The 53,418-nt window shown below is 43.2% G+C and overlaps 1 protein-coding gene across 2 annotated transcripts; it reads left to right on the top strand.

Moving 5' to 3' along the window:
* The first annotated feature begins 513 nt into the window (after nt 1-513).
* On the top strand, nt 514-52,983 carry anp32a (acidic (leucine-rich) nuclear phosphoprotein 32 family, member A). Of its 2 annotated transcripts, XM_073032612.1 has the most exons (7): nt 517-675; nt 30,828-30,977; nt 34,350-34,472; nt 35,464-35,662; nt 42,390-42,529; nt 47,210-47,276; nt 51,864-52,983. In XM_073032612.1, exons 1-7 carry the CDS (start codon nt 622-624, stop codon nt 51,920-51,922), a joined length of 792 nt encoding a protein of 263 aa, XP_072888713.1. In that variant the 5' UTR covers nt 517-621; the 3' UTR covers nt 51,923-52,983. The 2 variants fall into 2 exon arrangements, 1 of the variants encoding a protein (XP_072888713.1); XR_012096752.1 differs by lacking the exon at nt 42,390-42,529 and having other exon boundaries at nt 514-675; nt 51,864-51,935.
* The last annotated feature ends 435 nt before the right edge of the window (nt 52,984-53,418 follow it).

Consider the following 53,418-nt stretch of genomic DNA (forward strand, 5'->3'; position numbering starts at 1 on the left):
TTGGGTTTCTGTATTTATCTCGGTATAATGTTGTTTCAGTCTTGCGTGTTTCTCAAGTATAGGTATGCCATATGCAGAACTTACACCGTAATGAACTTAAATTATTTCTGATTGCATTACTTCTAAGTTACAACAATGCTGTATTATACCTGGTGACACTTGTTCGAGTTTAGCATTGGTAGATAATTGCTTGAGCTTCGGTTTAAAAATCCAATGTCATTGGGGGCGACGGGCTTTTGTGAAATAAAAACGACGGATTGTCCCTCTTTATAGCCATACGAAAGGACGCCATTTGCGACCATGCCTCTTCTTCGGTTGCGAATGGGCTATTTAATGCACTTAGAAAGCTTGTCTGCAACCCAGCTTAATAGTTCTCAGATCCCGCCCGCGACGACTTCACCACTTTAACTATTTGTCTAAACCTGGCTCGATTGTCTGTCATTGGATCCGATTGGCCGGTTATCGGGTCCATCAAAGCTGTTTTCCCACCCACCGTTTGGAGTTAGTTATCAAGTTGGGTTGGCTGGACGGTGTAGTGGCGTCAGCTTGTATTGCAAGCAGATCTCTCCCTGTGTTGAACAGCGTTTGTCTTCATATTGTAAATCAGCCTTGGTGGCAAAGATGGATATGAAGAAAAGAATTCATTTAGAGCTACGGAATAGAACGCCCTCAGATGTAAGACTGTTTCTCTTTTAAGAAAACTTATCGATTGCTTAAAATTGTTTATTTGTGGAGCGAAAAATAGTTGAGATGGGGGTCGTGTCTGTTTATAAATTTCTCTCATCTACCCTTCCAGTAGTCTTGCTGCAAATATGCGTAGTATTTCATCTTTGTTTTAAAGTATGCCTGTTTTATCTGCTTAATGTTTTGTTAAATATCAAATAGAAGTAGCAAGGATTGTGAATGCCAGTGAGGCTGGCAGGATTGGATGAAATGCACCGAGTTTTGCAAGAGTATATGTGAAACTGATTACTTAATATTCCTGAAGCTTCGCAAACTTTTCTCCCCTTTTTGACAGTGGAAGGTTTGAAGTTCGCACAACGTGTAAAAGAAACTTGAGATACAGTAAATAATTTCTATCGGTGATCAAATAAGGGAGAATGGGGAGCCATATTTGCAAATTCATAGTCATGAACGCGCCCATTCTCGCATATTTTTCTATATTATAAAATACTGTATAATGAACAGCGGTCCAGGTTTGAGAGGGCGATGTGGTCGATGCTAATCTCTTAATGGATTTTGGAGGTTTTTGTAGTTTCTGGTTCTTTTTAACTTTGGAAATCTTTAGAATAAGCTAAAGACCTTGTGGTGGGACAAAAATAGTAGCTGTTTGACATGAATCTGCATTACGCGCGCATGAGTGTGGATCGTTTTTGATACTGTAAATATGTTTTAATTACACTGGGGGGATAGATTTATGAAGCTGAAGCGAGCAGGTTTCCCCTTTCAGTAGATTATAAACTCGAGTAACCTCGACTGAGACCAAACTTGTTTTTTTTCCCCCGATACTTTTTAGATCGGATTTTGAACAATTTTTAAAGGGGACTAATAAGCCATTTAAATTTAAGTGTAATTAGAAGTATTATAATTACATAGGAATTTAACCAGTGAGGTGGAATAACAGAATTATTTTTCTATACTTGGCGATTCCTAACTTGGCTGATTGCGGGTGATATCTAGAGGTTTACAATGGGAGGGAGGAAGCAGAATAGATTTGCATTTCCTCGATTGATGTGTTTGTAACGTTGGTAGTCATCGAGAAGGGGGAAGGTGATTTTATTAGTTGATCTTGCAGTTTATCCCTTTCGTGTTTTTTTTTGATAAGTACTGTCGTTTGGGTCAAAGCGGAGATAAATGCAAGTGCAGATTTTTTTTTAAAAAGAGGGAGGGAGAGTCTGCATCGGTCCGTGGCAGAGCGATAACTGTGAAATCGGGGCCAACTTTGGAACTTTGTACCGCGTTGGCAGGATTTGATCCAGCATTAGTAGGACGGCCGCCATTTTACTGAGGGCTTGGGAAACAGAAGCGAAGAATATAAATACCACGCGCCTTGACGGTCTTTCTTTTCTTACGAAGTGGCCGTGAAAGGGAGACTTTTTAAAACATGCGAATTTCGTGCTCACGCTTGGGCGATGGTGCAGCCAGGGAAAGGTAACGGGGAAGAAGAAATTGCAAGGACAAAAATACAGTAAGGTTACGTCATTGGGGAAATGGAGCCTATCAGCTCTTTTCCACCGCGAAGATTCTTTAACAATTGGCAGATAATTCAGAATCAACTCTTCTGGAGAGCAGACGTGTTCACTCTTTTGCTATGGGGTGAAAGTGGGGGGGGGGGGTAACATCAACATTTAGGAGCCGTTTAAATGAAGGATGGGGCTGAGAGAGATGGGAGTGGAGAGAAGAATAAATATCCAAAAAAATAATTATTTAAAAAATCAGTCCTGATTTAAAGTTTGCCCCCTAGGTTAGCCCCCGGCTGCCATTTTGTTGTGTTGCCTACTGTGTGGGAGGCGATGTAGCGATTTGTTTGTGCCGAACGTTCCAAATTGGAATTTGGAACCCGCCGGGGATTCCATCGAACTCTGCAACTTCGCAGTGGCAACATTCGCGTTCTCTGGGGGTCACCAGGGTCCTCCCTTCCCTCTCTTCCCGGCGTCGGAGGGTTGGAATTGGAAATGCTCATTATATAAGCAGGCACAAGATTTTGCGGGCGTGTGCTTTTCCTGTCTCAGGCATATTGTATGAATTTATTTATATTTTTTATTATCCCGCGGTACTGCGATGCAGATTTGCTGGTTTGTGTCCAATTAATGGACCTGCTTGGTACTGTATAAGATTTGTGGCTGTTATTTTGAGTGGCGAGGAGAAGGAGATAACATTTATTTTGTAGACATGTGAATCTTGGCGTTACTTACAGTCTTGGTATGTTAGATACGTGAGGCATAATTGCGCGATGGTCCCCTAAAATAACTTGACTCATATGTGCGCTTTTTTTCTGCGAGAGCTGTACTCCCAAGTTTTAAACTTGCGTTCGAAGCAAAGCGATTATATATTTAATACACGATTTGGGGGTTTGTATTTTGATACATTGGCGCGTTCAAAGACAATTGAAGCCAGTCCAATTGAGCAAAAAAACTTGCATTATTGTTTGTTTCGGCGATTAAGTATTAAAATGTAGCACTATGCAAAATTTCCGTTGGTGGTCAGAGTTGGGTACACCTGTTTGTTCAGTGATTTTTGTGTGTGTGTGTGTGTGTGTGTGTGTTTCCTTTTACATTCATTTGGCTTGTGGGTTTGCCTATATGTGAGAGACATTCCATACAACGTGATGTGAGTGCCCATGACCTTGACATATGTGGATAGTGCGATGATTCCGCTTAAGATGGAGTTGGGATACAGATTTTTAAAATTAATGCCGCGAGTAGCTCAGTACGTTAGTCATCGTCGGCAGAGAGGGAAGTATAAGTGTTAGCCGCAAAAACTTAATCTTGGGTTTGAGTTCCGAGGAAGAGTAATTTAGGTCACTGCAAAAGGCCTTGGCAGATGATAGTGGGACATAGATGATTTAGGACTTTGGCTGATTCTAAAATGATTGTAGAAAGAGGTACTTAAGAAGACAAAATAAAATTTATTGTCTAAATATGTAGATGTTGCCGTATACTAGAGATTCGTTTTCTTCCAGACGTTTACAGGAAAATAAAATACAATAGAATTTATGAGAACCATACATTAAGACTGGTGACAAATATGCAGAAGGAAAAATGTGCAAATTTTAAAGATTACTGAGAAGGTGAGTTGGAAGTGAGTCCTTGGGTTGTTCAATCAGTTCAGAGTTCAGGTGAGAGAGGTTACTCAACCCTGATGGTTAAGAGCAGTAACTTTGTGAACCTGGTGGTGTGGGACTGGAGGATTCTGTACTACTTTCTGCCTAATGGAAGTAGTGGGAAGAGAGCATGGCCTGGATGGTTTATCACAGCGTTCACACTGATCACTGAAGGTCCACTTTTACAACCAGCAGAGAGTTCTTCATCACAAAGATGGAAATTGCTCGGGTGGGCAGTGACTTTTGTGAGCCCATTCCCTGGAGGGAAGAGGTGACATCTGCTTTGTTTTGTGCTGTGCTTAGACTGGGGTTCTGAGAGTGGAAGATTGTTGTATTAACTGTCCCATCAAGACTTCTTGTTATCCCACATTCTTTTAAATTGGGGCATTTCATTGGCGTGGGAGATGAATGCTTTTTCTTTGTGAAATTGAGATCAAGATTTGAGGAGTTACACGCATTCCTGTTTTGATTACAGGACTTTGAGTGGCAAAGTAGTGCCTCTATATTTCCAGACCTCTGTGGTGTAAGGACGTAAAGCAATAGACCATCTGGTCAGTTCCCTCCCACATAGCCCTCTGTAATTCTATCATCCATCTGCCAAAATCAGCCTCTCCAGAATGAATCCGGTGGAGCTCCTTTGCACCACCTCCAAAGCCAGTGTATCCTTCCTCAAAGTAAGGAGACCAGAACTGCACACGGTACTTCAGGCCTCACCGATACCCCGTACGGTTGCGGTCCGACGCAGCTGTTCGTTGGCATCTGGGCTGTAGAAGTTGTAAGTGTGGGTGGTGGTCAGCACAGACTTTGTGGGCCAGGGGCCTGTTCCCACGCTGCGCCATTCTATCACGCTGTAACAGTAGTCTGGATGGGTCACAGTTCACTCGTCAAAATCCTGTAACGACCAAACGTTACCGCAGGAACTCTTGCCCAGAGTTGTCGGGCTTTCAGTGCCAACGTCTGCTCATAACTTCCCAGCCCTAACCCAATCGCAGCGAAGTGCATTGGCTGCAATTAGTTTTCCGTCAACCACTGCCATCTTCCTTCAGTGATCCATAACTCGTGCTCGTGGAGCGTTCCCCGCCTCTCTGCTGCACACAAAACTGTCAAGGAGACCATTCAGCCCATTGAATCTCTTACCGTGCCTCGGGCATCCCATTCACCATTCAATTTCCTGCAAACCATTTCTTTCCTGTTGCCCACCGGTGACAAGTCAAAGCCCCCATGGGTCACTGTGAAATTGTGTTGGTGTAAATGGTGGCTAATGATTTGTTATGGTTACTGGTCGCAATGTCTCCGACCCCTTTTAAAGTTTGAATTGTCCGGATTGGATTTCTTCAACTTTTGCGGTGTATTAATGAAAAAGTTTGTTCGTTAAAATTCAGAACTATTGTTTTTCCTCTAAGAAATCTGAATAACAAATATCAGAGTTGGATTGTACATATATACTTTGACAATACATGAACCTTTGAACTTCAAAGAATAGGTTTGAAGATGACACTGTGGCTCATTGCGTCTTGAACAATTCCAGCTGAGTTTGTGTGTTCTCCCTGTGTGTCTGGGTGTGTTTCCCCCACAGTCCAAAGATGGTGTACCGGTTGGCAGGTTAATTGGTTATTGTAAAATGATCTGGATTCGATTAAAATGGGGGGGGGGGGGGGTGTTGCTAAGTGGCACAGCCCAAAGGGCTGGAAGGACCTATTCCACGCTGTATCTCAATAAATGTCTGGCAGCTTCTGTTTGTACATAAAATTTAATTGGTGTAAGTTGATGCACGGCTTGCTGATTATTTATTGTGTTTCATGTTCCCGTTATTTGTGAGGGATTGTAGCTAGGCTGTTGTGAAATAGGAATAGCTCCTGGTGATGTGTCTTGGCCTGAAATGCTGACTGTTTATTCCCCTCCACTGACTTGTGAGTTTCTCCTGCATTTTGCCCAGGGCTAGGAGATGGCTTAGTAAGATGCCATGTCTTGAGCATTTTGATTGTAAACGATCATTCCTCTGGCTCTCAGCTGCCAAGCTTTGGAATTCCTCCTAAATCCCATCTCTATGATCCAGTGGTTGTCATGTGTTTTGATGTTTAACAAGGCTTTTGTTAAAATTTTATGGGAAAATCGAGTCCTTTGCTCATTGTACCACACTAAACCCAGATTATAAATGTGAGATATCCACACTTCAAACGCTTATCTACCAAAATAATTTAATCTAGCGTCTGTGAGCGGTTGGGTGGTGACCTGGTGCTGAGTGTGGAAACTTCCAAGTGAGTTTCTAATTCAGCTGGGCACTATATGGATGTTTTGGCTCGAGGAGTTTTGAAGTTCAGTTACATATTCCGAGGAATAGAGATGGTCTGAAGTGTGTCATATTTGGATGGAATGTTGAAGGATTTTCATCAGGGAATATAGAGCAGTACAACACAGGAACAAGCTCTTCAACCCACAGCCTTTGTGCCAAACTAAACTTAATCGCTTCTGTCTGTGCATGATCCATATCTCATTCTCTGTATATTCATGTGACTAAAAGCCTCTTGAAAGCTTTTATTCTATCTGCATCCACTAGCCAACCCTGGCAATGTGTCCAGGCACATACTTACCTCTGTCTTAAAAGTGAAAAACAACTTGCATCACAATTCCCCTTTCAACACCTTTCAGTTTGAAGCTTTGCCCTTCAGTATTCAGTGCTTCCACCCCAGAGGAGAAAGGCATGCCCCTTGTAAATTTAGAGACTTTTATCATGTTTTCCCTCAGCCTCAGAAGCTCCGGAGAAAATAGTCCTTGTCTATGCAACCGACCTTTCAATTTCAGAATGAGAACCAGCGTAAGTTGTGAAATTTATTAACTTTGCAGCAGCAGCAACACATGGTAATAGAGAGCAAAACTGTGAATTAGTGTTTCCTGATGATAGGAATAAGAAGGCATGTTCTGGAAGATGAAGGTCCTTTATGATGGACGCCGTATTTTTGAGGCACCCCTCCAAGAAGCTGTCTTGGATACTGTGGAGGCGAGATACCCATGATGGAGCTAGCTAATTTTACAGCTCTCTGAAGCTTACTTTGATCCTGTGCAGTAGCACCCCCCCCCACCCCCCCACACCAGACAGTGCAGCCCGTTAGAATGCTCTCCATGGCATTATGGCAATATCTAGTGCCACCAGCGTTACTTGTCAATCTAAAGCTTGCATCAGCAGCCTGTTTCCCTTGCCCCCGTTCCACTGCAGTAGTGTTGTGCCTTTCTCGTTTATGTTTTTCCCGCATTGGGGTCTCTGTCCAGTTGGAGTGAAAGAGATGCCCAGAGCCATTTCACACCGGAGCACACTTGTCTTAGAACAGCATAGAATTTGGAACATTGCACTCCACTAATCAATGCTTATTAACCTCCATTTTTCTGTATGTGCTCAACTTTTCCTTAACTCTTGGATAAAAACTAAGAATCAACTCTATGACCAAATACACATTAGGAATTTGCTGTGGTGTTTGTGACTTGCAAACAACATTCAATAGTTATATAAAACAAATTATATAAAAATAAAGTTGGCAGTTGAAATACGGAGACAGTATAAGATGTGCATAAATACATGCGTACGCTCGTGTATTTACAGTGTAAAGTCCATCACCCCTACTGGGGTATAGGTCACCGACAGCAGCTAGGCAGTGTCCTCAGTCCTGGGCCAGTCTTTCAAGCTGTCCATAAGTGTGGCCCATTGTGGAGAACCCATCCTTTTCCGGGGATGAGGGCTTTTGAATTTCTGTTTGTGTTTCTGTTGCTCTGTGTTTTTATGGGGAGAGATTGCTAGCTCCGTTCCCCTTTGCGATGTAAAGAGCATCATGACAAGTGGACATGGAGAGGATGTTTCCTATGCTGTGAGAGTCTAAGACAAGAGGATGCAGCTTCAGAACAGAGGAACATCCATTTAGAAGAGAGATGTGGAGGATTTTCCTGATCCAGAGAGTGGTGAATCTGTGTGGAATTTATTGCCACAGACAGCTGTGGCACCAAGTCGTTAGGTGTATTTAAGGCAGGGGTTGATAGATTCTTGATTTTCTTCGAGGCATGAGTATATGGAGGAATTTAAGGTGGGGGGTTATATGGGAGGCAGGGTTTGAGGATTGGCACAACATTGTGGGCCGAAGGGCCTGTAATGTATTGTACTGTTCTATGTTCTATGAAGGGATACTGGGTGGGGGGGGGGGGGAGGCAGGAGATTTGGGCTGAGAGGGAAAATAGATCCTCCATGATGAAATGGTGGAATAGACTCAATGGGCTGAATGGCCTAACTGCTGTAAATTAAGGTCTTGGTCTTGTAAAATGTGGTTTAAAGTGTTTGCAGTGCAGTGACTGATGTAGAGACGGGATGTGGGGGGGGGGGGGGAACTAGAATGGATGCTCTCTCTACCTGTGAGATGTGGAACAGCTTATAGAGCTACTGCCTTAAGACTCCAATAAGCCTGATGTGCTGTGCAGAATTTGCATGTGTTCCTTGTGTCTTTCCTTTGGGTGCTCCTGTTTCCTTCCCAATACAAACATGTTCAGGGCGGTCCGTTAATGGGGGTGGGGGGTGTGGAGAGAGTGAAGTAAGGTCAGTGTGAAGAGGTGATTCCTGCAAGAGGGGCACAACCTCGTCGTAGGGTTTGGAGGCTTGCAGGCCTCAATGACCTGGAGAGGCTATGTTGGCTGGAGTCAGGGTCTTGTGCTTTGGCTCTTGATAGTCACCTATGCCAAACAGGTCAAAGGGTAGAGGCCAGACTAAGAAGGGTCCACCAGTCTTCCAGGTTTGGGGGTTCAGCTCAGGGTTAACAACCCTGACTGGTCAAAAAACAACTGTTACAGAAACGGCAATGAAGACTCCTTCTATAGAGACTGTGTTGGAGGATTTTCATGGCTGCCCTAAATGCCAGCAACTTAACAGGAAGAAAACAGGTGCTTGCTGGTCCATGGGTTTTTTTTTCTGTGTTGATTAACTCTGCGATCTAAGTGAATGGTTTCATGTGGTAGGTAGCCCAACATCTCAGCCATCTGCCAGTTGCCAAGAAACTAGTTCCCATCCCAGCCAGGTGGTGGTTCTCTGATCACAAGCAGAGGCTTTGATTTCATCCGTTGAAATCAAGAGTTCAACTTGACTCCGAGCTTTGAGAATGTGATAAATCCTTTACGAAACAAACAGTCTTTTTAAAAAAAAAATGTGGCAAAAAAGTGCAGTCAAAAAGAAAGTCTCGCTGAAGTGTGAAATCAAAATCCTGCGGCAGACTAGCAGATGACTTGGATAGAGAAACAGTTAATGTTTTGGGGTTGTGCTTCAGTCCCCACTTCAAAACAACCAATATCCTCCCAGCTGCCTTTGTTGACTTCGTCTCTAGTAGTTCAGCTGGATTGCTATAGCTTCTATTCATCTGAATTTCAAACACAGTTTGGAGGTGGTAAATAACAAATTCTTTGTCTTAACCCACTCCCCTACTCTGCCTGCCCTTAGCAAATGATTTGCCTCTGACTGGATTTTTTGAAGTTTCTTCCTATGAGGTTGTTACAGTGACTAACCAAAGTGGTTTTTCTTTTAATTTCCCCCAGGAGTAATTGCGAATTACAAGCCTTCAATTGAATCTGTTGTTAGTGGTGATGAACTTCATAGTGTCAGTTCTGAATTTGCATAGTCTTGATTAAGTTGTTGGGGGGGGGGCGGTGATTGTGAATAAAAGGCTGTTTTATTGCTTGGCAAATTCCACTGTAGTTTTTTTTTAAAAACACAAAATTCTAATACAAACCCACTACAGATTGTTGAATCTTTTAAATGGTCTTTTGAGGATTTTTGTGAAGCATTTTCTAGATTTGTGATCCATGAGGAAATAACCAGCATCCTTATTGGAGTCGCATTAATTGATGTACTATATTCTCTGTGGGCACCAATTAGGTTTTTTTAAATTTAGAGATGCAGTATGGCAACAGGCCCTTCTGGCCTAACGAGTCTGTGCCTCCCAATTACATCCTTGTGACCAATTAACCTACTAACTTGTAGGTCTTTGGAATGTGGGAGGAAACCGGAGATATGCAAATTCCTTACAAGCAGTGGTATAATTGAACTCAGGTTGTTGGTGCTGTAATGGTGTTACTCTAAGTGCTGTGCTTGTATACTTAATGCAAGGTTCAAGGCTTAAGAAGAGGAACAGGTTAAATTAAAGCTCAAATTCTTATTTTGCCCTGGTATGATTAGATGTGGGGGGTGGGGGGTGGGGGTGGGGGGGGGGTTAAATAAGTACCTGAGATCAACAGACCTTCAAAAAAAACCACTTAGTGACGGGAAGGTGGAATAAAAGGAAGTTTCACGTTCGGTGAATGGCTAGGGCAATGCAGTGTGGGGGAGGTGGTTTAAGGGAGAGGGTATGGGACGTGAAACCTCTAGAGGTGAATGGGGCAGAAGCGTTGTGAAATTATTAAAGCTAATAAAACTGATGAAAGGCTAATGAGGTTCAAGTTTGAGTTGACCTTCATTAGTGAAGAAGTTGAGAGCAGTGAGCCTGGGGTGAAGAGTTTCCCATTGAAAGACAAGAAGCTTAAGGAGCATCATCTTGTCTGATCAGGAATAATACATCCCTCAGGATCTGACATTGAATTTCAGCTAACTAAAGTTCAAAGTACTCTTACTATCCAAGTATCCAACCCTGAAATTCATCTTCCACACAGACAGTCGCAAAACAAGAACTATGGAACTAATCTGCCCAAAGGAAAGCATCAAAACCCCTCCCCATGCAAATAGCAACAAAAAATAGTGAAAACACAGACTAAAAACACAAGGCATGCTTCAGTACAGTTCAGCTAAGTGTTTGTTATCTGCAGGCTGTCCTGTTTCAAGTATCGCCCAAAAGTAGTAACCAAAAAGAGCTACCAGAACTAGAGCACATCATAAACATGAGAGTCCAAATCCACAGTCCGATTCGATTAAACCTTGCTACAGCACCATGTGTTGTAAAACTAGCTCATTTGGATGAATATTAATCACCTGTAAGTGATTAAACTCTAAATGTCTTTCTCTCTTGATGCTGCCTGATCTGTTCCTTTTTATTTCGGACTTCTAGCATCTGCAGTTCTGTCTGTCTCCATTCCAGCAGCGTCCTTCTGTTTTTGCTCATGATAGTGATCTCGGCCATCTGCCCTGAATGAAGGTGTTCTTGAAGTGGTTACCAGTCTGTGTCTCGTCTCCCTGGTGAAGAGGAGGCTGTGTCATGGACAGAAATATGCATGTGCTTCATCAATTGAAGTAACTCGTAAATTTTCCATGGAAAGACCTGTTCAGCCTCTAGGGTCTAAATAACACAAGTGAATAGACCTCAGAATACAAGGACATCGCTTTAGAACAGAGATGAGGAATTTCTTTAGCCAGAGGGTGATGAATCTGTGGAATTCATTGACACAGACAACCCAAGTCATTGGGTATTTTTAAAGTGGAGGTTGATATGTTCTTGGTTAGTCAGGGCTTCAAAGATTACAGGGAGAAGGCAGAAGAATGGGGTTGAGAAGGATAATAAATTTTTCATGATGGAATGAAAGAGCAGGTTTAATGGATTGAATGGCTGAATTCTGCTCCTATAGTTTGTCTTGTATTATAGTTAAGTGTGTTTTGATAAAAGGAGATGATGTGTTTTTAGTATTATCCTGAGGGTACTGGAAACATAGGTGGGGGTGAGGACACCATTCTCTCTAGGGGGTTCCCAACCTGGAGTCCATGGACCCCTCGGTTAATGGTAGGGGTCCATGGCACTAAAAAGGTTGGAAACCCCTACTCTATTCAATGTGTGGAACAAGATTTTAGATGGGGGAGGGTCTGAAATATATGAAATACCATGGACTCATTCAGGAGGGTTCCTGGTGAACTGGGACAATATTTCTTACCTACTTTGATTTGAATGTTCATTAGAAATTATTTTGACTCCCGGGAGGTATGGTGGAACCTACTGATGCCATCCTATCTGTCTCTGAGTAGGAGAGCAGGGAATGAGTGGCAGACTTATCCTGTCTCCATGGAAATTACTTCATAGACTGAGTTAAACAAATTATAACTCACATGTTCTTTAAAGTTGTCACTGCTTTGTAAGAAACTGGCTGTATTCTCATATGCAACGGTTAAATCACTTCATAGAATGAATTAAATAAAATTTCATTCTAAATATTGCTGCAGAAAATTTTAACTTGAGATGTGGCAAAACTGTGGGACATTTTGTGTCTTGTGCAAGAAGGCAGGATTGGTTGCCACTTAGTGCTAGATGTGATGGAATTTTGATCTAGGTAATTTTTTTGGAATTTGGTCAAGTAATGATTGTAGAAATGTTACCATGAAAAGAATGAATGTGCTGCACTTCTGCCTCATTATTGTTTTGCTTTGGAAGAAATTGTGGTGATCTTTACCTTGTGGACCAGAATCCAAATACCATGTGACCTGTGCAAAGTGAGTTGGGCACCCTTTCCTTCAACCTTCCAACATCTGCAATTTGTGTTTCTCAGTTCTAGTAATGAGACTTCACTGCCCTCTCAGCAGACCTCATTGCTTGTAAACTCTTTCGATCTCCAGCCTATTCACAGACACCCCTTTGATTCTCACTATTTCCCCCACTGCCACTGAACATATCGGGTTTTTCACTGTCCAGTTTTGAAGACAGTCATTAGGATGTGTAGGATGAGTGCGTCTCTCTGCATAGATGCTAGCTGACTGGCTTGCTGAGAACTTCCAGCATCTTCCATTCATTCTTCTGAAAACCAGTCAGAAGACCCAAAACGTAAACCACCAAAGATCCCAGACTGGACCAAGAATAGGTCACTCAATATTTTTGTCTGGAGCCAAATTAAGCATTTTAAGTCATGGGAAGTTCTGCCCATGAGAAAGCAAAAGATATTTTCAGTAGCAGATGGTGAGCATAAAGATCATAAGACCTAGGAGCAGAATTAGGCCACGAGGCCTATCTATCGAATCAGAATCAGATTTAATATAACCAGCATATGTTGTGAAATTCAAATCTGCTCTGCCATTCAATCGTGACTGACTTATTATTACCTCTCAACCCCATTTTCCTGACTTCTCCATGTAACCTTTGACACCCTTATTAATCAAGAGCATACCACTCACTGCTTTAAGTTTACCCAATGACTTGGCCTCCACAGCCACCTGTGGCAATGAATTCTCTGGGAAAAGAAAAAGGATGTTCTTCTAGCGAGGCTGTGTTCCCTGATCCTAGACTCTCCGACTTTTGGGAGACATCCTCTCCCTCTCCGACTTTTGGGAGACATCCTCTCCACATCCGCTCTTTTTCTTTCAGAAAAAGGGGCTTCAGTGAATGAGGATGCTGGAATCTGAAAACAGATTGGACAGTGTCAGTGGAGGAAGAGGCGAACAAAGGCTCTTTCACCTGATTTGACTGGTTCGATATCACAAAGATTGATAATCCAAAATCATCGATTTAAGTGTGGAGTGCTGAGGGCTGTAATGTTGCTGGTGAGAAGATGTGTTGAAATTTCTTGAGCTTCCATCTGGCTGAAGATAGAAGTTGCTGAAGGATGGCAAATTAACAAGACGAGCCTCTGGAATCTTTGTCACCTTTCGTGGATTAAGCAGAAACGTTGTGCAGTGCCACCCAATTTCTTCATTGTAGTGGAGTTCCAAATGCACTTCTCTGAATTCAGTGAAGTACAGGTGTTGCTTCACTAGGGAGTGTTTTATGTTGAGCTGGTGGAAAGGGGATGAAAAGGAAGGGGTTAAAGTCTTGCAGTTGTACTGGAGGGTGCTGTAGCTATTACCTACACATTCCCTGTGCCTAATAAAGTGGACCCTGCCATACTCCTAACCTCTTCCATTACCAAGGCATTTTTTGCCCACAAAACTGCAGCTCACTGGATTTCTTTTGTGTATTTCATGCCGTTCTGTGCAAATTCCATAGAGACTGTTGTGCATGAAAATCCCAGATCAGCAGTTTCTGAGCTACTCAAACCACCCCATCTGGCACCAACAATCGTTCCGTGGTCAAAGTCACTTAGATCACATTTCTTCCCCCCCCCCATACTGACGTTTGGTCTGAACAACAACCGAACCTCTTGACAGTGTCTGCATGTTTTTATGCACTGAGTTGCTGCCACATGATTGGCTGATTAGATATTTGCATTAATGAGCAGTGTGCAAGTGTACCTAATTAAGTGGCCACTGTGGGTGTCTGTTAGCAATGATAAGAGCAAAGTGGAGGGAATGGTCGATTGGGAGTATTGAAAGTGAGTGGGGGTGGAGGAAACCCAGAGATGGTTAATGCTAAATGCAGTTTAAAGAGAACAATTTAAATGATTTATTTCATTTGCATGAATTGCAGCTTGTATATTTAAAAAGATTCATCAAGTACATGATTTGTTTATTCCAATAAAGGTTTAGTGTTGAGTGACATAGATGTGGAATGAATGTCCCATAGAGTCAGACTAATAAATTCAGATTGCTAAGCAATGGCTTGAAGGAGAGGGACGACTATCAAGTCAGGAAGGAATTTGGGAAATATACTGGTGTTTGATTATTCTTCAAGCAACCCAAACTGAGAGAGTGTAGACTATAGGAAGGCTGTAATGTTGGAACAGTTTCGAGTTGGGTGAAGAAGTCAAATTTGGAACTGATGCTGTTGTCAGACGGAAGTTTGTGTGTCTATAAACGGTGACAACACTGAGTTACAATTTGAACAAAGTAGAAAGACCATCTATCAAAGGTGGAAGTGCTTTTTACTGCTTCAGAGGAAATATCCCGCTGGTGAAACAGGCAATGGTTTATCAGCAAGAGGGTGTCTTTAGCTTTTGTGGCCTAATCTGCCACAATATTAGTTTCCCCGGACTTGCACCATCTCAGCAAAGGGCAGTTTCCTGAGAAGCCCCCTGTGACTTTGGGGGTTTGTTGGAGCAGGTGGTGTTTTTGTACAGCTGGATTTGAGTTTGATACAAATCAGACTTTTAGCTGGTGGCAGATGTCCCTTGTGAAACGTTTGTCGATCCATTTCCTGCTGGGTGTGAGCTCAGTCCCAGACAAACGCTGGAAGAAGTCGCAGGAAGAGCCTCCCGTTTACTGCTCTGTTTGTGACTTGGCGGAACAATATTTTGACTTAAAAGAGGCATAAAAAGGTTAGCTGTATTTGCCATATGAACTTTGAAACACAATGAGATGGGTTGCTTGCATCAATAGCCGACAGTGTGAGCACGCACTGGACCGACCTGCAAGTGTCGACTTAAATTTTTAGAACGTGGGAGGAAAGTCAGATATATTATTAGAGTGCCTACATGTCACCACATACAACCCTGAGATTCTTTTTCCTGTGGGCATAATTAGCAAATCTATAGAACAGAAACTGTAAACATGATTAGTGAGCAGCAAACTGCAAATGCAAATATAAATACATAGCAAAAAATATCGATGAAACAACAAGATAAAGAGTCCTTATAGTGAGCCCATCGGTTGTTGTTGAGGAGCCTGATGGTTGAGGGGTAGTAAGTGTTCTTGAACCTGGTGGTGTGAGTCCTGAGGCACATGTATGTTCTAGCTGAAGGCAACAATGAGAAAAGAGCATGATCTGGGAAACGAGCAAACGGGAAGCCCACATGATTGTGGGGAGAACATACAAACTCATTACAGACAGCAGTGGGAATTGAACTTTATCGCTAGCACTGTAAAGCATTAAACTAACTCCTGTGCTACCATGCTGTGTGTACTTTGTACTCTGTCCACCCTTTTCTGCACCTTGACTTGTATGCTGCGTATTGGTCTGTCTTTGGTTTGTAGATCCTTTCTTGCAACCCCAAGTGCCAGCTACTTCGTCTTTTATTTCACAATATTTTCGACCGAGAGTTAGTTTGCGGAGAACGCAGATCTGGAGATCGTTGAAGAAGTGATTGTACAACGGAAGCATTGGGCACATCGCACATTAACTGTTTCCCTCGCTTACAGCAATGGGAGGATGCACTTGGAACCAGATTGGGGCGGCCACAGAAACATTGCGCTTAGTTTCACTCTTTACAGCACCAGCGAGCAGGGTTCAATTCCCGCTGCTGTCTGTGAGGAGTTTGTACGTTCTCCCCGTGACAGAGTGAGTTTCCTCCTAGTGCTCCGGCTTCCCTCTACGCGAGTTAGGATTGGCACTTTGCGGGCCTGCTACGTTGGTGTTGGAAGCATAGTGACATTTGTGGGCTGCCCCCAGCATAGTCCTCCTATTGTGTTGGTTGTGGACACAACACGTTGCACTGTATGTTTGGAAGTATGTGTGACAAGTAAACCTAATCTGTTATTTTTTTTATGAAGCACCTATGAAATTATGAATACTTTGCGGTCATTTAATCATCTTGAGTATGAAAGTGTCCTCTATCTGAACTGATTAAATTAATGTGGGCATAAAAGATTGATTGCTACACTTGGTATAGGGTTCTAAAAATTAATTCAAAATAAATGGGAACTAGAGTGGCCTCCTTCAGTCTTGGGAATATTTTCTGCATTCAGCAGGATTGGAACTTTTTCAAGACATCTCCTTTTCTGTTCAATGCTCACATTAATTTCTGCTACGAAGAAATAAACCTTATCTCTGCTTTAAACATACTCTCAGTGGCCACTTTATTAGGTACAGGAGCGAAATCTGGTGTGGTCTTCTGATGTAGCGCATCCATTTTAAGGTTCGACATGTGTATTCAGCAGTGCTCTTCTGCACACCAGAGTTGTAATGCATAGTTATTTGAGTTACTGTTCCCTTCCTGTAAGCTTGAACCAGTCTGGCTATACTCGCCTGACCTCTCTCATTTACAAGGCATTTTCACCCACAGAACTGCCACTCGCTGAATGTTCTTTGTTTTTCGCACCATTCTCTGTAAACCATTTCTTTTGTGCGTGAAAATCCCAGGAGATCAGCAGGTCCTGAGGTACTCAAACCACCCCATCTGACACCAACAATCATTCCATGCTCATAAGTCACTTAGATCACATTTCTTCTCCATTCTAGCATTTGGTTTCAGCAACAGCTGAACCTCTTGTGCCTGTTTGCATGCTTTTATGCATTGAGTTGCTGCAACAGAGAGATATGGCCCTTGTGGCTAAAGGGATCAGGGGGTATGGAGAGAAAGCAGGTACAGGGTTCTGAGTTGGATGATCAGCCATGATCATACTGAATGGCGGTGCAGGCTCGAAGGGCCGAATGGCCTACTCTGCACCTATTTTCTATGTTTCTATGTAACATGATTGGCTGATTAGATGGTTGCATTAACAAGCAGATGTATAGGTATATCTAATAAAGTGGTCACTGAGTGTACCTTCAAGGATTCGGCCTCCACAGCGTTCTGAAATGAGTTCCAAAGAGCATCTGTGAGAAGGAAGGAATTCTGGTTGTTACTGGTGATGCTCCCCTTAAGGAACCATGGCCCCTGGTTCTAGACTCATGCTTACAGGGAAGCATTGTCCTAGGATTTACTCTGTCAGGCCTTGTTTCACTGCAGTCCTCAACCAGGCTGAGACCAGTGAGTTGGATCTTCTGTAGCACTGCACCCTGCCTGTGATACCACTGGTATTTATGGCAGCAACGAAAGTCCTCCATCTCTGGTGGTGTTTAGGGCTTCCTTCATCAAGTCAGTAGCTTCCCCTCTGTTTTCACTACAATCAGTCGTGCAAGTCCCAGGTGGAGACTCAAGATTACCATTGCGTTCAGATGTAGAAGGTTTCCTCATTGCTGTTTCTTAAACAATTTAGTTTTACCGGTCAAAGTTGTTAGCCCTGAGCTGAACCCCTGCACCTGGAGGACTGGTGTCCCACTCTTGGTCTGTCCTCTACCCTTTGACCTGTTTGGCATGGGTGACCCCTACAAAGAGCCAAAGCATAAAGCCCTGACTCCAGCCAGCATAGCTCTCTATACGCAAGTCTCCATACCACGACAAGGTTGTGGTCCTCTTGGAGGGTAGGTAACTTGTAGGGCAGAAGCAGTTTGCCCACAGATTGGGGATCACTGGTTGATAAACAATTGAATGTTTAAGCAGAGAGATATTTTCCCTGAAGTAGAAAAGTCTTATCATCCTCATACGTAGTTATTCTGCCCAAATCCCAAAGATCTTGTGTCCTCCCTAATTGTTTCCGGCTAGTTTGGAATGGACTGTAATGGTGGTCTGGAGTCACATGTAGGCTGGACTGGGTAAGGAACAAAGTGAGCAACACACAAAAGATGCTGGAAGAACTCGACAATTCAGGCACATCTGCTGAGGGGAATAAGTAGCCTGTTCCCCCCCCCCCCCCCCCCATCAGGAAAGAGGCCAAAGCCAAAATAAGAAGGTGGGAGGAGAGGAAGGAGGACAAGCTGGCAGGTGGTAGGTAAGGCCAAGTGAGGGGAAGGTGAGTGAGTGGAGGAGGTGGCCTGAAGTAAGAAGCTGGGAGAAAGGCTGAAAAAGAATGAATCCGATCAGGGAGGAGAGTGGACCATTGAAGAAAGAGGAGGGGGTGATCAGCAGGTGAAGAGGAGAGGAAAAGGGCATGGGAAATGGAGGAGGAGCACGGTGGAGAGATCACCAGGAGTTGAGAAAATCGGTGTTTCTTGCCATCAGGTTGGAGGTTATCCAGATGGAATGAGGTATTGCTTCTCTAACCCAAGTTTGGCTTCATCCTGCCGTAGAGGAGTCCTTGGACCAGGGGTTCCCTACCTTTTTTTTTTAAAATGCTGTGGACCCCAGGTTGGGAACATCTGCTTTAGACAGGAGTGTCAGAATGGGAAGTTGAATTGTGTTTATGCAGGAACAAAGTGGATTTCTTTTTGTTCACAACAATCAGGTGGTTACTGACAACTTTATGCAATTACATTTAATTCCCGTCTCCATGAGAGGACTTAAAGTTGCATCTAGTTTAATAGGCCGAACCTTGCTTTGGACCTGTGTTCATCTGACTGAGGTGGCAGCTCAACGCTGGTTTTCTCCCTTTGAGAGGACATGCATTTCCTGACCCGCAGAGCATGTCCTCCTGTTTTCACTCTAACTGGTCTGATTCACTCAGTGACCTGATAAACATGCTTACAACTCTACCCCGTACTCATCCTTGTTTTGCTGCATCAAAAATGTCCCCCATCCTCCCTGCAGCTTAACACGCTTCTGTTCTCGTTCCGAGCTCCACCTGACCGTTGGCTCGTCTCTGCCCTTGTGGTTTGTTAACTCACGATAACTTACAGGGTAGTGGTATAGTCTTGGCTAGAATATCCTGTATCCTGCTGGAGAGAAGTGTGAATCCTGTGGTGTTGGTCCTACTTCAGGTGCTGACTACCCTACTGAGTATTTCGGGTTGGGTGAGGAAGTCTCTCAGTTACTGTATTAGTGTACAACCTCAGGGGAGCACATAAATGGCAGCAGTGCAATTGATGTGTCGGAATGTTATAGAAGAGTGCTGAAAGCATTGACTTAGAATGAAAAGTATTTTTTATTATGAATAAATTTTATTTTGAGATATAAAAAAAGTTCTTTATGCCACCATGCTTTATAGATTTGCCAAGCTATCTCAACTTCTCCCTTTTGCACATGTTGCTACTCCTTTCTCTTATGTGCCTAACTAAATAAAATGAGCAATGTGCCAAGCTTTATTCTGGAAAAGTCCTCATTGAAAAGGAGGGGTTAGAAGAGCTCAGGCTTCTAGTGTGTGTGGATGGCTTGGCTAATGCCAGTGTAGATTTGTTTCTGGATCCATGATTCATTAACCCTTGATAACTTGTGGGGTAATTGTATACTCTTGGCTAGGATATTCTATCCTGCAGGAGAGAAAAATGGAAAGTTGGATTGTGAATCGTGTGACATAGGAAATTTTAGTTTCCCTTCCAAGTTAGGGACACAGGTATGGATTACTATGAATGTTCCTTGATATTGTAGCTGTGGGTTAGTACAGGATAGAAAGATGATCCTTTAGAACAGAGACGAGGAGGAATTTCTTTAGCCAGAGGGTGGTGAATCTGTGGAATTCATTACCACATATGGCTGTGGAGGCCACGTCATGGGGTATATTTAAAATGGAGGTTGAAAGGTTCTTGATTAGTATCAAAAGTTATGGAGAGAAGGCAGGAGAATGAGTGTGTATGTATGTATGTGTATATATATATATATATATATATATATATATATGTATGTATGTATGTGTGTGTGTATGTGTGTGTGTATGTGTGTGTGTATGTGTGTGTGTATGTATGTGTGTATGTGTGTGTGTATGTATGTGTGTATATATATATATATGTATGTATGTGTGTATATATATATATGTATGTATGTGTGTATATATATATATGTATGTATGTGTGTATATATATATATGTATGTATGTGTGTATATATATACATTTGTGTGTGTGTGTGTGTGTGTGTGTGTGTGTGTATATATATACACACACACACACACACACACACGTTCATCTCTGTGCAACAGGAGAACACAATGGTCTTTTTATTATTTTGTACATTATTATTTCATATTATACATTGATAAATTATTATATTATTCTGTACTTTAGTAGTTATATCTGCACACTGCGAAATGCTTCTAAATGTTGTTGCTGTAATGAAAGAACTTCCCACTCGGGATCAATAAAGTACTTGTGTTTTTTTATTGTGAGCCATGATTAAATGGTGGAACAGACTCGATAGGCTGAATGGCCTAATTCTACTTCTGTGTCTTGTGGTGTAATAATGTTCCTTAATGGATATTGTGGTTGTGGGCTAACTGTGGATATTGGTGACTTGAATGGCATTGTCGGTTAATATTGCAGTTTCTGGTGAGGAACGTAGATGATTAGGAGGAGATTTGATAGAGGTATACAAAGTTACGAGGGGTATAGATAGGGTAAATGCAAGCAGGCCTTTCCCACTGAAGTTGGGTGGGACTACAGCAAGAGGTCATAGGTTAAGGGTGAAAGTTGAAAAGTTTAAAGGCAACATGAGGGGAAACTTCTTCACTCAGAGGGTCATGAGAGTGTGGAGTGAGCTGCCAGTGCAAGTGGTGCCTACAAGCTCGATTTTCAACGTTTGAGAAGTTTGGTCAGGTACATCAATGGTAGGGGTATGGAGGGCAGTGGTCCTGGTGCAGATAGATGGGAGTAGGCAGATTAAGTGGCTTGGCATAGGCAGAAAGACCTGTTTCTGTATTGTACTTTTCTATAACTCTGGCAAAAATGTGAGGAATGTCATCTTCTCTATCTTCAGTGATCCTTTCTCCCTAACATTTGGAAGTGTTTATGGTTGTGTCTTTCTGGGGCAAAGCTTGTCCAGGTATGGGTTGGCACTAATTTAGGGCTGTGTAATTGCCCAAGTGGAAAGTGGATATGAACAGTGGTATTTTCATGGATTTGAAACTCCATAAAGGGGGTGTGGTGTATGGAGACAAGCACACATGGTTTGTGATCCTACTACAGGAGACTGGGCTCGTACTGTTAGTGCAGTACTGTACTTTGAGAGATGAAAGGGAGAGGAGTAGGTTTTCTCCCTGTGATCACAGAGTTTCCTCACAGATTCCAAAGGTGTAGGGTTTGATAATTAGTCACATGGGTATAGTTGGGCAGCGCAGGCTTGTTAGGCCAGAATGGCTTGTTACCATGCTGTAATCTGTAAATAATACTCTATCTACAGCAGTGACTACACTCCTTAATTGCATATGAAGTGATTTGGGACTTGTAGAAAGCATACTCTTAGGGGAAGAAGGAACCTTGGCGTTTGAGGTTCTCTCTGCAGTAGGTCTGGGGAACTTGGTCCCTCTTCCTAACCTGGCGTTGAAATTGTTCCTCTTATGGGATCTGAATTTGATATGGTTGTAGTGGAGGGGTGATTTACAAGGTGTTGAACCTCCAGAAATGGCCAGTATCCCTGCTTGTTCAAGAGGTGTGTCGGAAGCTTCAGTCTGAAATCATCAGACAATTTTGGGCTGTGTACGCAGAAACAGTTAGGACTTCCTGTAAGAATTTCAGATGGGTGTAAATCATCTGACAGTGACGCCACATGGAGACCCTTTCTGTGCATCTTTTAAAGATAAACCCAGCAGGGAAGTGTTTGTGCAGAACTGCAATAAAAATAGGTTGTATTCAGTGAGTTTATTTGATTTTTGAAAGTATTTCATAGAACGTTAACATCACAAACAGCCCCTACAACCTATTTAGTCAGTGCTAAAATATTCTGCCTGTACCTTGTCCATAGTTCTCCATACCCCTCCTAGCCATGTACTTAAAAGTTGAACTCAAACCTGCATCCACCACTTCCACTGGTAGCTTGTTCTACCCTCTTGAGTGGAAAAAGTTCCCTCCTCAAGTTCTCCTTAAATATTTCACCTTTCACCCTTAACCCATGACCCCTAGATCTAGTCTCACCTAACCTCAGTGGCGGGGGGGGGGGGGGGGGGGGAGAGGGGGGTAAAGGCTTGCATTTATCATGTCTATACCCTCACTTTGTACACCCCTATCAAATTTCCCCTCATTCTTCTGCTCTCCAGGGAATAGAGTCCTAATCTATTTGTTTTTAGGCTGAGGTACTATAAATGTCACATTCTGCACCGTGTGGTATTCGGGGCAACCTGAGATTGAACGCAAGCTTATTTTCATTGTCTTCAATGCAAGTTTCTCTTGCGGTGTGGTACATCCCCAGTGCTGCATTTTCTCAGAGAGGACCTTTAAGGCAGGGGTACCCAACCATTTCTAATGCAGTTAAGCAAGGGGTCTGTGGACCCTAGGTTCGGGAACCCCTGCTTTAAGGATTTCAAGCCCAGCTGCTCACTGTTGTGATACCGACTGCAAAGATCTTGAGTGAAGGCTTTTAAACTGACCGGTTGCTTGATAACAGGGTCCCTCTGAGGGTTTGAACTGACCTCCAGAGTGACAAGTGAGCTTTTTATGGGCCCCTCAACTCATGTCATCTTGGTTATATGTTTGGCTCTGTTGAAGACTCGATGCTTGTGTTTATCTGAAATGCTCTAGCTAGAATATTCAGCACCCGTCGCCCGGTGTCCTTTTCCAACCTTCTCAGTCTAACAAATCTCAATAGGATCAATGAATGATTTCAGAAAAGCAAATGCTTTTTGAACATGCAAAGTACCTGGGAATGGTTTTGTATGAGTTTCTGTCAAAGAAAATTGGCACTAAGCTTCAAATGGCAGATAGTTTAGATAGGTATGGTCTTTAAAGGGACAAGAGATGGTGAGGCTTGAAGATGTTCTCAGATGCCATTGGTGACTTGACTTCTTCAGCCCATTACACCTACTGGGGCATAGGCCGCCGACAACAACTCACCAGATTCCTCTGTCCTGGGCTGATAGAAGGTCGGTGATTTCTGCTTTCACCACATGACTTGTACATCCTCTAGGCAACGATCCTTCCTCTTCCAGGAATGAGGTCTTTGGGTCTTCTGTTGGCATTTATGCCAGCCCTATGCCCGCCCCTCTTCCTTTCTCAGACGGGCTTGGGGCTGTCCGTGGTGAAGTTATTGGGTGACCAGCAGTAGCTGAGGAACGTGGAATGGAGATGACAGATTAATGTGTTTCAGATGTGCACAAAAAGAGATAGGCATTAAAGTATGGTAAGTTTTTGCTGACTGAGGTGAAGCAACACATTACTGGGATCTATTCTGGGCCCAACCTGTTGGTGCAATTACAAAGAAGGCACAACAGTGGCTATATTTCATTAGGAGTTTGAGGAAATTTGGTGTTGGTAAAGGCACTCTCAGATTTCTGCAGGTGTACTCTGGAGAGCATTCTAACTGGTTTCATCGCTGCCTGATACGGAGGGGCCACTGCACTGGATCAGAAAAAGCTGCAGAAAGTTGTAAACTCAGCCAGCCCCATCATGGGCACTCGCCTCCCCAGCATCGAGGACACCTTCAAAAGGCCATGCCTGAAAAAGCTTGTGTGGGCGCCCATTAGCTAGGACGTGCCCTCGTCTCGTTGCTACCATCAAGGAGAGGCCCTGAAGACACACATTGAATATTTTAGGAGCAATTTATTCCCCTCCTCCATCTGATTTCTGCATGGGTAGTGATCCCAGGAACACCGCCTCAGTATTTTTCCCTTACTTTCTACACTACTTATATACTTTATAGTTTTTATTGTTATGAATTGCAATGTACTGCTGCCACAAAGCACCAAATTTTGCATGATACTAAACCGGATTCTAAAAATACTCTGCACAAAACCACATCAGCTTCTGCTAGTGCCTGTGCCCGCCTGCTTATGCCTGCCTTTGCCCGCACCTGCTTAATTCCAGACCAATTTTGGCATTGCGCGCTGTAGCTTATCTGTAATATTGCACACCTGCCCTCAGCATAGTTTGTGATGCACGCACTTGATTTTATTATTTTACAGACAACCATTAAAGCTTTATTGCCTTCCCTCCCGTGCAGCACCATGCATCCGTGAAGTGCTGTTTCCTCCCGAATTCTCTCCCATTTCCTCTGGATCTCCTCCTGCCATTTGGATTCAGGCAAGGATGCTAAACCGCTTCTTGTCCTTCACTCTTATAACAACAGGTTCCACGTTCTCTCCCTGAAACCCTCCTTTCATTCACAGACCACCCCAGGGAAAAAAAGAGGAGTTTTTTGAGCCCAAGCCTCTCCATAATTCATTTTATTTCCCACCACTGTCTGTAAGGAGTTTCTGTGTTCTCCCCATGACTCTGGAAGTTTCTTCTCATAGTCTGAAGTCTTTGGTCATTGTAAATTGTCTCATGATTAGTTTGGGATTAAATTGGTGACACGGCTTGACGGGCCTATTCCATGCTGTGTCTCAATCCATATATAAAGAAGTACTTAATTCTTCAGCTGCTCTTCGTGTGCTCTCTACCCCTTCTCTTTCCCCCTGGCCCACCTTCTGTGCTGTACACAATGCAGAGTCCTCCCTCCCCTTTCTTTCCTACGTACAAGTCAGGGGTGATGTTGTAGTGTAGTTGTATTGGGTAATGGAGTAACGAAACATCAGCCATCACATTTATTGCCTTGTACACATGGAAGCTTTAGAGAGGGTGCAGAGGAGATTTACCAGGGCGCTACCAGAACTAGAGAGCATGTTTTGTAAGGATTGGTTTCATCGAACTAGAGCTTTCCTCTTTGGAGGATGAGAGGTGACTTGATCGAGGTGCACAAGATAAAGGCATCAATCGAGTAGATAGCCAGAGACTCTTCTTCCAGAGCAGAAATGGCTAATATGAGGGGGCATAATTTTAATGGTGATGTGAAGGGGATGTCAAAGGTAATTTTTTGTTTAACAGTGATGGGTGCATGGAACGCCCTGCCAGGGCTGGTGGTAGAGGCAGATACATTAAGAAGCTCTTATAGGCACATGGATGAATGAGAAACGGAGGACTGTGTAGGAGGAAAAGTTTGGATTGATTTTAGAGTAGTTTATAAGGTTGGCGTAACGTTGTGGGCCAAAGGGCCCGTACGGTTTTGTGTTTGGAAGTGAGGTGCAGGTACAGTAGGAAAACTGGGCGGCAGTATCACAGGCTCAGGTGGCGACAAGACAAGAACATAAACTTGAGTAGTTGTGGGTGGTGGAGGCGAGCAAGGTTTTACACAGTCAGAAACAAGTCTGTGGTAATGTAAGCAGAGGTCCATAAGATATAGGAGCAGAAGTGGGCCGTTCAGCCCATCGAGTTTGCTCTGCCATTCAGTCATGGGCTGATCCAATTCTTCCAGTCATTCCCACTCCCTTGCCTTCTCCCCATACCTTCTGATGCCTGGCTAATTAAGAATCGATCTATCTCTGCCTTAAATACACCCAATGACTTGGCTTCCACAGCCACTCGTGGCAACAAATTCCACAGATTTACCACCCTCTGACTAAAGTAATTTCTCCGCATCTCTGTTCTAAATGGACGTCCTTCAATCCTGAATTTGAGCCCTCTTGTCCTAGACTCCCCTACCATGGGAAATAACTTTGCAACGGTCTGTTGTTGAGGTAGGATTAGATTGGTGTAAAAAGCTGATGGTTGTAGGGAAGTAGCAGTTCCTGAACCTGATAGTGATGCTCTTCAGGCCTCTGTACCTTTTGTCCCATTGTGTCCATGCCAGACATTGTGTAACCATGTGCGCTAATCCCATTTTCCAAGTACTTGTTCTGTGGGTGTCACCTTGTTGCAAGAAAGCAGGTTCATGGGTTTGGTTAGTGAGACAGAAGATGCTGATTATTTATTTACAGACAAACAGTAAAACATTTAACCAAACATCTAAACCACCCTAAGTTCAACAAACAGATAACCTAGCTAAGAGTGTGCGTGGACTCCCCGATACCTGCAGCATACTTTCCCAATGGTTCTTCAGTATTAGTGGCAACCTCTGCCAGAAGCGGGCCCTGGGTATGAAAGGGAAGAGGCAGAGCCTCCGCACATGCTATTCTTCTACCCCCTGCCTGAATCGGACACCGACAACCAGTGGGAAAGAGCTGCTGCCCTTCAAATGTGTCGTTCGATGACTGGAATGATAAAAGCAGCTTTAAACCGACAAGTAAACTACACTCTCCCACCTGCCTGCCTGACACTAGTACACCAACATTCTTAAATATTGAGAGTCACTGCTTCTACCACCCACTTGGGCATTGTGTTCCAGATTCCAACTACTATCTGGTTTAAAAAATAATTCCTTCCTCCACCGCATCCTCAACCAATCTTCTTTATGTTTTGTTTTGACACCTCCCTATACCCCCTCACAACTTTGTATACTTCTATCAGGTGCCCCAACCTCCCTCCGCTCTAAGGTAAACAAACCCAGTCTCTCTTCTTACCTGAAACCCTCCATCCCAAGCAACATCCTGGTGGATTTTCTCTGCACCCTTTTCAGTGCAGTTGCCTGGTTCCTGTAGGGTAACCACATCTGCCCACAGCTGTTGCCGAGACAGTGTTAGGTAATAGAATGCTTTGTCCTGGATAAGCATTAAAGATCCCTGTCTTTTGAGACCAGAGCTGTTCTCCCTGTTGCCCTTCCCAGAATCACCAAGTGTTAATCTGGTAAAAGGTCTTTCCAACAAGAATCTCCCATTCAGATCTGTTTCTCGTTGGTGCTGCACTGTCCTGGGACATCCTGAGATTGGTGAATTATAACATTCGATTGAACTTGTAGCACAAGTTCTGAACCAGTTACTTCTGTGTGTGTTATCTGTTGTACCCAACAGTGTTCAATCCCAAGGGCAGGCTCTGCCTTTACTTCACGTCCCATCAGGCGAATCATCAGTCTCTTTAACTGTGTAACTGAAGTTACTGATTTTTTACTGACATTTTCTAAGTGGTTGAATTGTGCTTATTGATGAACTGGATTTCGGAGTAATGTTCATGGATTTTGGTGCCATTTTTGTGGCTGTTTTCGATGTGAATTGGGATTCCAACGCTGCACACTGTTGTAGTTAGTGCAACACTATTACAGCTCGGGGTGTTCTGAAGTTTGGAGTTCAGTTCTGGCGCCGTCTATAAGGAGTCTGTATGCCCCTCCCGTGGGATGCGTGGCTTTTCCCAGATGCTCGTTTTCCTCCCACAGTCCAGAGCTGTACCGGGGTGGATTAATTGGTCATTGTAAATTGTCGGTGATTTGGGTCAGGGTTCATCAGGGCTGTGGGGTTGCTGGGATGACGTGGCTTGAAGGTTCTTCATGCTGTGGTGCTGGAAAAAAAATAAAATAAAATCAGAATATGTACATGGGTACACTGGAGAACCCAGAGGAAGCGCATGTAGTCACGTAGGCAGCGGTGAGAATTGAATCTCTGATCGCTGATGCTGTAAAGTGGATGTTAGACAGTGACCAGAGAGCTAAATGCCATCACTTAAAATGGATTCCTGGCCCTGGTTGTGTTGGATTAAGGTGTAAAACTCTTTATTTTTCTTTTATTTAGTTAGCTTTCCTATTGTAGCTTATAATTTTCATTTAACTCACCTATATGTGCATAATTGTTCAGTAATTTTTAAAAGCGATTGTAGTATAGTGGATTGTTTTTTTTCGAGAAGTTTCTCTGCAGCCTGCCGTGTCCCTGAACCTAGTTGTTTCATAGGTTACCCCTTATCAGTGTCCTTCATCAGTCTTTTCTGCACTAGTTTTTGTGTAAAATAACCACAGCCTCTTTGTTCATTCCTATAACATTTAATAAATAGCCACAACCTACATGCCTCATCCTTGAGTTCTAAAGAACTCTCGACTGCAACGTCACCAGGATCCAACAATAAGCAAGAGAAGATCTGCAGATGCTGGAAATCAGAGTAACACACACGAAATGCTGGAGGAATTCCGCAGGCCAGGCAGCATCTTCGGAAAAGAGTACAGTTGACATTTCAGGCCGAAACCCTTTGGCAGGAACAGTTGTCACTTTACCTAGCATCAGTTCTAAAAGACTTGGGCTGTTCAGTCACTTAGTTGGAACATGGTTGCTTCCCCCACCCACCCCACCTTGGGTAGGAATAGTGTGGCCCTTCCCCTCCCCCAGTATCAGAACGAACTCCAGGACCGAGATGTTGGAACTATAACATGTCAGCTCCAGGCCATATGGCCATCTGTCGAGTGTGTGCAGGGGGGAGGGGGTACGGTTCTTCTTGGGATTGAAGAGTTTTTAATTTTTGATTCTGCCCCTTGGTGATTACTTTATCAATCCAGCCTCTCATCTACCCATTTCAATGAAGGCTGGGCTCTCAGTTCATCCACTTTTTCTATTCAATGGCTGCTTGCACTGCTGTATACTCTGGCCCTGGACAAGAGCAAACTGGAAGCTTTCTTGCTGATTAGTGGGACCAGCATAGGTAGTTAACTTGGGTCAGCACAAACTGGTTGGGCTGAAGGGCCTGCTTCAGTGCTGTATAGCCCCATGACTCGATGACACTCGTGTCTTTCCAATTAAATATTTGTTACCGGTAAGTGATTTTGGAGATTCCTTTATCTGCCGATCAATGAGCATACTTGTACTTGAAACAATGAGCATCCAATTGATCCTGGAGTGGAAGTTATTGAACACTGTTCATTTGCAAACAAAGCGATGTGTCTTGTCCTAGCACTTGTTCAAGCAGGACAATATAATTTTAATTTTCATTTTATTTAGAGACGCGGTGGTAACAGGCCCTTCCAGCCCACTGAGCCCGCACTGCCCATTTAAACCCATGCATCTGATTAACCTATTAACCCGTACGACCTTGGACTGTGGGAGGAAACCAGAGCACCCTGAGGAAACCTACATGGTCACTGGGTGAACATACAAACTCCTTACAGGCAGTGGCAAGAATTGAACCCGGGTCGCTGGTTCTGCAAAGCATTGTGCCTAACCACTAAGCAACCGTGCCAAGCTGCCTATTTCTGCATAGGAAGCTGCCACTGATGGCACCGATAACATTGATTGACATCAGGATATCTGGGGAAGCACACTCCCCTAGGACTTTTATTTTGGTGTTCAGTGGTTTCATTCTTCAGTGGGTATAAATCTGAACACTCACATCATGATTTTCTTTCCCAGAACTTTATATACTAAAAGCTTGAAATCCAGAATTTAAAAAAAGCATAAGTTGTTTGAAATGGTTTTCTAAAGTCTCTGTTTCTTTCTCTCTGCACGCTGCCTGACCTGCTGTGTATTTCAAGCTTTTTCTGTTTTTGGGCTCAGGCTGGTCAGGAGTGAGCCTCTGGTCTTGTGTGACACTGGGCCTCACCTGCTACTTGTAGGACTTGTAGTAGTTTTGATTCTAGCCCTGAGTTACTTTCGGCTAAACATGTAATGCCTGACAGTAACGCATTGAGAGAATTTTTATTTTGAGATCCAGGCCCAATGGGCCTGTGCCACCCGGTTACCCATGTGACCAATTAACATACTGACCTGTATGCCTTTGGAATGTGGGAGGAAACCTGAGCACCCGGAGGAAACTCAGCCGTGCTACCATGCCGCCCCAAAACTCTGATAATATGATACCTGTCAGGTTCATATTGCACCTTCAGATTCAGGGAAGTCGTCTCCCTCTTCCACATCTTCACTTTGCTTTTAATTCCAGTTGTCTAGCCTCTTGCCTTATGGCAGTCTTTGTTCATTTGTTACGTGCTGTGTCGTATGGCGTGGGCAATCATGGTCTTATCCATGACCGTGATTGTTCTTGCCAAATTTTTCTACAGAAGTGGTTTACCCTTGCCATTTGTGAGCAGCATCTGTACAGGACGTGTGACCCTAGCCATTATCAATACTCTTCAGAAATTGCCTGGCGTTAGTGGTTGCGTAACCAGGACTTGTGATACGCACAATGAGTATTTGACCATCTCATGGTTTTACTTGACCTAGGGCGGGGGGCTAAGCAGGTGCTACACCTTGCCCAAGAGTGACCTGCTGGCTGGCAGAGGGAAGGAGCACCTTACACCTCCTTTGGTAGAGGTATATCCCCACCCCCAATTTAATAGATTTAAAAAAAAAACTATTTGAGAAGTATGTGGTCGAATCTGTATTAGCTGGTGGTAATGTATGTTACTTGTGTTCGGATACAACTTTGGTGACCAAAAGACGTAGGAGCAGAATAGGGTCATTTGGCCCATTGAGTCTGCTCCACCATGGCTGACTTCTCATCCCTCTCAACCCGATCCTCTTGCCTTCTCCCCGTAACCTTGAATGTCATTTCTAACTAAGAACCTGCCACTGTCGGCTTTAAATTTGCCCAACGACTTGGCCTCCACAGGCGTCTGTGGCAGTGAATTCCACAGATGCACCATTGTCTGGCTGAAGAATGATCGAAGCTGGCTTCAAGGTGCAATACATTCCTAATTGGTCTGTCTCTTATGTATTAGGTCATGGTTAAATTGCCTTTCAGATTAAATCTAACAATTAATTGCAGCACAAGGATAGAAGTATACCATTATTGTAATCTCTTTATGTATCTGTGGGATTAAAGGAGATCTGTAAAAGTATGGTTCCTGGTCTCTCGAGTTCTGTGATATGTGAAGATAAAGTCGCCACGGGGGAACACTTAGGCTCTCTTCCCCTGCTTCTCGTGCTGTTCTGCACTGACAGCTGCACCTGGGAGCTGTTCCAGTTACGTTTGCCTCCTGTTTTGTCTCCCCAGGTGAAAGAACTTGTTCTCGACAACTGTCGTTCACATGAAGGCAAAATCGAGGGCCTGTCAGATGAGTTTGAAGAATTGGAATTCCTTAGCACGATCAACGTAGGATTATTGTCAGTCGTGAACCTACCAAAGTTAAATAAACTAAAGAAGGTGAGTAAAGGTTTGCTGGCTGCTTGTAGCACCTGTGATTTGCATCTTTGTCAATGTAGCTGGAGTCAAAATAATTCTCCCATTTCCAGGGGATGTGGATGTGATAATCATCACGGAACCAAGTTTGAAACAACAGCAGCCACTTTGAATTGCAGTTTAGAAGTAGTCATAGAGGTCTACAGAATATACACAGGCCATTTATCCCAATCTAGTCCCGTTGACTCAAAACTGGACCATACCCCTTCAATGTACTTCTCCGAATTTCTCTTCAATGGTGAAATTAAACCCGTATCCATCACTTCCTCTCTGAGCAAATCTCCTTCTAGATTTCCATTAGACCACAACACCGAGCTTATTTCACAACCTGTAGACTCACTTTCAAAGACTTGACGGCCCCTGCCTCTGATTTTGTTTACCTTTTCTTTGTGTGTATTTGCACAGTTTGTCATCTTTTGCATATTGGTCGTTTGTCAGTCTGTGTAGTTTTCCATCGACTCTATTGTGTTTCTTTGTTGTAACTTTAATGCCCGTAAGGAAATAAATGTCATGGCAGTGTATGGTGACTTATACATACGTAGTGTGATGAATTTACTTTGAACTTTGAGCTGTTCCTATAGAACTTCCACTCGGTGCATAAAGTACCCTCTGTGTGCAGACCTCAATATCTTAGGTTTTGATTCCTTAGCTTCCATCTCTGACCATGTGCAAAGAAATAAGTAATGGTGCTCATTTATCGAATTGCACGGTCTTAATGTGACAAACAATCGGAGGATCAGCGGGTCAGACTGTGGAGTTTTGCCCCCTCGCACAGATATTGCCCGACTTGCTGTGGTCCGTCAGGAGATTAGTGGGTTTTTTTTGTGCTTCATGCTCCCCCCTACCCCCAAAATCTCTGGTTTCGAGTGTCCATATAGTTGTGATGGTGTAAAATAGGAGCAGAATTAGGCCATTTGGCCCATCAATTCTGGTCCACCATTCATAGTTGAAATTATTATCCCTCTGAACCCCATTCTCTTGTCTTCTCCCCATAACCCTTGAAGTTTTACTAATCAAGAACCAATCAACCTCCACTTCACATATACCCAATGACCATAGCCAGCTGCAGCAATGAGTTCCACAAATTCACCACCCTGTGGCTATAGAAATGTCTCTTTGTTCTCAAGGATGTCATATAGTCATAGAAATGAACAGCTCAGAAACAGGCCACTTGGCCCATCTAGCCAGAGCCCAACCATTTAAACTGCCTACACAGTCGACCTGCACCGGGACCATAGCTTTCTATACCCTGCCACTGATGGACCTGTGCATTTGTCCCTACATTCTGAGTCCAATTCCTCTGGGCCTAGATTCCCTCACTGCTGGAAACATTCTCTCCACGCCCACTCTATCTATGCTTCTCAGTATTTGGTGGGATTCAATGAGGTTTCCCTTGTCCGTTCTTCTAAACTCCAGCAAGTGCAGACCCGAAGCCATTAAATGCTCTTCAAGCATGTAGGAGGCACGTGGTGTGTCAAGTTCATATTGTTTCTGTGTCAGTGAATTAACATCTGTGCCCCTCAGTTATTTTTCACGAGGTAGAAAGTGTCCACTTTATTTTACTTTATCTCAAAATTCAGTGAGTTTCTTCATCATGGGCACTAGCCTCTATAGTATCCAGGACATCTTCCAAATGTCTCAAAAATGAGGCATCCATCATTAAGGACCTCCATCGCTACTATCTGGCTCTCATTGCTACTATCAGAAAGTAGGTACAGAAGCCTGAAGGCACACACACTCCATGATTCAGGAACAGCTTCTTGCCCTCTGCCATCTGATTTCTGAATGGACATTGAAACCATGAACATTATCTCACTTTTTAAAAAAATTTTCTTTTGCATCACTTACTTAAGTTAACCATTAAAATATATATATTTACTGTAATTCAAATTTTCTTCTCTATATTATCATGCGTTGTACCATTGCTGCAAAGTTAACAGATTTCACGACATTTGCCAGTGACCTGGCTCTGGTTCTGAAATTGAAAGTTCTCTATTTCCAGAGGTTGCACAGACATCCATTATTTTCTCTGCAACATCTGAGGCCGAGGGAAAACCTGATAGCGCAGTCTCAAAGATTACAAGAGGCATAGATGGACAGTCAGAAAATTTCTCCCCCGGGGCAGAAGTGTTGAATACTAAAGGAGAAAATTTCAAACTGAAAGTTGTAAGACTTAAAAGGGGAATTGTGATGCAAGTTTTTTTTTTTGCTCATTTTTTTAATATACAGAGTATGTGCCTGGGTTGGCCAGTGGATGCAGATAGAATAAAAGCGATCAAGCGGCTTTTAGTCACATGAATATACAGAGAATGAGATATGGATCATGCACAGACAGAAGAGATTAAGTTTAGTTTGGCACAAAGACTGTGGGTTGTTCCTGTGTTGTACTGCTCTATATTCCCTGATGAAAATCCTTCAACATCTTTCAACATTCCATCCAAATATGATGACACACTTCAGACCATCTCTATTCCTCGGAATATGTGACTGAACTTCAAAACTCCTCGAGCCAAGATATCCATATAGTGCCCAGCTGAATTAGAAACTCACTTGAAGTATCCACAGTCTGCACCAGGTCTTCAATCCCAACCGCTCACAGACGCTAGATTAAATTATTTTGATAGATAAACGTTTGAAGTGTGGATATTTCACATTTATAATCTGGGTTTAGTGTGTGGTACAGTGAGCAATGGATTCAATTTTCCCATTAAAATTTTAACAAAAGCTTTGTTAAACATCAAAACACATGACAACCACTGGATCATAGAGATGGGTTTTAGGAGGAAGTAAGGTGCAGAAAGAATTCCAAAGCTTGGCAGTTGAGAGCTAACAGAGCAGTGATTGTGTACAATCAGTGTGCTCAAGAAGTGGGATTTTACTAAGCCACCTCCTAGTCCTGGGCAACAGACAACTCAGGAAGTCATTGGAGGGAAATAAACAGTCAGCATTTCAGACCAAGGCCCTTCATCAGGAACTATTCCTATTTTGCAACAGCCTGACTTCAACTCTTCACAAATAACAGGAATGGGAAACAATAAATATTAATCAGTTTGTGTTTGAATCAGTCTGATTTACCCTTCTGATACATCCTATTGTGTTTCATTAAATATGCTGCACACTATTAATGCTTTAACTTTTCCCTCAATCTCCATTTGGTCTCTTCGGGGCTGAGTCTGTCCATCAGTATTGGACATGGAGTGCATGTGGAATTCTTTAAAATCCATCGTGCCAGAGTGGACTCCGTGGGGCACAAGCCCCTTGCACCAAAAACTCAAGTTTTATTTTAACAAGCCTCTATTTTATTTTAATGCTAAAGTTCTCCTGTTTTACGCCCAGCTTGAACTAAGTGATAACAGAATCTCGGGAGGTCTAGAAGTGTTGGCAGAAAAATGTCCGAATCTCACGCATCTCAACCTCAGCGGCAACAAAATAAAAGATCTCAGCACAATAGAACCTCTGGTGAGTAACCCTGAATCTGAAGTTTGGAACTTGTGGTGTTGGGCATTTGCATACAGTGTTCCGAAGTGAACTAATGTTTGTAGAATCCTTTATAATATGTCCCAACTGGATGAAAGCTATGAACTTATGTCCCTTCTCAGCTACCATCATTTGGGAGGGGGTGGTATTATATATGTTGTAAAAATTCGTAAAATATATCAGACTGTTTTCGGCAATCGTCAGGCAAAAACAGTTAAGTTGAGTTTTTGATTCGGAGTTTTAAACAAGCTTAGAAACAGAAAACATAGAAAGCTTGCAGCACAATACAGGCCCTTCAGCCCACAAAGCTGTGCTGAATATGTACTTTAGAAATTACCTCGGGTTACCCATAGCCCTCCATTTTTCTAAGCTCCATATCCCTATCCAGTAGTCTCTTAAAAGACCCTATTGTATCCACATTTGCATTGAAAATACCCTGAACTTGCATTTAAAAGTTTTCTTTCAAAGACATTTCTGAGATACGTTTTTAAAAAAAGTTGAGTCCATTTTATGAAGATCAAATAGACTTGCTAAAATAATTTAAAAATGGACCTTTTGCAACAAATTGTGTGCCACAGATTACTGATCTGTTGTGCCATATCCAATGGGCTGATAGGTAGCTGGCGTGGTCCAGAAGTTTGCAGCTTTTGACTAGCTAAGTTTGTACAGTGGTAATTCTTGGAGTCACATGGTACTATAATGGGAAGGCTCTTTGAAATCATTAACTAATTGATCCCATAGTCAGTCACTTAAAGGTTCTCACTACATATCCATTTCCCTTGAGCGGTTACTTATTTCTATAGATTATGGCCATGGTGCACAAGAATCAGGAAGGTCATGGGCTACATCTGGTGTTTTTTTTCACTAAAACTTCCAGCACTGATTGCAAGCTGCTATTTTGAAGAATGAATTATCTCCTCTGTGATCTACATTCAAACCTTGATCCATTGTTTTTCCCACACTTCTGTTACAGAAAAAATTGGACAGCCTGCGGAGTCTAGACCTTTTCAATTGTGAAGTAACAAATCTAAACGACTACAGAGAAAACGTCTTCAAGTTTCTTCCGCAACTGACTTACTTAGATGGATATGATCGTGAGGATAAGGAGGCTCCCGACTCAGACACTGAGGCATATTTGGAGGGGATAGATGACGATGATGAGGAAGACGATGGTACTGGTCTAACATTGATTTTTTTTTCCCCCCCAATATTTCCTTTTTGACGGATGTGTTAGATTGTAAATTTGCTCCTGCTTTTATTCCTGAAGATACTTGCTATTTGGCGTGGCTGTAGTAATAAACTGTAGTGAGAAGGATTATGTTTTCTGTGTGTACCTTGCCACTGTAGCTCCAGAAAGAAATGAAAGGAATCCTTTGTGTAGGTAAATAGTAGGAAATCCCCGTCTGGTGTGAATGGTGGTGTAACAAACACGAGGTCATAGAACATAGACCAGTACAGGTCCGTCAGTCCATCATGTTAAAAGGATAAATACGATAGAGGCAGGAAAGTTGTTTCCACTGGTAGGTGAGACTAGAACTAAGGGACATAGCCTCAAGATTCAGGGGAGTAGATTTAGGACGGAGATGAGGAGGAACTGCTTTTCCCAGAGAGTGGTGAATCTGTGGAATTCTCTGCCCGATGAAACACTAGAGGCAACCTCAGTAAATATATTTAAGACCAGGTTGGATAGATTTTTGGGTAGTGGGGGAATTAAGGGTCATGGGGGGAAAGGCAGGTAAGTGGAGGTGAGTCCATGTCCAGATCAGCCATGATCTTATTCGATGGCGGAGCAGGCTGGAGGAGCCAGATGGCCCAGTCTTGCTGCTATTTCTTATGTTCTGATGTTGTGCCGACCTTTTAAAATCAATCCAACCCTTTCCTCCCACATAGCCCACCATTCTTCTTTCACCCATGTCTCTTAAATGCCCCTAATGTATCTGCCTCTACTACTGCCACCCTGACTGTGCGTTCCACCCACCCACTATTCTCCATATTTTAAAAAGCCTGCCTCTGACTTCAACCCCCACCTCATACTTGCCTCCGGCTGCCTTAACGTTATACTCTATGGTATTATTTATTTATTGAGATACAGTGTGGAGTAGGCCCTTCTGACCCTTTGAGCCACACCGCGCAGTAATCCTCTGATTTAATCCTAGCCTAATCAGGGGACAATTTATAATGGCCAACTAACCTACCAACCAGTACATCTTTAGACGGTCGGAGGAAACCCATGTGGTTATGGGGAAAATGTATAAACTCCTTACGGGCTGCGGCGGGCCATATCTGTTCTGGGGAAAGTCACTGGCTGTCCACTCTATTTTTGCCTCTTGTCGTCTTATACACCTCTATCAGGTCACCATTCATTCCAGAAGAAAAAAGCCATCATTTACTCAACCCATTGTCACAAGAGCTCTCTCTAATCTGGGCAGCATCCTGGCAAATCTCCTCTGCGTGCTCTCTAAAGCTTCCATGTCCTTCCTATAATGGAGTTGAGCAGAACTAGCGTAGAGGTTTGTGTGATGCTATTGCAGTTCTGGGAATTCCAGAGTTTCCTGTTTTATTCCGGCGCTGTTCCGTAAGGTGCCTCTGTGTGTCCTCCCGTGGAATGCATGGGTTTTCCCCGGGTGCTCTGGTTTCCTCCCACAGTCCAAAGATATGCCAGGCAGGTTAATTGGTCATTGTAAATTGTGATGTGATTTAGGCCCATCGTCTGCTCCACCATTCCATCAAGGCTGATTTATTATTATTCTTCTCCCCATAACCTTTGACAACTTTACTAATCAAGAAGTCTCAACCTTTGCATTAAATATCTTCAGTGACTTGGCCTGAGACAATGTGTTTTACAAATTGACCACCCTCTGGCTGAAGAAATTTCTCCTCATCTATCCTGAAGGGATGCCCTTGTATCCTGAAGCTGTGCCCTATGATCCTAGACTCCCCCACTGCAGGAAACATCCCAGGTTTTACTCTATCTAGGCCTTTCAATATTCGACAGTTTTCAGTGAGATTCCTTCTCATTCTTGTAAACTCCATCGAGTACAGGCCCGGCACCATCAAACTCTTCCCCGAACATGAACACTTTCATTTCATTCTTGTAAACTCATCTGCCTCCTCTCCAACCTCAGCATATTCTTCCTTAGGTATGGTGCCCAAAACTGATCACCCTACTCTAAAAGTGGTCGGAAAATCCTTTAAAACCTCAGTATTACATCCTTGCTTGAATGTTCTAGACCTCTAAAAATGAATGCTAACGTTGGATTTGTCTTTCTTACTACTGACTCATCTTGCAAGTTAATCTTTAGGGAATCCTGTACTAGGACTCTCCAGTCCCTTTTGTGTTCAGTAGTCCATGTGATTATGTGTGTGCTGTGGTCTGTACTAGCTTCTGAGTCAACCTGATCAAAGTGGACTTTCTCTCCTTTCAGTTTCCCCATTGACATTCCTGTTCTCCGTACTAGTTGGTGCTATTGACCATAGAGACCACATCTGGTACTGGCTGCTCACCATCAAAGCTCTGCTCATAATTCTTTCTAGATACTTCAGGGTACATCATTCTATCTCTTACTTGTCATAATTGGTTGTCCATCATATCTGACAAAAGCAGTTTTTGAAACCTGTGGGGGAGAGTTTTTAAAGTGGGAAAGCTGTTGCACAGGGGGGCAATTCCACTCTAGCTGTCTGAAGTCCAGGTCCAGTGATGCAAGTAGTTGTCACGACTGGGTCTAGGTTCAAGTGGATGACTGTATCTTCATCTGTGCCTCGTCATGCCCCTCGCTCTCCACGAAGCGTTGCAGGGCCATCATCCTGGCGATTAGATTTCACCGTTGATCTCATCCGCCCGGTCTGCCGGAGCTGGCTTTGCATGCTAGGACAGGCATTTCCCTATCTCACCGGGATATGAGGCCTGCCAGCTACCATCTCCTGGTTTAGCCTGCCCTTTGAAGCGGTGAATCAGTGTGTGGCCACTGTCACGTGCAAACAGCCACAGGTGAGAGCTAAGTGTCTGGTGGGGGTCAATGGTGAGACTGCCCCAGTATGGACACAACGGGGCTGCTTTCCCTCCCCGGGCACCCCATCATAGTCAATAACCATTAATAGTTAACACACTTAAATGAAAAACAAACTGCAGATGCTGGAATTTTGATGCTGGCAGAAAAGAAAATGACAGAAGCATTCAGCCTGTGGAGAAAGAATTTGGGGTCAGTGTTTCAGTTTGACCCGTAAAGTGCTCATTGGTGTAGAGGCCATGTAATCAAAAAAATGGGCTAAGCAGGTTTGTCATAAGTAGATGCTTTTGAATAAAGTGGAGACATTCAGTGGCTATCTGTCAACGTGATCATCTTGATTGTAGTCGGAGTATATTGTGGGATTTTGTTGCTGAGTCTTGACTGGTGCCTGGATTAATCTTTGTATTAGAGTTAAGGGCGGCATGGTAACGTAGCGGCAGCGATTAGGGTTCAGTTCCCACTGCTGCCTTAAGGAGTTGTATGTTCTTCCTGTGACTATATTGGTTTCCTCCGGGTGCTCCGTTTTCCAGCCACATTCCAAAACGTGTGGGCTAGGGTTAGTAGATAGCAGGCTAGAACAGCAACACTTGCAAGCTGCCCCCAGCACACGGTCAGACTGTTGGTGATTGGTGCAAACGACACATTTCACTGTATGATTCAATATTTTGATGTATATGTGAAAAGAAAATCTAATTTATTACTGTAATGGTCATAACATGAACTGGGAGGTGCTGCAATCTATTGAACTAATAGACCAATAGACAGAATTTAGGCCATTTTATATTTCAAACAAAACGGTACTTCAATTAGCCCCACTAGCATTCAGGACATCTTCAAGGAGCAATACCTCGAAAGAGGCAGCATCCATCATTAAGGACCCCTGTCACCCAGCGCATTCCCCCTTCTCATTGCACTTTCAGGGAGGAGGTCGGAGAGCCCTGGAGGCACACACTCAATGATTCAGGAACAACTTCTTCCCCTCCACCATCAGAACTCTGAATGGACATTGAGTCCATGAACAATACCTCAGTATTTCTTTTCTCTTTTCGCACTATTTATTTAATTTTACTTTTTTAAACGTATATATACTTGCTGTAATTTACAGTTTTGTTATGTATTGCATTGTTCTGCTGCTGCCACACGCACCAGTGATATTAAATCTGATTCTTATTTAAAGGGGAAATCCAAGCTTGTGAAATAAACCTGCAGTAGAAAGGGAGAACATAGAATAAGTCGTCTTGTGGTTCTTATGTGGTGTTAATGACAGTACATTATTAGTACAGGCAAGTACTACAAGTCCCTAACTTTGCAGGAGGAATAGTCACATGACTTTTTAAATACTGTCCTGTGTTTTTCCTGCAATTTTGTTTTATTATTGATTCAATAACCTGGACAAGCTAGGTAAATCTAAGCAGAGAGATTAAGTTTTCTAAAGATTTCAAATTAGCTTTGTCACACATACATCAAAACAGCATGTCCGAAATTCACTCCCCCTAACCCAGATGTCTTTGGAATGTGGGAGGAAGCTGGATCACCTTGAGGAAACCCACAGAGAGAATGCGTAAACTCCTTACAGACTGCGGCGTAAAATGCAGGCACTGTAAAGCGTTGCGCTAACCGCTACGGCCTTGCAACAGTTATTGAGATGTAGTGGGCTTGTCGTGTCCTTGTGCTGGCTACCAATCTCACGCGGCTCTCCGAATCTGCGAATTGGCCGGAGGATCATTGGGAAGCTGTGGATGTGGGGCTCTGTTTCCTGTTGTACCCTGCCAGTTCGTGGATATGTTTTGAATCTGTTAGTGGCTGTGGGGTTGGCAGCGTTGTAACTGTTAGGGCACATTGTGGAATTGGGGTGTATTGGAAACGTTAACCTCAGCAACCAAATCTTTAGAGCTGAACGTGGATTGTAGATTCAATTTAAATTGCAGCTGTGGACAGCAGTTAATTGAAAAACCAAACAATGCTGATTAACATCCATTTTGGGTGTCTGGAGTGTGGGTGTGAAGAAGTTGGTGTGAAAATTGTCTGTAATTCGACAGAAGCATTGTAGATACATTGTAAATATAGAATTGTCCTTTGATCTTTCTTAGCATATAAAATGCGAGGTAATATTCGGTGGAGCAAGCCTCTTCCTCCAATAGGGTCTCATTAAGATGCCTGCTGCTCAGTTTTGTTGAATAAAACATTTCTGTATCCACTAGCTTCAGTACCTCTCCGTGGTGACCATGTTCGCATTACAAACCTGGACAAATTCTTCTCACTGGCCAACCCATCTAGGGCTGGATGCACAATGTTTTCTTTTAATAATGAGGGACACTGTTAGTTCATTCTCTTCTTCCGTCTTTAATAGTAAACTAGCTCGATTACCTGATTTTAAGAAGGGTAGAGAGTATTTTCATGGGCTCACGCTCAGAATTTTAGTCATGTAACTGCTGGTTGTAACAAATAACCCTCAGCAGTAGAAACTACCTCCTCTTGCTGGTATACAGGTGCCAATGTACTGCATGTGAAAGACCTGTGTAGTATCGTCATACTCTGCTGTGTCAGATTACATGGGTAATCATGGTCTTTCCATGACTGTGATTGTTCTTGGCAAATTTTTCTACTGAAGTGCTCTGCCATTGCCTTCTGAGCAGAGTCTTTACAAGACGGGTGACCCCAGCCATTATCAGTACTCTTCATTGATGGAGGTCTTGATAGAGGTATTTAAAATTGAGGAGGAGAGATAGAGTTGACGTGGATAGGCTTTTTCCATTGAGAGTAGGGGAGATTCAAACAAGAGGACATGAGTTGAGAGTTAGGGGGCAAAAGTTCAGGGGTAACACCAGGGGGAACTTCTTTACTCGAGTGGTAACAGTGTGGAACGAGCTTCCAGTAGAAGTGATAGAGGCAGGTTCGATATTGTCATGTTTTAAAAAAAAATTGAGTAGGTATATGGACAGGAAAGGAATGAAGGGTTATGGGCTGAGTGCAGGTCAGTAGGACTAGGTGAGAGTAAGCGTTTGGTATGGACTAGAATGGCCGAGATGGCCTGTTTCCGTGCTGTAATTGTTATGTGGTCTGCCTGGTATCAGTGGTCGCATAACCAGGACTTTGATTTGCACTGGCTGCTCATACGACCGTCCACCATGGCTTCACGTAACCCTGATTTTGGGGTGGGGGGGGCGGTGTGGCGCTACACTTTGTCAAATGGTGACCTATAGCCTAGCGGAGGGTAGGAGCACCTTACGCCTCCGTTGGGTAGAGATGTATCTCCACCCTGCCACCCAAGTGTGCAGTTATAGGGGATGGAAGTGATGGTAAAAGTTGTGATTTAGTTAAAAGCTTGTGCAATTTCACACATCCCTGGCCTTTGGCCATCCGCTGTAAATATATTTCTTTAGCAGTCATCTTCTGCAGGGCTTTGTAATTGACCTGAATTGACACTAAGTGGGAGCTAGGACAGATTACAAGTTCGCTCTGCCTTCTGTAGCGTCGCATCAGCAATGTGTTTGTTACATCCTGATTCCTACATTTTTAAGTGATGGTGACATTGTGGGGGAGGAGAGGGGAAAGACAGAACTTCCACATAATAAAGAATGGGATTGTGACAGGTTTTAGTATGCCTGCCTTGTATCCTTATTCCTTTTGAGCTATTTTGTGGGTCATTATCTATAATTCATTGTGACATAGTGGAGTCTGCAAAGCCAGCTGTTTGACCTAGTTTTAAGAATGTAGTATTCCCCAGTCCCCTTCAGATCACTGAATGGTTCATCTGTCCATATTCTAAAGACATTTGGATGCCATTGTAGCCAGTTCATCACCAATTTAATTTTTTTTTAGAAGCCATTGGTTTCCTTTCTTGCATTGCATTAATTTAACTGCCACTTTTTTTTTACTTTTTGCTGTGCAGACGTTGACGAGGAAGAGTATGATGAGGCAGCTCAGTGTGAAGAGGACGAAGATGAAGAAGGGGAGGAGGAGGAAGAGGAGGATGAGGATGAAGAGGATGAAGGGGAAGAAGAGGAGGAAGTTGTCAGCGTAGAGGAAGAGGTATGGTTAAACACAGTAGAGCCCTTACAACGTGCTAGCTCACCTGAGGAAAGATCTTGTCGGTTCTAAATGTGTCTTGGAACCTTGAATATCTTTTTACTTCAGACTGAAATTTCAGATTTGACTTCAAGGCTTTGCTTATATGGGTTTAGGTCAGAGGGCTTATGAAGATTCTTCAGTAAGTACCTGAAGGAAGAATTCTTTGTTGCTGCTCGTAATTCAGGAGGGTTGGAGTCGACATCAGTTTTCAGGGCAGTGCTGAGGGTGTGTATTCATTTTTGGATAAGATGGTTAAAATGACTGCTTGGACGCTTGTTAGCTGTCGTACTGCAGCATTTCATAAAAATCCACTGGCATCTTGCTGTTGTGTGTGGGAATTTATTGTGTATAAACTGGTTGCTACATTTACTAGGTTGGGTGTAATGGCTTGAGATTTGCCTCAGATGGACATTCATTTTGAGAGGACTAGAATATAAAAGCAAGGATGTAATGTTGAGGTTTTATGAAGCACTGGTCAGACAGCACTTGGAATATCGTGAGGTCCTTTTCTAAGAAAGAATGTGCATTGGAGAGAGTTTAGAGAAGGTTCAGGAGAATGAACATTTGATGATTCTGGGACTGTACTCATTTGAGTTCAGAATAATAAAGGGGTATCTCATTGAGGTCTACCAAATATTGACAAGCCTAAATAGAGAGGATGTGGAGAGGATGCTTCCAGTAGTGGGGGAGACCAGAACCTGAGGGCACAGCCTAAGAGTACAAGGACGTCCTTTTAGAGCAGATGAGGAGGAGGGTGGTGAATGTGTGGAACTCATTGCCACGGACGGCTGGGGAGGCCAAGTCATTGGGCATATTTAAAGTGGAAGCTGATAGGTTCTTGACTAGTAAGGGTATCAAAGGTTCAGGGGAGAAGGCAGGAGAATGGGGTCGAGAGGGATAATAGATCAACCATGATGGAATGGTGGAGCAGACTCCATTATGGACTTCTCTGTTCTTTTCTATGTCCTATGATATAAATGCCAGACTATTTCTAATGTACGTACTTCGAGCAATTAGCAAGGCAGGAAGTCCTTCAGCAAACTTGATATTTGGAAACCCTTAGAATAATAAACCGTGGTTAATTAGCTCTGTTACCTCGCCCACTCCTATGCTGATGTGATTGCATATTCTCAGAACTTGACCCACTCTCAGCTTTTATCTATGGCGCTATCGTATCTCGAAAACCACTTTCACAAAAGAAGACATGGAAGCGTACTCTGTTAACGTACTTGCAGGGTCTTGGTTACTGCTTTGGTGTGGTATTCTGGAATGCTGCACTGTACCGGAAGACAGCAGCACTGAGAGTGCCCCAGCACCACAGGCACTCTGAGGAGGAGCTGAACTACCAGAGGTATAATACTGAAGGATTGTCCCATTTTCAGAAAGACGGTATTGGGGACTGTTGACACGGTTAAACAGGCGGTGCTGAGTGGGCACTGTACTGCTGGAGGGACGGTGATAAAGGAAGATCAGAGCTGAGCGTGTGGCTGGTGGACTGTATCAGTACAGGGAACCACATTCAGTGTTCCTAGGAATGTCCCTAATAAGGTGGCCACAGTGGTGTGTTCTTCTGCTGTAGCCTGTCCTGTTCAAGGTTCGACAGGGACATTTAGAGATGCTCTTCGGCACACCACTTTCGTAAAATGTGGTTATTTGAGTTGCTGTCGGCCTGAAATAACTTGTCCACTCTCCTGTGACGTTTCTCATCAACGAGGCATTTTCGCTCACAGAACTACCCTCACTAGATGTTTTTTGTATTTAGCGTCGTTCTTCTGTTCTGCGTGAAAATCCCAGGAGATCAGCACTTCCTGAGATATTCAAACCACCCTGTCTGACACCAACAATCATTCCACGGTCAAAGTCACTTCGATCACCTGTTATCCCCGTTCTGATGTTTGGTCTGAACAAAACTGAACCTCTTGACCATGTCTGCATGCTTTTATGCATTGAGTTAATGCCACATGATTGGCTGATTAGATATTTGCATTAACAAGCAGGTGTATCTAATAAAGTGGCCAATGAGTGTATAATTCAGCAGGAAGGAGATGAACTTTTTTTTTGCCTTTTCAACCATTTATTGAAAGTTGGGGAAGGGGAAATTGACCTCTGGTTTTATTGTCCCAGTTCTGAACCTAGCTGACAAAGAGGGTTTTGGATCTAGTTGATATATTCTGTGTCACAGTAGTATTAGATTTGTATTCAATTCTAATAACACGCCTCTGAAGTCTTTGAGCTATCTTATAAAATAAAATATGACAACCAGCCACAAAATGATTTTTGGGTCTAGTAAACAGAAGTTTGGTCAGAGATGCGGGATTTAAGGAGGAAAGATCTACAGGTAGAAATCCAAGATCTGAGACTTCGCCGATGGTGTGGGCAACACACTCAAAGTGCTGGAGACACTCAGTAGACCAGGCAGCATCTATGGGGGAGAAAAATACAGTCAACATTTCTGGCTGAAACCCTTCGGCAGGACTGATAGTGCAGGAAATGGTTTTCATGAAACGCTGTTAAGGGAAAACAGCATCTATCATCAGAGATCCCTTCCACCGTGCTCTTTTCTCTCTGCTGCCATCAGCTAGAAGGGTCAAGGGCCTCAGGACTTTCACCACCAGGTTCAGGAACAGTTACTACCCCTGAACCCATCAGGCTCATGAACCAAAGGGGATAACTACACTCACTTGCCCATCCATTGAGATGTTCCCACAACCAATAATCTCACTTTTAGCATTTATCTTGTTTTATTGTGTTCCTGTTAATTATTACTATTTATTTATATTTACATTCACACTGTTGCCTTCTGCACTCTGATTGATCTTACATTGATCCTGTTATAGTTATTATTCTATAGATTGCTGAGTATGCCTGCAGGAAAATGAGTGGTGACATGTATGTACTTTGATAATAACGTTTAATTTGGCCTCTTTTATCCCTGATGTTCAGAGTTCAAAGTTGTAGTACAGGTCCAGATCTGCTAAAGATGCCCTGTTTTAGTAGCATGTAGAAAGGCCACGCGGAGATGGTGTTCAAAATACCAGGCGTTTTACACCAGAGTTAAAGCTGATCTACCTGAGCTTGATTTGAGCCCAGCCTTTACATTCTCAGCTGACTGGATTACATGACTTGACTAACAGTAAAATTATGTTTTGGTAACAGAATGGTGGTTACGGAAGGACTTAAGTAACAAGCCAGATCTTGATTACAGTGTTATCCACAAGTCTTTAAATCTTCTCTTTAGGAGTTTAGTAAGACCCTCTCTCTCTGTGATCTCTACTGCTTTCTCCAACTCTTCAACCCTGGCTCACCCACACTCTCATCTACCACCTGCCCTTGCCCCACCACCTTATTCTGGCTTCTTTCCCCCTTACTTTCCAGTCCCAATAAAGGGTTTCCACAACAAGAGATTCTGCAGATGCTGGAAGCCCAGAGTAATGTTGGAGGTACTCAGCAGGTCAGGTAGCATTTTAGAAGGGAATATACGATACTTGTTTTTGGACCGAAGCCCTTCATCAGAACTGGAAAGGAATGGAGAAGGAGGTGGAAGGAGTACAAGCTAACAGTAGATTGATGAGACCAGGTATTCGGGGAGATGATAGAGGGACCAGGTATCAGGCTGAAGAAGGAGGAATCTGATATGAGACCATGGGAGAAAGGAAGAAGAGCACCAGAGGGCAGTGTTGTGCAGGTGAGAGGGAAGCTAGAATAGAGAAAGGAAAAAAAGAGGTGGGAGCAGGGGAGAAATTACAAGAAGTTTGAGAAATCACTGTTCAATTGTCTTACTTCACCAGCATCTCAAAACGCTAGGGTACAATGAATTACAGAGGCACTTTCCATCCTCTGGGCAGCCAGTGGACGTTTTGTACTAATATTCATATTGGTAGGTGAGTTTGCTGCTTTAAATGGTGCACTAGATGCCCTGGCAATCACATAAACTGTTGTATTTGGTTGGTGAATTCTTAACCAGTGGAGAGCAATCCCTTCTGCCCGGACACAGAGGAGCAGAATCACTCCATTCTGTCCATAGAGTCTGCTCCACCTTTCCATTGTGACTAATTTATTATCCCCTCAGCCCCATTCTCCTGCTTTCTCCCTGTAATGTTTGACACCCTGACTACTCAGGAACCCATTAACCTCTGCTTTAAATATACCTAATGACCTGGCCTTCAAGGCCATCTGTGGAGTTGAATTCCACAGATTCACTGTCCTCTGGCTAAAGAAATCTTTCCTCATATATATTCTAAAGGAACATCCTTCTATCCTGAGGCTGTGCCCTCCCCCGCTATAAAATCATTATCTCCATGTCCACTCTATCTAGTTCTTTGAATATTCAATAGGTTTCCAGGTCACTATTGTTGGCCGTGTCTTTGGCTGCCAAACCTGTAGGTTCTGTAAATCCTCAGGAAGCCTTCAACCTTTGGTCATTTATAACCATACCTTCTTGACCAACCTTTTCCTTGACCAAGCACCAACTCAGTGGTAGACTTCATTTGGGAACGTTCCTGTGTAACAGCTTGGGTGTGTTCGCTGCTCAGAATTTGTGTTCCGAGCTTTAAAGCAGTCTCTTGAAGAAGAGGCAGTTGCCAATGTTGCTTATGGTGGAGAACTGTTGAGTATTAATGTTCAGTCTGTTGACTCTTGCAGGATGAAGACGAAGAGGACTTCAATGATGGTGAATTAGATGAAGAGGAGGAAGAAAATGAACAGTCAGGTATGTATGGGCCTCCTGATAGGAGATTTCTAGGTTAACAGTGGATTTTTTTTGGAGTCATACAGCACTCGAACTGGCCCCTTAGGCCACCAAGACCATACTAACCATCAACAGTATTGCTGGCTGCTGACATTCGCAGTGTAATTAAACCTTGGCAGAATAGGAAGGGAAAGGGTTGAGAACAGCATACAAAATGCCGGAAGAATTCAACTAGCATTGATAGAGAGGAATAAAAGAGTCAACGTTTCAGACCTTCATCAGGACTGGAAAGGAAGTGGGAGGAAGCCAGAATAAAAAGATAGATAGATAGATACTTTATTCATCCCCATGGGGAAATTCAACTTTTTTTTCCAATGTCCCATACACTTGTAGCAAAACTAATTACATACAATACTTAACTCAGTAAAAAATATGATATGCATCTAAATCACTATCTCAAAAAGCATTAATAATAGCTTTTAAAAAGTTCTTAAGTCCTGGCGGTAGAATTGTAAAGCCTAATGGCATTGGGGAGTATTGACCTCTTCATCCTGTCTGAGGAGCATTGCATTGATAGTAACCTGTCACTGAAACTGCTTCTCTGTCTCTGGATGGTGCTATGTAGAGGATGTTCAGAGTTATCCATAATTGACCGTAGCCTACTCAGCGCCCTTCGCTCAGCTACCGATGTTAAACTCTCCAGTACTTTGCCCACGACAGATATGGGATTGAGAAATAGGTTCTTCAGGTGAATTTGAGAGTTTAGGGATATTAATAGGAGGGTCTGAACAGTGTATTCAACAGCTGAATAATCCACAAGATTTCTCTATTTACAAACATTCAACTTCCAGGTTTTAGTTTAAGCTGTTGTTTAAGTGGTAAGTGTCTTTGATTAAGAATTTTTCTGTTGTAACACATAGTGCACACTCCCTGCCCGTAGGAGTACCAGAGTAACCACCGTGTGCTCTGGGAGCTGATGTCCAATACCTGCCAAGTCAAGTCAAGTTGCTTTTTATTGTCATTTCAACCATAAACTGCTAGTATAGTACACAGTAAAAACGAGACAACGTTCCTCCAGGACCATGGTGCTACATGAAATAACACAAAACTACACTAGACTATGTGAGACAGCTCAAGGCTACATTAGACTACGTAAAACAACACAAAAACTACACTAGACTACAGACCTACACAGGACTACATCAAGTGCATAAAACAGTGCAGGGCAGTACAATAATTAATAATCAATAAGCAAGACAATAGGCACAGTAGAGGACAAACTTCAATATAATAATAAATGATGTAGAAGTCAGTCTAGATTCTGGCTTGGGGGAAGAAACTGTTGCACAGTCTGGTCGTGAGAGCCTGAATGTTTCGGTACTGTTTGCCAGATGGCAGGAGGGAGAAGAGTTTGTATGACGGGTGCGTGGGGTCCTTCACAATGCTGTTAGCTTTGCGGGTGCAGTGTGTGGTGTAAGTGTCTGTAAAGGCGAGAAGAGAAAATCTGCTGTCTCCCCCCCCCGCCCCTCAAGGGTGAGGCTGGGGGAGTGGGGGTCAGTTGGAAACTCTATCCGAGATTTTGCAATTAGAAAGTCTCGGATCAACTTGGAAAATGAGCAAAGGAATAGGAGGTGGAATTTACTCTCTGAAATATGAGGAAGTACATTTATAGACAAGCCAGTGTATATGCTTGGGTGGCAGGGTGAAGATGCGCCTCTATCAAAGGAGGTACAAGGCGCTGCTTCCCTCCGCAAGCCTGCAGGTCACCCTTGGGCAAGGTGGAGCACCTGCTTAGCCACCCAATGAGAGTCATGTGGAGCCATGGGAGCAGTGGTGGATGGTCGTATTACAAGTCTTGGTTATGCTACCGTTGACGCCAGGCAGACAGTCTCTTTAAAAAGTATTGATAATGGCTGGGGTCACCCATCTTGTAAAGACACTGCCCAGAAGAAGGCAACGACAAACTATTTCTGCAGAAGAAATTGCCTAGAACAGTCACGGTCATGGAAAGACCATGGTTGCCCACGTCATTCGAAACAGCGCATAATGAACGAACAATATATGCCCTAAATGACAGGAATGTTGGGAGTATTGTAGAGCAGATTTTTGGCCAGGTACAAGATCTCTGAATGTGATAGGGCAGTGAAGAAGAAATGGTGCACTTACCGTCATTGGTTTGGGGGTGTGGGGTTGGTGTTGAAAATCAAGAGTTGAGATGACATTGGTTGTTAAGATATCATTCGTTGAGAAGTGGGGTTGAGTATCAGATTTGGGATGATACTGGTTGTTGGGATATCATTTGTTGAGAGGGAGGATTGAGTATCAGAGTTGAGATGATGTTGGTTGTTAGGATGTCCATTCATGGGGGGTGACTTACATCTGTATGACATTGGTGAGACTGCACTTGGAGTATAGTGCCCAATTCTAGCCACCATGCTGTGGTAATAATGGAATTAAATGACAGAGGATGCACATAATTATTTCAAAAGAAACTTGCTTCCTTGGCTGGTCTTTAATGGAGTTATTCATATTCATTCTGTGGTCTATTTTACCTGGGGTCATTGGAAGGAGATAGATCGATACATTTGACTAGGTTGCTGTGATATCTTATGAGATGTAGGAGGATGTAGATTGTAGAAGATGCCTCTTAAAGACCATTAAGACCTAGGAGCAGAATTAGGCCATTCGGCCCATAGAGTCGGCTCTTTCTCATTCCTTCATGGCTGATTATTATCTCTCTCAGCCCTATTCTGGACAAGATATTAAACTGAAACATCCATTGACCCGGAGGAAGATAATGCGCAAGACCCTTAGACATTACTCCCAAGGCCATGGCAGTTCTCTCAAGTAGCCTGGCTTACACAGTAAGACCTAAACAACACATACAAAGTAGCGCAATGTTTAAATTGCATGACTCAGCAGCCAGAATGATAAACCATTGAATCTGAGACTGAATGGCTTTCCCTCTCTACTTGCCTGAAAACGACATTGTATCTGTAAAAGATAAACACTGGAGGCACAAGACCATAAGACATGGGAGCAGAATCAGGCCATTTGGCCCATTAAGTCTGCTTTGCCATTCCATCATGGCTGATTTATTGTCCTTCTCAACCTAATCTCCTGCCTTTTCTCCATAACCTTTGGCACCCTTACTAATCAAGAGTCCATCTTTAAATATTCTGAATGACTTGTCCTCCAGCTAGTGAATTCCACAGATTCACCACCGTCTAGCTGAATAGATTCATCAACTGTTCTGAAGGGATGTCCTGTTATTTTGAGGTTATATCCTCTGGTCCTAGACCCTCCCACATCTTCTCCAAGTCTACTCTGTCCAGGTTTTCAGTGAGATTCTTCCTCCCTCCCTCCCCGCCGTTTTTCTAAACACCAGTGCATACAGACCCATAGCCAGCGAATGCTCCTTGTATACTATTGTACATTAAAATCATCAGGTTCATTCTCATAAGCATTTGGCCTTTCTCCAATGCCAGCGCATCCGCCTTTATATGTGGGGCCGTAAGCTTGTGAATGTTGCTGGGATTGGAGGATTGAGTTATAACGAGAGCCTGGATAGGCAGGGGCAGTTTTCCCTGGAGTGAAGAAGCTGCTTATAGAATGATACAACGTGAAGGGCTCAGGTAGTTTTAGACTCGCCAGGATAGTTAAGGTTTTGAAGAGGACCTGAGAGGCGGGCCTGTGCACACAAGACGTGGTTTGAATATTGAACAAGTTGCCAGAGAAAGTGGTGGGTAAAGGCTAGAATAATTGGATAGGGACCTATGAGAAAGCTTTAGGGATCTAAGTGTCCAAATGGTCCTAGCTCAGGTCATCATGGATGAATCGGGCTGATGGGCTTGTTTCTATACCGCGTGAACCACAGGTAACTGAACTGAGTGAGATGCAGGTGGGGATTACCTCTAAGTGTTTTTTCAGAATTGTGTTTATTATCACTGCCGTAGATGATGTGCAGTTTGTTGTCTTGCAGCAGCAATTCAATGCAAAGAGCAAGATTGCAAAAATAGTGCAAATAAAAACAATAATAAGGCTGAGTTCATGTTTTTTCTGTAAAGTGTATGGACTTGTGGAGACAAATGTGCTGTACCTTCTGTAGGTAAACCCTCTTGTATTTAGGGGAAGCTCATGCAAGGTTGGGAACTATTACATACAGCACAATAGTGCAGTGGTTAGTGTAATGTTATGACAGTATAGCGATCATTGATCAGAGCTTGAATTCCCGCTGCTGTTTTGTCCACGTTCGCCCCGTGACTGTGCGGTTTCCTCCGGATGCTCCAGTTTTCCTCCCTTATCCCAAAGACGCACGGGTTAGTGTTAGTGAGTTGGCACCAGAGGTGTGGCAACACTTGCGGGCTGCCCAGCACAATCCTCACTGATTGAAACAATGCACTTCACTGGATGCTTCAGTGTACTTGTGGACAAAATAAAGCTAATCTTATCTTTAGAGCCAGCTTGGTGCCCAGTAGGTCAAATATCATCCACTCATAATTCTAACTAGTCTGGTTGTATCCTTTGTAATGCCTTGTCTCCTCTCCTCTGCTTTGCTCTAATATTTTTTTTCTTTGAAATCCCTTCTCTCCCCCCCCATTCCCCAAGGAGTCAAAGGTCAGAAGAGGAAACGAGAACCTGAAGATGAAGGCGAGGAAGATGACTAAATTTCCAACATTAACCTCTTGTGACTGACTGTTTTTAACCTGTTCTCTCCCTCTTCCAGACCCCACCCCAATGTTGCTGTGGGAATGATGAGTGAGGAAGGAAAGCTCCCTGTTCCTCCTGCTCTGAACTCTCCTGATCTGGTTCTGCTCCATTGGGTGTTGTGAATTTGGACGCACTGGCCCTGTTGCAGACATGGACGAGGCCCTAATCTAAATAACATTAACTTTTTATTTTATTATGTTTGGTTCAAGCAGCTGTTTAAAATCCTATCACAAATCATATCCACAGCAACATATACCAAGTGGCATATTCTAAAATGGAAAAAAAAAGAGAAGGTATGTTTGTATTGTGCAGAAAATGGTTGCCAGTTTTGGAAAGTGATGCTGACTTTTTAAAATCGCCCCATTTTCCTTTACCCCCTTCTTTTTCCCCCCCACGCTCTTGTAGGTGTGATAGGTGTTTGCTGTAAATAGTGACCAAAGCTCACTTGCTCATACCCTGGACTTCCCAGTCTGCAGCTGGTCTTCTGAAAAAGGCACCCATTTAACTTGTAGTCCTAATTGATTGGTTGGTAGTGTAACAAACCGTTGTAATAAAAAATACTACGTTTGAACCCCAATTTCCCAGCACCGTGTGCTACTTTTTGGTCTGTAATATATAATCTGAATACCATAGAGGAGAAGAAACTCTGCAATTTATTTCCTCCTTGTGCTGTACACTTTAATGAATTTTTTTACAAGCATCCTTATGCAGAAGAAGAATAATTATAGCATGTAGTGTTGAATGGGCATGTTTTCATACATTCGAGGGCATAATATTAATGCAGAATTGTATTTTCTTATCTTGGTGAAGTCAGTAAAGTTGACTGGGGTGGGAAAAGAAATGCCTAGTGAATGTACAGACTTTTACTTTCATATCTGGGGTGACTATATTCCTAGTCAATATTTCATCTGTACAAAAAATTGCCGCAGTTTTTTTTCTCTCAGCAAAGCCAAACTTTTAGTTTTGTGTCTGTTTTTTGTCATTCAACAGTTTCAATAAATCCTTTTTTTATATACAATTTTTGTGACTTGTTTTTGAGTGTTAGGACCATCGATGATTTATTTGGGGGGGGGGTTGGTCAGGGGTTTGAAACATTTGGGGAAGCTGTTGAGGTCCCCTTGTGGTTGTCTCGGGCTACACAATCCTGGGACTTAGCTATAGACGCTATTTATTTGTGTTGAAGAGAAGTGCCAGGGATTGCTGAAGCAAGAGTTGATGTTCTGAGCTGCCTTCTGACCGCATGCTTTGGCCGCCAATGGGATTTCACTCGGTTGACCTTTGAGAAGAATGGGGCGGTTATCAGAAGAATATGAAATTCTGTAGCTGCTGGAAATCCAGAGCAACAACCAAGCATTTTTCCTCCAAAATTTTATGTGTCACCCGAAGAAGCCCGGGCTTGAGCTCAGTGGCGTCTCGGAAGAGTTGACGGGTGATCCTGTTACAACACAAGGTT

Source organism: Hemitrygon akajei, chromosome 30 (genome assembly GCF_048418815.1).
Source record: "Hemitrygon akajei chromosome 30, sHemAka1.3, whole genome shotgun sequence".
In the NCBI taxonomy this organism is placed as follows: Eukaryota; Metazoa; Chordata; class Chondrichthyes; order Myliobatiformes; family Dasyatidae; genus Hemitrygon; species Hemitrygon akajei.

What these genes read in the sequence shown, in the direction of transcription:
- anp32a (XM_073032612.1), top strand. Translation starts at nt 622, where the DNA reads ATGGATATGAAGAAAAGAATTCATTTAGAGCTACGGAATAGAACGCCC. An exon ending in AGTTAAATAAACTAAAGAAG is followed by an intron (nt 30,978 to 34,349) that starts GTGAGTAAAGGT and finishes TTTTACGCCCAG; the next exon opens with CTTGAACTAAGTGATAACAG. An exon ending in TTGTCAGCGTAGAGGAAGAG is followed by an intron (nt 42,530 to 47,209) that starts GTATGGTTAAAC and finishes TGACTCTTGCAG; the next exon opens with GATGAAGACGAAGAGGACTT.